The sequence below is a fragment of the Lytechinus variegatus genome, chromosome 16 (assembly GCF_018143015.1).
Source record: "Lytechinus variegatus isolate NC3 chromosome 16, Lvar_3.0, whole genome shotgun sequence".
Lineage (NCBI taxonomy): Eukaryota > Metazoa > Echinodermata > Echinoidea > Temnopleuroida > Toxopneustidae > Lytechinus > Lytechinus variegatus.
The window spans coordinates 4,542,187-4,598,303 of NC_054755.1; the positions used below are offsets into that span (position 1 = coordinate 4,542,187).

General features: G+C 36.1%; 2 protein-coding genes, 1 long non-coding RNA gene and 1 other non-coding gene across 5 annotated transcripts; 2 read left to right on the forward strand and 2 right to left on the reverse strand.

The window, feature by feature from the left end:
- Nucleotides 1–2,667: 2,667 nt before the first annotated feature.
- LOC121430143 lies at nt 2,668–5,893 on the reverse strand. The gene is made up of 3 exons (XR_005972003.1): nt 5,773–5,893; nt 4,825–4,949; nt 2,668–3,952 (listed from the first exon to the last, which is right to left on the reverse strand). It is a non-coding gene; the product is annotated as an uncharacterized LOC121430143 (long non-coding RNA).
- Nucleotides 5,894–8,536: 2,643 nt separating this feature from the next.
- On the forward strand, nt 8,537–13,199 carry LOC121429696 (putative lipoyltransferase 2, mitochondrial). The gene is made up of 4 exons (XM_041626860.1): nt 8,537–8,660; nt 10,048–10,254; nt 11,292–11,573; nt 12,061–13,199. Exons 2-4 carry the CDS (start codon nt 10,071–10,073, stop codon nt 12,306–12,308), a joined length of 714 nt encoding a protein of 237 aa, XP_041482794.1. The 5' UTR covers nt 8,537–8,660; nt 10,048–10,070; the 3' UTR covers nt 12,309–13,199.
- A 2,860-nt stretch (nt 13,200–16,059) lies between these two features.
- Nucleotides 16,060–16,221, reverse strand: LOC121430417. Its single transcript, XR_005972031.1, has one exon. It is a non-coding gene; the product is annotated as a U1 spliceosomal RNA (small nuclear RNA).
- Nucleotides 16,222–18,268: 2,047 nt separating this feature from the next.
- Nucleotides 18,269–43,243, forward strand: LOC121429728 (sodium/hydrogen exchanger 9-like). 2 transcript variants are annotated; one of them, XM_041626924.1, is made up of 15 exons: nt 18,269–18,643; nt 20,467–20,693; nt 24,788–24,865; nt 25,735–25,811; nt 32,631–32,731; nt 33,629–33,734; nt 34,504–34,630; nt 35,165–35,270; nt 35,613–35,701; nt 36,598–36,711; nt 37,812–37,923; nt 38,713–38,918; nt 41,360–41,457; nt 42,419–42,512; nt 42,971–43,243. In XM_041626924.1, the coding sequence occupies exons 1-15, from the start codon at nt 18,355–18,357 to the stop codon at nt 43,196–43,198; spliced, it is 2,052 nt and encodes a 683-aa protein (XP_041482858.1). In that variant the 5' UTR covers nt 18,269–18,354; the 3' UTR covers nt 43,199–43,243. The 2 variants fall into 2 exon arrangements, with proteins under 2 accessions (XP_041482858.1, XP_041482859.1); XM_041626925.1 differs by having other exon boundaries at nt 18,270–18,643; nt 41,378–41,457.
- The last annotated feature ends 12,874 nt before the right edge of the window (nt 43,244–56,117 follow it).

Below are 56,117 nucleotides of genomic sequence, written 5' to 3' on the forward strand. Positions count from 1 at the left end.
ATTAACATTTGATGTAGAATAAGGTTATATTATAAAACAACTGTGCACAACCTGGTCAGTATTTAAATTAGGGAAACAATGTCAGACAGGCACGAATTCAATGAGAAATATTACATCTGAATCTAAATTATTCCAGTGCTGTATAATACATCTGAAGCTGTGGAATTGGCATTGTGGCAAACCAACTGTGATTCAATGAAGAGCTTCTTTATGATAAAATCCAAAACTTGAAATATTCTGTACTTATGCTCAGTACAATGCAAGAAATAGTGAGTGTATGACATCATCGACTCTTATTTAAATATTACATAGGCTTTGCATACCTGTATGAAAATTTAAGTGAAAATAAGAGAAACTTTTTTTAATGTCATAATTTCCAATTTAAAATCCTATTTACATCTATGAATAATGAAAGTTTAGCATTCTGCTTGTTTGATGTTTCTCTATTCATTCAAATCAACTTATTGCTGGGTTTACTTGATGTAAGAAGAGTGTAAATACAAATGTGAAAGTGTATTTTTTTGCACAATCCCATTCATGGCAATTCAGTAACACCACCCTTGTATGAGCTGATCAACAAATCAATATGGTGATGTACTAATAATATCAACATAGGGGAGACTGGGGTTAGTTGGAACACGGGGTAAGTTGAACATTGTAATTTTCTGTAAAGCCTATTAAATAAATTTTTGCAATGCCTCAATTTATGGCTATTAATAATACAAAGTGTTGAATTATTGTAATAAATTGAGGGCAGTATTGCATAAATTCATTTTACAGGCGTTTCAACTTACCCCAGTCTCCCCTACATGTAACTAAGCATTTAAATGCAACTAAAGATTTTTAATAAGAAATTGTGATCTGTCATTCTTGATGAATTATTGCCAAAACTACATTACAATGTTTCTCTTATTTTACTTATTTCATTAAAACTAAATACTGTTTTGAAAAAAAAAAAATACTTTAAGTCTGCATCACACCAAAAATACACTGGAAAAAGTGGAAATACTAATTACTTTGCATAATGTACTTCAAAATCTAAAAGTTTATTTGTATTACAGGTATTTACAAAAACATTTGTCAATAAGTCTCCTCAGTGAGTGAAGAAAAGACTGAGATAAGTCACTTAAGTAATAACAATATACAGGAAATAAACCAGAATTAAATATAAATTTAAAAATTGCTAACATGGTAAATTCACAATTATACATGATCATAGCATGCAACTAATATAATAATATATTTTGACTGGATTAAAATCTAAATAATAAAGCAATTCATTTGTGTGGGTTCGGGAATGAAAGAGAGAATACCAGGGGTGCATTTCACAAAGCAATTAGTCATGGTTTTCACTGATATCTGTTATGAGATCTTTGAAATCCATTGGATCACAGCAAATTTGTTAGTGAAAAGATGCTCCCTTAAAGACTCCCAAGGAACAAGCATTTTGCTATACATTCACTAGTATTACAAAACAAGTTGGAAAGTAAGAATAATATTGTTAACTGTATAATATCGCTTCTGCTTTAAATGTGTCCATAGACTAGGCTTACCTAAGACAGTGCCTATTTGATTTTCACTAACAGCAAAGCAACTTGTATGAATTTTGTACGCAATATTGAAACATACTCTGGAATAAGAAGGATCTCAAACTAGCAAGTTGTCACCTTTTGTATTCATTTTCTACAGTGTTTGAATATCGAAATATTCCACAATCAAAAAGATCTTTTAAAGTCAGTCAACATGGGATTAAAACCAGAAAATAAAAAGCGTCCACCAGTGGTGGACTAATAGTGAAAGAAGATTTTTTAAAAACAAACTAACAAGTGTAACACAACTACAGTCTAAAACCTATATAATAAAACGAAATATAAGTTTAAAAGAAAAAGATGTATCAATAGTAATGAATTATCAGAACACATATGTGAACATATGTGAAGTTACAATTTTGCATTCACAAGAAACAATACATGCCCAGTGGAATGTATTTAACGTTTGGCAAAACATTAATTACGTCCAATATTATTGCACATGAAAAAATCGCATACATTCGCAATTCTGAAGCTTCGTTATTCCGAAGGTTCGGTTAATCCGAAGGTTTGTATTTCCGAAGGTTCGTAATTCCGAAGGTTCGTTAATCGGAAAACGAAATAAGGTTCGTAATTCCGAAAGTTTGTTAGTCCAAAAACGAAATGAGGTTCGTAATTCCGAAGGTTCGTTAATCCGAAAACGAAATGAGGTTCGTAATTCCGAAGGTTCGTTAGTCCGAAAACGAAATGATTCACAAACCTTATTTTGTTTTTGGACTAAGGAACCTTCGGAACAACGAACCTTATTTCGTTTTCGGATTAACAAACCTTCAGAACAACGAACCTTATTTTGTTTTCGGATTAATGAACCTTCGGAACATCAAACCTTATTTCGTTTTCGGATTATCGAACCTTCGGAATAATGCCACAAATGTTCGGATTAACGAACCCTTTTACGTTTTCGGATTAACGAACATCGAGGTACAGGCAATTTACGTGTTTCGGAATTACGAACCTTCCGAATTACGAAGTGTAACAAAAAAAATGATATAAAATCCTTCTCTTGGAATCCTACATTGTTGAAGATAAAGTTATGGAAATTGTGGGGGAGACTGAAATATTCATTATGGGCTTTCAAATTCCTTTTATAGTTTGGTAGAATATAATACAAAATCAGGATTATGCTTAAAATTTCATTACATTAAAATATAGTACAGAGCAGTTATAACTGTCTAAACAAATGCTTGGGTGTAGTCTAACACATGCTTTTCTGTGTGCAGTGAATGTGACCTTTGAAATGATTCAGGCAATTGATACCATCTTTAAAGTAAAAAAAAAAGTTTACAAGTAAATAAGTAATGGCAGTGTCCTGAGCCATATCGAATGCTTTCAGTTTTCAAATGAAATGTACGTGTAACACTTCATATTATAAACATAAAATAATAGATCAATAAACTGACTCTAAAGTTCCAAACGAAAATGAATTAAAACCCCCCAAATAAGGAATAACATGTTGGATATTTTTGACAAATGAAATGTACAACTCTCAAACTATTGATACAAAATATAAACTAAATCAATCTAGAGTCCATTGAAAGTTGATGGTAACAAATGAAAAACAACAACAAAAAAGAGTAACACCCGAAAAATGAGTTTCAACTGCCAACCATCAATGTGACTTTCCTTATGATATAAGATAAACATAAAATGATAAGCTTGATGTGATCAATGTACAATCATAAATTTTATCCAATATATCATATATTCATTTCAGGTATTCACAACATTGACTTTTTAGGGCATACATAGGGCATAGGCTACATATTCACATAATGCAGTAATATATTGGAATACATGTAATTCACTTTTGGCAGGATTTGACAAAGTAAAAAAAGGCTTTTTAAGAAAGTGAATTTTGGATTCTTTGTCTCAATTTATTAGAAATTCATAATGAAAGTTGGCTATCAATTTGGCGGCACAGGAAGGGTAGGGACTGGGCACAACTCCTCCATTTCTCCAATGCAGAAAATGAAGCAAGATATCCTTTATCTGTTAAGTTTTGAGAATGATTTGATATTCATACTGAAAAATATCGCAAGTAATCTTGGTCGCCAAGTAGTACCCCATAGAAGTAACATAGAAGCAAAGTTTTCTTATCTTTCAAAGATGGAAATTTCTCTTTAATACCTGTAAAATGTATCAATAAGAACTCTCAAAGATCGACAGCAATCTTGGGCCTTGATTTGTAGTACACATAGAAGATAATTGCACAGGCAATGAGAGCGAAGGTAGGAAGCACAACATACAATATATTTCTCTTATTGTCCATGTTCTCTTGTTTTCTCACCCTTTTCTCCTTCCTCGTTTCTTTCTTCACTTTGCCCTTTAGTTGCCTCATGATGGTTATCCAAAATTATTTCCCCCTGTAAGAAGAGGAATTAAGAAGTAAATGAAACCACAGTTAATGTCGGGTAAATTGCCACTTGGTCAACTACTTTGTCTAATCCAGAAACTGATCCACAGTGTGCTGCACTCAACCCAGGTGAGGTAAATGGGTACAGGTAGGAAGTAATTCCATGAAAAGCTGTGTGCGCTATGAACGCCTAGCTTAGCCGGGTAATATAGGAGCGCCTTGAGCACCTAACAAGGTGGATATGTGCGCAATATAAATACCCTATATTATTATTATTTGTCTACTGCCCATATGGTCTCTCAGATGGTCTAATCCAGTTCTGTCTACCAGAAAAATGTCTGCAAGAAAATATTCAATTGCAAATTTCAGATGCAAATTTACAAGTGATGCATGTAGCTCAATTTTTAACTACAGCAAATAGATTTATATTTGTTATGCAAGAAACAGACCATCAATAAATTGCAAATGTGTAATCAAGTGAATACTCATTCAGAATTATATTTGACAATTGTATCATTTTCACTGCTCTCTATCTCTCTCCTTTGCATTCAAACAAACATGGGTACATGTACAGTATGTATAGGTGTGAAATCTTCAGATTTATTTTGTTCAATTCAGCTAGAGGGGAGGCTATTCATTGATGTTGTTGTTTAAGTTAACAGAGTTCATTAAAAAAATAATATTTATGCTTTTTCCTTTCAACAACCAGTCAGCCTATCCCAAAACAACACAAAAACTTCTTTCTCTTTACAAAATAAATGAAAATGACATATAAAAACAGTTTTGCTTGAAAAAAGTTAATAAAAATTTGGATGAATCATATTATCTTAACTAAGTTGCTTTTAGAAACTGAGTAAAACTAAACATTTAATAAAATCTTACCTGGGATAGAAGTTGTACAAAAGAGTTTCTAGGCGGTTGTGTCGATGGGCAATTATTGGACTACTCTTGCGATCCAATCTCCTCCCCTCACTTTACAGACAAGAGCTTTAAAGTTAACTGAAGGTCTATAAAGAATGAAATATAATTGGAAGATAGGGGAATTGATTGTTTCTGGACACTTGCAGGTTAAGTCCAACAAAAGTCCATTTGAATAAATAGAGAAAATTTCAGCAAAGTCAAAATTTAAAAAAGAAATGCCTGCACCTGCTGGGTTCTATATTTTTTTTTAATTCTCATGTTGAAAAAAAAAGTGGGTGATAAGTCAAGAGCAGATGATGATGACATGGCATGCACTCGCTAACAAAGATTACTTCTTTTGTATTTATATGAATTAATTAACCTTAGACTTTGCATTAAATTTTCAATGTTAGCTTACTTAACCTTACAAACTTGTGACCTAACATCATATCTAACACAGTTACTTCTTAGATCTAAACATACTACATTAATCCTAAAATTCAACAGGCTTAGTAAAAATATATTTTCAGTTGATCAGTTCACGTTGTTGCAAATTTATCTGATATTTTCGAACAATTTTAAATAATAAAAACTGACAATGAAATCTAATAAACACAAGACCTCATTCTCTATTGCGGCTAAATCTAAAATTAAAGTCAAATTGTGCCTCAGGGGTCTGTATAGTATGCCTCATCTCATCATCGATCCTCTGCATACACCGATATGCGATACGTATACATGTACGGTTGCACACCAGCACCTGCTTAGTCGCCCCAGCCCGACCGACACGGGCCGAATGAGCATCAAGTTCCGTTCGGTACCTTCCTTCCGTAGACCAGTATAATTAATGATGGAATCAAAACATACATATTGACATTCACTCGTAGATAAATCAGCAAGAGACTGTAAATAATTGCATTTATTACTTACCTTTTGTTGAAATAATCGAAGTAAGTATTTTGGAAGATAATAAATTGCCTAGCAAGCGGATAAGACACGTCTTAATCTGTGCTTGCAGTTATCGTATTTCTTTTTATCGTAGGAGCTCTTATAGCGGAGTCCATCGGTGACCCCTTTTGAGAGGGATAATCAAAATTTCAAATGTAAATATGCCGTTTTTACCCAGGTGTGCCCCTTTTTTAAGTGAGGACCTTTTATGTGCTTTTCAATTTTTCTGTGGACGAAATGACCTTCAATTTTAGGTTAAAACCTTTTTTTTTGCTTGCTGTCAAATTTTCGTCCCCAATTACTCATCCTTTGCATGATTTACAAAACATGAATAGATTCTCAGTATAGGTCTAATTCTCGAAATTATTTTGATATTACATAAAGTGCTTAGAATTTCCATTCTTTAGGTAAAAATTTCAGTTCGCGCTTCACATATTTTTAAATAATTATGTAACGTCTTCATAACTGCATGCAGTCTTAAAAAACTACCTTTTCCTTAAGTTCATTTCTGCTTGCGCTTCGCGTTCGTAGTATTTTTTTTAGTTGCATACACATTTTTTTTCAGGATAACAAACATTGCCCATGCAGAATGTTTAAATTATAGGGGGGAAAATACATAAGATTTCCAAAAAGAAATTAGCTCGCGCTTTGCGCTCGCATTATATAAATAAGGATTGTGATATATTATTATGTTGATTTCTAATAATAAAGCTGGGAAGTGACTATTGGACAACCCCTTCAAATAAACCAAAAATCATTATCGAGTGGACGATCGGGGAAATATGGCTGAAAATATTCCGGGGCTATTGGCAAAGGCTGGATCCACCCCTGCCTCAAGAGAAGTTATTATTTAAACATTTAGAATAAAATTTACCAAGCTTCTGAAAATTAATCAAAAGCTATTCTTATAACAAAATATGAAGCTATTGAATTTCAAAATTTATCAATATTTTGTGCAAACATATTCACATAGCCTAAGTATGAAGTAGGTGGGCGGATGTCACGTCCCAATATTCCTTCTTCTTTGAAATCATAATTATTTCATATTTTAACAAATATGTTAAAGGTAACAATAATAGCATTGATCATACTTACCCAATAAATCAAACAATAATTTTTCCAGATCGTGAAAAACAAAGGGACAAAATTTGAATGGATATAAGTTACAAAAGAATAAATGGGGATATATGATACCATCAACTTGCTCAATATACATCTTCATAACTTTGTTATTTCTTCGAGGTAACTTTATTTTTTTGTGTGTGACTGTGAACATGTACTATACTACCATCTTTCAGTCAAAGGTCTATATCGTGATTTTTTTTCGATGGCAATATTGTAATGAATTTGTAGAAATGAATTACAATTAATATCAATAAGCGAGCGAGCAACTTTTCAAAGACAGAATGATGACCAAATCGGCTTTTAAGGGGTGTGTTACATTGTAATTATTGGAGAAATGCAGCGAATGAGCGAAGTGAGCGAGCCTTACATTCAATTGTTCAAAATGATGTGCATATATTATACAGAGGATGATCAATAGATCAAACTGTGAAGAAAAGAAAAGGGAAATAAAGAGCAATTTTGCTCAATGAAAACTCATTTACACTCACTGCATGGTTATAAAGGTGGGATAGGAGTAAAAATAGGATCGGGATTACTGTTAGCTTCGTTGAGATTAGATCACAGGCCACAACATAAACTTCCAAAAACGTGAAAATAGCACAGGGATGTAAATAAAAAGGAAAATATTGCAGAAAGGAAATATTTTGAATAATAGATGTTTGCAGATGATGCAATCATGCATCATTCATTCAAGTATTTGAACAAAATTTATAATGGAAATATTAACTGTTAGATTGTTATATAGAGTTGATGTGATTTGAATTAAGTCTCCTATAAACGGATGAAATTGTAAAGTGTGTGGTCTTATATTGCTGTATAATGACATTGATTTGGTCAATTTCAACTAGTCGTACACTAATTAACCTATATCCTTCTTTTTTGTACGAATTATCTCCCGCTTCCACAAAGATGCTAGTTCATGACCCCCTCCAACATTCACGCCAGTGTATTCAAAAGACGTTTTGTTTGGTTTATGTGATCAAAGTTATTTATCTAAACATCATTGGTATATACAATTCATAAATGGGCGTGTTATAATACTCTGATGCAGGCGATATACCATTTGCAAAGGCTGCGTAAGACTATAGTGTCACAGAAAAGGATACACTCATAATATGCCTATTAATTAGCAGTAGGTCAAAAATTCATCATCCCGTCGAAAGCCTTGGTCCTCGACCAAGCCATTTTTAGAATGCACTGAAAATTAGGCTAATTCAATCATTCAACAACCTTTATAATGATTTCATACGACTAAAGGCAAATTTCATTTTGTGTGAGTGTGTGTGTGGGGGGGCGGGGGGCGGGGATACCGCATCCCCGCATCCCGGGTACCGCATACTGTATACACCGTATTTCCAGTGCATAATTATACCGGTATTCAACTCGATGAAACTATATAATAACGTTTAATAAGCTTGTAAATTTAGAGGAAATCTAATTATTTGATTTTTTCAGATATTCGAATCAAGATTAGATTGCCTTTTCCATGTTCATAACCCATAAAGTCGAATATTTTTTTTATTTTTTTTTTGTAAGTGAATATAATATATCCAGGGTGGATATTGCGTCATTTTCACGTCGTTTTGGGGTTATTCTTTTCTTTTTAATTTTGCCTCTTCGTTTGTTACACTACACAACTGGATTTTGCATTTGTCTGCAACTTGAATCATTTCCACACCGAAAAGGCATAATTAATTACTCGTTCTGTATCTGAAAAGGTGGTCCTCTCCGGATATTAAAGACATGTAAGTCTTAGTATTATGGAACCCGATTTTATAATTTAAATGACATCAGTTATGCTTAAATTAAAAACACAATTTTGCTAGACTCGACTTTTGTGTATGCAGTCCCACGCGTAGTCTTCTGTGTAGTTTGACTTTGTAGTTTGACTGACAAGTGTTTATTTTTGTAGGATGCAAACAAATGTGTGCCTATCAATGCAACGATACACTCTAGGCCTATGATGATTTCATATGATTAAAAAAAGTGATTAAATTTGAAGATTGTTGCGTGTACTATTGTACAGCTGGCAGCTGTCTGTAAATTAGAGGACTTTTTAAAACATTTTAAAAAATTTCTCGTACACAGACGGGGCCTGCGATCGTGTAATCCAGGAAGCTCCGTCCTGCTTCGCGGGCTGGAGCTTCCTGGGTTAGCGATCGTGCAGCCGCCATTAGGGGGTTAACAATGCAAAATCCCATGGCAGGGCTCATCAATTTTCATCTTTTTTTCATGCAATTGAATTACAAATATTTAAAAAGAACTTGACCAAAATAAAGATGATTATTCCATTTTGGCCTGAAATGCATGCACCAAAACAGAAAAAAAAGGAAGAAAAAAAACAGTCACTTCGGCTGTTGCACAACTCCCACTTCCCTGGTTCATTTAAACCAGGGAAAACATAAACATATGGCCATTGAGTGCCTGTACAGATCGAGTTAGAACTTCGGTCTCTGTAATTGGTGAGTGGAGCCAAAGGAGTTCAGCGGAACAACCAATATAACATAGACCAAAGCTTTTGGTCTAGCTGCGTATAGGCCTATTTGCTAACAAATATTATAGTCTACAATTGTAAATCATCATTTTTTACTTTCATAATCATGATTTTGAGGTGTTATTAAGACAGTGAAGGGTTACAATGCCCCACTTTTTATTTACTTGATTACCATGTATAATCACATAAAAACATAACTGAAATTAATGTGGAAGAAAATTACAAAGAAATGTATGTATGGATGGATTTATATTATGCATTTTAAATTACATAACATATGGGACAGCTGCTGGTATATGACGTCACAAATCAAAAAAATAAATTCTAATAACTTTCTTAATCTTTCCTGGCTTTCCTTCAAACCTCCGATATATATTTTTTCTGCTATTTTTACAGTAAACTTTTCGTCAGGGTGAACTTCCCCTTTAAGCACTCGTACTGACCATTAGAATGGTGCAAGATTATTTATGTGCATCAATCAGCATCACATTCATGGGTGGACAGCACCGTACTTCTTATTGTCATTTATTTGTTTAGACATCATTGCTTCAAGCCTCAAATGCCCCTTTAATGATGTGTTCAGATTAGGACCTTCACATTTCGCTTCCCTATATGTCTTTGTCTTTCTTCTCCTGCAGAATTACTTTCTTGACTGCATGTGATGGCTGGTAAGAGACTGGTATCCATACTCAACTTGGGTCACATACAATACAGAAGGGCTTGGGAGCTCCAGCAAAGATTGGTTAGATGGCAGCTTGACCTACTGAAGACTGGTGGAAATGAAGCTCACAAAGAAACTCAAGATTTGCTTCTTCTTTGTACACATAGCCCTGTCTATACAATAGGTAAATGGAGTGCATCTTTATTCATTAAAATTCACATTTATTCAACACTCCTCATAAAAACACATTACAAAATTTATGAGTATTACATAAGGTGAGATAAATATAAGAATTATAATCTATATTGACAAAAAAAGGTATAAACAAAATGAGAGCATAAGGGGTGAGCAGAAAGGAGGAGATTCCTTTTATTATCGCTACCCCAACAAAATCATAAAATTACAAGTTATAGACAAACCTAAAAACAAAGAGAATAGTATAGATAAGACAATATATAAATTATAAACATAACACCTAGATCATTACAATTTTAAATTAATGTTGCTGTTCAGGAGGAAATATTGTATTTGCATTCAAAAACTTAAAAGAGATTTGCTTGCCTTAAACATCTAGATGTTTTAGCCCATGTACAGTAGTCCATGTACAGGCATACAGTGTATGCCAACATATGTATGGCAAGTTGTTGTATCATTCAATCCCATTACTTGACATCAAGAGACTCAATTCTTTATCAAGAATTGATTTCTTGATTAAAAAAAAAATATGATTCCTGATTGATATCGAGAATTCAACTGTTGATCAAGAAATAAGTTTGAATTATAAAACAACATTTGCAGAGATTTGCTTCTTACAGTAGCAATGTAGGTAGGGAAGTATAAAGATTAAAATGTTCATGCCTTTGGAAAAGAAGGAGAATGAAATTAAAGACGAAGTTCACCCTGACCAAAAGTTAATTGTAAAAATAGCAGAAAAATAATCAAATGTATTGGTGAAGGTTTGAGGGAAATCTAACAAAGATTTTAATTTTTTTTTTTTAATTTGTCAGGGTGAACTTCCCTTTTAATATAATTTTGCATGATATACTTTCTAATGGTACTGACACTGAATCAACTGCGTCATCAGCATGTTACAGACATTTTGGTTCTCTTGAATCAGCCAAGAGCAAATATGGCCTAGAAATCTAGAAATGGTTGTTGATATTAAGTTTTATAAAATAAGGCCCTGGTCACACTTGATCAATTCATTCTGATTTCATGCAGGTATTAGAACCAAAGGCTACACGTCCGCAGACGAGCAGAGGCTCAAAGGTCTTGGTGCTGACTTCTTCCGAACCGAGAGGGGAGGACTGATCACATTCCACGGTCCTGGCCAACTTGTAGCTTATCCCATCCTGGACCTGACCCACTACCAGAAGAGTGTCCGATGGTATGTCAAGCAGCTCGAAGACACGGTCATAAAGACCTGTGGAAGGTTTGGTGTCATTGGAAAGTGTTCCCCTAACACTGGAGTATGGGTTGGTGATAGCAAGATTGCTGCCATAGGTAGGTATGATTCTAGCAGGTGCCTAAAGGGTGCATTGTATCACATGAAATTCATCCAAAGCTTCTCCCAGTTTTAATGAAGGACGATGGTTGGATGTGTCCATTTGAATTACTGGGTTGCGAATATTAGTCCGAAGTCTGTTGATTTTACTGAAAAAGGGGTTGGGAGTTGAGTTGCTATCTGGTGCACTCAATGCACCACTTTTGGCAAATGGTGGGGGGTTGGATGAATGGTTGTGGTTATATAATGTACCCTTGCAGCAGATGCCCATTACTAAGTCAGTCTTATTCTTTATGTCCATTGATCCATTTATCTCTTCTCATCAAATGCACATTCATTAATCACTTTTCCATTGATAATTTTTTTTCTTTTTCCCAGGTTTCTGTTTCTGTAAAAAAGGTTTAAAGAAATTACTTTTATTTGTGTAGTACTATGTTGAAAGAGGAATATTGTAATATTAGTGATATTTACCCCTCACTACTTCAGGTATTCACTGTACACGGTACATCACAAGCCATGGCCTTGCCCTGAACTGCAACACTGACCTACGATGGTTTGACCACATAGTGCCTTGTGGGATCGAAGGTAAAGGGGTCACTTCCTTGAGTAATGAGGTCAGACACAGAACTATAACAGTTGAAGATGCAGTAGAACCCTTCTTAGAGTCCTTTAGTGAACAGTTCGATTGTCGGCTCATCGACGGTGACAGGGGATTGCATAAAATGCTGGAGTGATATCAAGCCAAAGCCTTTGAGGTCACATATGATGCAGAGAAGCTGTTAACCCCTTGACGACTGCAACCAGATAGTCCCTGTACAAAGCCAATAGAAATTAAAAGATTCAGTATTCAACAGGTTTATTGATGTTCAAGTACATGGAGTAATATAAAGAATTTGGCGTCAGCGGTTTTAACTGTTAAGAGCCTTCTAGTGAAGAGTTAGTGTCGGATTGATGGTGATGGGGAATTGCATAAAATGCTGGAGTGATATCGACCCAAGGTCTATGAGGACACATGATGCAGAGAAGCCATTCATTTAGTGCTGTAGCAACTGACAGCAAACATGTGACTTGACTGCACTCTTGTTATTGGCTTCGTCCTTGAAATATTGTGTAATGTGGAGTGAAGCAACATGCCCAAAACTTGACTAACACTTCCTGACATATCAACTATTCATGAAAACGACATTGATATTCCTCAAATAATCTCCTTTTTTTGCCAGGATAGTGCTCTGGCTGTGTGTGCTTACGCATGGTCACTTTCTAGCATTGTTCACTTTACTGACTGTGTAAGCTGTAAACATAAAACATTCTTTTATGACATACATGTATGTTAACTAGTCCACTAGAGCAATTAAACAGTGTTGCCAGTGTTTAGTTCAGACTCATCATCTTTAGTGTACCAGATAGATGCTATACCAAGTGTAATCTTGCAATTAGTTACAGAAGTTTGAACATGTTATCATGATCTCTCAGCTGAACTATGGCTGTGGCAATCAGGTACAATCTTAAGTAAAAGACCTTGGTACCTTGACTTAATTTTTCTTCAGTTCCAAACCTGGAGCGTTGTGGCCCAGTGGATTAGTCTCCGGACTTTGAACCAGAGGGTCGTGGGTTCGAATCCCAGCCATGGCGTAATTTCCTTCGGCAAGAAATTTATCCACATTGTATTGCACTGGACCCAGGTGAGGTGAATGGGTACCCGGTAGGAAGAAATTCCTCGAGTGCTCGAGCGCCTGATCAAGGTAGCCGTGCTAAATTCGGGGTAATAATAATTGCAGGGCCCGCTGGGAGAACAGTTTTCAGAACTGAAGTGGCTATCCTGGGTAAATATGCAGTTATTATTATTACAATTGTCACGTATATCCTGATTAAGAGTATTTATCTGCTAATGATGTTGAGGATCATGGTGGTTGTTTGAGGGAGCTCTTCCAGACTTTTGTGCAATATGACGAATACTAATATTTTAAGTATACATGTACTTTTATTTAAAGTGCCTTATAAAAGAATGTTGTGAACACAAAGGGACAAAAGTACATATTTCTATGTACTTCTTCTTTTTATGGAGCAATCTTTTTATTAAAAAGATTATTTGTACTTTTTTATATGCAAATTAATTATGTATAACCTGTTGTACCCTGTGAAATTTCCAGTATATATTTCTATTGGTGTACAAGTAGATTAGTATATTGTAACTGGCTGTGCTTAGTGGCTCAGTTGTTGAACTTGAGTTCCTGTCTCATGAATTTGATGTTGTGGATTTGGGTGATTTGAGTAATACCAAAGACTTTAAAAATAGGACTTTCTTGTCAGGCGCTCTATGTAGAATGGAGAAGGGTAAGGAAACCTTTTTTAAAACAAAAGTTGCGACCTTGGGTAATAAGTAGAGCTGTTTTTATTGATTGTTATTATAATTATCGCATTTGCAATAGTAATGAAAACAGTAATGATAATATAATAATAAATATTATTGATACTTTTTTTCATTATTATTGTTGTGATATGAAATTCTGAATTGTCGGTATATTCTAATGTAATTGGATTGCTAGTATTATCATCAAAACAAAAAATGTACAAGTTGTTTTCTTCAAATGCCATGGCATTACGTGAATCTCCTGTTTGATTCTCGACCGCACTTCGGACTGCAAACTGCGGTCCTATACCCCATTTTTCATTTGAAAAATCTCAACATTTCCAACCCCGATAAACCCATCTTGGCCAGGTAATCCCCTTGTCTCAATTTCACCACCACGGGCCAGTAAACGAGCGTTGAGTCAAGGACGAAATGATAAACAACAGCTGCGCTATTACGTAAGACTTGTCTGCCTGTAGAAGAAAGAAAGAAAGAAAGGAAGGAAGGAAGAAAGAGAGAGAGAAAGAAAGAAAGAAAAGAAGAAAAAAGTTTCTATCAACGCGTGTATACATGGAACTCCATGCACTCACCAGAACTACACACATTGCAATCCATCGTGTGTGGCCCCCTGCTGTAACCGTTGATGCTGGGGTGTGTTATCTTCGGACCGAGGTCAAGAAATGGGTGTTTCTATACTTAAATTTCATGCTTGAGGGCAATAGGGTTTGTAGTACTTGGAGAAGAGAATTGATGATAAGGGAAACTGGGGTATACTGCTCTTCAAAGCAAGATTTTCGTCATGGTTTATTCATATATTTTGCATTTCATGATTTTCTCCTCACAAAGAAAGTTGCTTCTGCCCTTTAGATTAAAATATTAAAATCCTTTTTTTTAATAGTCATCAATGATAATACTAGAAATGACAATCGATCCTGATTAAATACAATTAGAAAATTTTGTATAGGAGATGATTATGAATGTGCTTGCCTCTCGATTTGTTATACTGATGTAGATAAATACACTATTTTTACATTATTATGGCACCTAATTTATTGTGAACTTCTTTTCACAATTACAGAAATTTGTGTTGTATTTTTTTTCTGTTGTTGTCATTATACTCTCAACATTGGTCAGTATTATAGACATGGGCTGTTTATATGAAAAATAACGAAGAGAATGATTTTAAAAGAAAATTAGAAGCTGTAAGTAATCATTGTTCCATGTTCAGATGGAGATGTGGGAGTCAGGTGATGACTGGTTAAAAAGATTAGATATATCAATAAAGATGGTGGTGGAGGCAATGGTGGTGATGATGATGACAGTGGTGGTGGTGATGATGATTATTGTGATGATGATGGTTATTGTGATAATGATGATGATTATGATGATAATGAAGACACTGGTGATGGTTGTGGACATGGTGATGATTATTAAGATTATGATCATTATGATGGTTAGGAGATAATTAAGATAATGATGTAGTGATGATTGTTATTGTGATGGCAATGATTAGGCCTATATTATGGTGGTAATTATATTTATGATGATATGTTGATGGTGGTAATAGTTGATAATGTGAATAGGTGATAATGGTGGTGATGTTGATTATAGTGATGATGATTTATGATGGTGATTGTGATGGTGGTGGTGCATGGTGATGTTGGTGGGGGAAGTAGTGTGATAAGGATGTTTATGATGATTGATGACTCGCTGTTCAATAAATTATATCCCAATAAAAGAATATAAAGCAAACAAATCTGAAAATGATCATAATCAACAACTATATGAACTTTTTTTCCTGCTTTATGCAAATAATATATTCTACCATGCATTCGATTTCCCTTGAATTGTATTGTTTTAAATTTAAAAAATTCCACATTTTGTAATATCATTTTTTCATGGCTTATCAGCAGTAGCGAGATTCACTAAATGGCGTCTAAAAAACACGTTTTTTTTTCGAATTGTGTCCTCAATTGAATTCACATCACATTCTATCCCAGAGACGATCATTTATAACAGCGCGAGCGCCTAGGATTGGGGGCTCACTGATAATCCGCCACGCCACAAGCACGTCCGAATTCAACGATGCCACACAAGAAACACATTTCTCCCTTCTTTCTTTTCATATTTAAATGTAGGAGATAGCGCGAACGCAGATCTCCGCTACCATAAATTATACGCCCGAGTTCCCCACGTTTGGGGGAATCGCAAGGTTCAGCAAGCCGGAGTGCAATGGCAAGCCTCGCCCTGGGGGTGCATCCTTCTTGATCAATGCGACCCCTGCGCCAGGTAAGTATGCTTGAGTAGGAGTTCACGCATTATATATAAATTACATACGAGCATTGTGGTAACAGTTAGTAAAATACCAAAGTTATCATAAGAAATCCACCTTTAATTTTATAGTTATAAATTTAAAGCTCAAGTATGGTTCAAAACGCCATTTAAATACAATGGTGTATCTACTGAATACTGTTTCATGCATTTTTCTAAAGATTAAATCATAAAAATAAGCACTTTAATTGCGAAAGCATCGTACGAAATACCAAGTTTGCATACCGAAACCTCCTCATGAATATTTAACAGAACGTCATCACTCGCACATGCGCAATGCGTACAAAGAATTTAATGGTGCTCGTAAATCAAAAATATGAAAGGAAATATTTTTGTACTTTTATGTGTATGGAGAGTTTCAAGATTCAATATTCTATTATATTGGTCAATGTACGCATGCAAAGCAATTTTGTTTCCAATAAGTATACACAAAGATGAAGTACAATATATCATAACAATATTGAAAACTTTATATAAACAAACAAAATGAATTATTAACTTTCTGCAATTACTTTAATACCCCTAAAAATTCATATTGCATGTGGATAATGATAAAAGGTCTGTATGTGTTGGTAAATATTTCTTTTACTAATACTCTGCATATATAGGCATACTTTTTACCCTTTATCAAATTATCATCATTTGTAATTTATTATTATTATTTGTATGCTCCTTGAAACCATAATAGACAAATGGACACTATATAGGCCCCTCCGGATAAGCACCTTCTAAGATAGAAAAAAAGTTGTTATCGTAGTTTTAAGGCATATTAGGCTCCCTTGGGCTCTCGATCCTTTAATTGCACATGCACGCACATGTGAAGGTTTTATTTCCAAAAAAGGGGTAAGGTCCACTTTTTATATTACTAAAGAATGTAAACATAAACAAATTAAAAACTTTTTTTTGGCATGGCCGGAGTTACCCGTCGCCGCCGGGTGTCGGTTCCAACATAACGGGAAAGTGGAAGCACCGTAAGCAAGTTCGGCTAGCCGAAAGCAATAGTGCCTTCGTATAAGTGCATAACCCATTGCTTGTCTTCAGAAAGCAATTGCTATACGGGTTGCTATTATATCTCGCGGTTTGAACAATAGCGACGTCATCAAGCTGCATGCCAGTGCATGCATAGAACAAAGGGTGGATTCCAACCGCAGATCGAGGTGTTGGGAGATGTGACATTGCAAAATACCGTTACATGATCGCGGTCATCTTCCTGTGGTGTCTTATATTCCATTAATGTGTTTCTAATAAATTCATACTGTTTGCATTCGGTTTACACCGGAAGAAAACATGTTCATGTACGTAGGCTACATACGGCTGTAGGCGCCTACATCACCCAGTGGGGTTCATAAACATAAAACGCGAACCGCTGAGGCTGCATGATCAAGCAAGGAGCTTGAAAAAAAAACCTTGCTAAATTCAATTGCATAAGAAAAGATGCGTACGCGCGATTAAGCAATAGCAATTTCTTGAGCTTAATTGAAGCATTTGCTCGCTCAGTTTTATGCATACGAAATCATGCAAAAGCAATTAAAATTAATTGCTAGTTTTTATGCATCTGACCCAATTATATCCTATAGGCTACCCATGCAATATGTGAAAATGTAGGAGAAAATCGAAGAAGTATGTTACATGCACATGCTGACTGATTGTTCGTGAGCTGATTGATTAATCAAAAAAAAAATCTTATCAATAGTCTAACTCTAATAGAGGAGTCATGCACTGATCTTCCAAATTATGTAGCCACAATTATATGTGTAACCACATTTGTACAACTGCAAGATATTATATGGGGTCATGTAACTTTTTACTCTAAATGATGATACGCATAGAGTCCTAGTTCGTCCCTTCATTTGGTTTCAAATATACATGTATCTGTTTTGCTTCTTTGACAGAACCCCTCCCCCGGCCCCTCCCCCGGCCCCTCCCCCACCCCCACCAAATCTAATCTTTAATTTACAGAAAAAATAAATTTTAGAAGAAACTGCGCGGCACCGTGTACCGTTATGTTTGTAATCGATTATGAAAATACCGGAAGTAAACAAGTCATTTTCGCGAAGGTGGCACCTCCTCCCCCTTTTGCCTTGGCTCGCGGGGAAAACATGGCCACTTTCAATTTCATCCGGGGTCGGTGCTTTCGATGGATTCTAACAACCTGGAACATCTTGTTGTGGGTGGATCATGGAAGATCGCAGACAACAACGGTTAGTCCCAGTTGCGAGGTTGATCCTGGAGAAGTTGCGGAGCAGGTTGTGGAGAAACAGCATCGGCAGGACTCGTTGAATTTGTTGTTGTTTTTGATCTTGTTAGTGATAACCATTCTCACAACATGGCTATTCAAGCATCACAGGTTCAGGTTTATGCACGAGACGGGGTTAGCGATGATCTACGGTGAGTCGATGGGAGTGGGTCGGGCGGGGGGGGGGGGGGGTGGAGGAGCCTGGGGGCGGGAATTGGAGCTGAAATTGTAGAAAAACGTATTAAAAAAGGCCAATTGTGGAGTCAAATAAGAAATTAAATCTTGATGATTTTAATAGGAAGGCATGGAAGGGGAAGGCAGAGAAGCTAGTAGTACGTAGTAGTAGTAGAAGTAAAGTTTGATGAAAATTTAGTCTTGATGACTTGAGGACTCCATGGCATGATGATATACATCTTCATCATGGAGTCTTGAACCCTTCTTCTGTGTTGAATTCCTCCGTTCACCGGAGAACTGCAGGCCCCTTAAGTTTAGTTGCAGTACAGCATGGTAAAATAACTAGCTATTAGTCACTGTTTGCAGCAGCTTGATCAACAAGGCGCCGGTCATGTAAAGAGACTGACCAAATCAAAGATGGATTTCCTGAGGAAATCCATTGGCCAAATTGTGCTTTCAGGAACCACTCTTTGATTTGTATATGCGCACTTGTGTACAAAGTGAATGAAGGTGGAAATAGGGAACCGTGTGTGTGACTGAAGTGTACGGTGGTTCCCAATATCACGATAATGCCAATCCATCTTGTAATATAAAAATCACATTAATTATTGTGGTGACTGTATTAATCTCTACACATTCCTACGCTTATTAATGTGCAGGAAGGTTTTAAAAAATGGTCAATAAAAATGTAAAAAAATGAAGGTTTCTTATACCAGACCGATTTGTGTAGATCCCTCGATCCAAATGTACACAAAGCAAATACAATAGGGTGTGTGTGTATTTGAGTTTTGTCAGATGTGTATCAATCAGATATGATTATTTATGTCTGGGACCGACCTTTAACGTCACCATCCGAAAGACATGACCAGGGCTCGAACCTTGAATCTCTGCATCAATTTGTAACTTCCCCACAGCTTGGATTACAGGCGCACGCCACAACGCCCAGTTGATACAATAGGCTTGACCCTTGAACCACATGACATACATCCGATTAGCGATGCCGTTATGAAGAACAGTTTATAGATAAAAATTATCATTTCACAAATAATAGAATTTAATACGTGATTATAAATAATAAGTAGTAGGACTTATTCTAACTATTATAATCACAATTAAATTTGATTATTTATAATCACGTCTTGAATAATTGTTTTTGCAATCAGGATGATACATACATGTAGTGCATGAGGGTGATGAGGGAGCCACTATACATGTACTGTGGCATAAAAAATTAAGAGTTTCAAAACCAGACCTATATATGTCTCTAAGAGTGTATGTCAAATATTTGTGGTTGTGACATTTGTTTTCTTTAGGCTTTCACCCGTCTATATCTGGACAATCAATGAAAGATCTCCTCTTTTGTCTTTAGTTTTCTCAAAGTATTGAAGACCATATCATGCAGCTGACTTCGGACTCTGGATTAACTTTTGAAATATAAATCCTGGAAAAAATCCTCTTGGGACCTCTTGACAAGTAGTAATATTCTTTGTGTGATAGTGTGTGCAGTCTTTCAGTAACAGAAGGGAGGCGATTATTATTCTGGAAAAAAATGGGAATACACACTGACATATATATCCTTTTCACACTAGCGGGTCCAAAGTCATTGTCATGTCAAAAGTCAACCTGGTTGACGTTACCCCAGATAAATATGTTCTTGTGATATTGACCTGCCTGGCTTTTAGATATGAAATATTGCCTGAAAAACTTTGGTAAGACGCTGTTATGTCTAGACTCTGGATATCAATCTGGAGAAATAAGAGTGGGTATAGAGTGTAACCTTGTGGATCTTTCTCCTTAACAGGTGTGATAATTGGAGTTATAGTTTACTATGTATCCAAGGGCAATGGAGAGGCATCTATGGTGTACACCCAGAAGGGATCTTGTGGAGAAGTCAACGCCCCCATGGACATGTACTTGCATCTTACGTACGAGGAGTATGGAGCTAACAGAGCCAACGTGACGTTCCTCTATATCAGAGACAGTGTGGTTGGGCAGGTTCAGGCCAGGTCTAGAGATTTTGGTGCAAAGGTGAGTTTTTCCGCATTGAATGGGGGTGGCCATATTCTTCTCACACTCGCATCAGTCATCCTTACCCCTCCCCACTTTACACAAATCTTTGCATTGTCCACCCTCAACCCAATCTTCCTTGCAACTTGATACACTAGAGTTCTGTTTCTCAGCACAATATGTATTTATTCCAACATTTTAAGGGCTAGCCTAAGCCAGTCTTAAATGGAAGACTCTATCTGTTTGTGAAGCTATCAACTTTGCAAAAATTGGGATTGAGAAGTCTTGAAAGGTTTTCTTGAAGTTTGAACAAAGTGGGACCGGATTTCCAGTCATCCTAAATCAATAATCCAAAATTATTCTTGCATCAAATTACTTTGCTCGAGCTAGATAATTGTTTGCATTTATAACATTTTACATGGCCCCTATTGGACGGGCACACTTATGAAATATTGTGCACATGGAATAGAATTTAATGAAATGTAAATATTGCAAAATGCAGGTAGCTTGTCAAATTCTATTCCACATGCATACCTTTACAACTGCTTTGCCCTCCTGCGAGGACTGCTTGTAGTGGACTGCAATAACAGTACTTAATGTACCAGTATTATCTTATCTTTATGTAACACGCGGAAACTGATGCAGAAAGATGACACACGACACCATTCCTTGTGTTTCGGTTCGTTTAATATCGATGAGTCGTTATATACAAAATTCCAAAATTTCCAAGTACAGGAACAAAAGATAAAGAGATAAAAAAAACCTGGCAATCTGGCCTAGAGGACCATATTTCCTCTCGTGATAGCCTCACCCGCTACACGAATGTCATGTCAAATACCTATAATTCTGACCCGAAAATGAAGAAGCCTCTCTGCCTGCCCCATGAATGGGGTGCAGTGCAGGAGTGAATTGGAGTAAAATCCTCTCTCCCTTTTATGCAGTTATCACTCTCCATTCACAGATGCTAAGCCTTGACCATAATGATCTACGTCATACAAGCTCATAGCTCTGGAATGTGGTGTTTTGACCCAAAGACCATTTAGCATCACTCTTACCCAGAAAAGAGTGTGAATCATACTTCTTAAAAAGCATGAAGATTGTTAAACATTTCTACTTTCTACTAATTCCTGTGCACTTCCTGTGAAGGCATCTATTACTTACAAACAAATGATTAAGAGTAATGAAAATATATGAATTTTCAATAAACAGTTCATTTTGACCTGTTACATACTCCCCTACTTAATTGAGTGACGTCCCGGCACTCACTATACCAAAATTATTACAAATTAAAGTCCTACTTTAGATAACACTGCCCGGAGATACTTGTTCCCAGTTACAGAACAAACCAATTTACAATTGATCATGACACTAAATATATAAACCCAATATAATCACCCGATACAGAATATAAAAAATCTCGGCAATAACATGGTATTGGCAAACCCGCACCACTAATATGAACTTCCTGGTCTCGTGACGAGAATAAACACAGAAAACATATCTAGTGCAAAAACTCAACTGTTTCAGTTTTCAAGTACACTCCTTATTATGTAATACTAGTCTCATGTTGAGGTTCCTAGCATTAACATTCCAAGTGCTTCCTAACTGTTCCTAACAGCTCCAGAGTTTATATCAACCAATTGTTTAGTTATCGACATAATCCTTCACAATCCATGTATCTCAACGAATAACAGACCATTATATAATTATAGCCAGTAAATCAATCACTACAATGTCATCCTTAAACCTCCCAAAATATAGGCCTACCTACTTATACTTTAAGCTGATCCAAATTGTTAAAGAATTACAAGACAATAAACAAATAACAACAATTACCAGATGTTCCCCCAAATCTTAGCAATTTCCAATGGAACAATGGTTCACCAATATAACATACTGAAAAATCTCATAACTTTTGACTAATTCTCTCAACTACCAATGCATCCTTTCCGGCCTCGAAAGTTAACAGAAAAACAAAGGTAAAGAGAAAAACCTTACTGCCCCAATAGTCACTCCAGTATTCCTCTAATGCAATCCCGGTCTCAGATTGAGGTTCTCGAAATTAACATTGATACTTTATCCTGACTAAACCTAGCAGTACTCCTAGCCAAATCCCAGTTACAAATCAGAAAGATCAGCATATTACAATATGATAACCATTATAACACACAGACACATAAAGTAAAACACTTTCATCAACACGTGGGTCCCCCTACTTTTTCAAAAGTAGCCCCTAAAACTATCAAATACACATTCTGGATCAAACAATTATCATTAATTCACACCATAACTTAATTAAACCGAATACTAATCAAGACCCAAAACAAAAATTAAAAAGTTAACAAAGTTCAAGTATCAGACAAAGAAACGCCTCAACTATTCATTAGTAAATCATGTTTGCCAAACCCAGAGCTTACTCTGCACATACTGTACTTCCTCCTATCAACATATAAAATACTGGTGTCTCTGGCCTCCTACACCCCAATGTGTGGTTCCCATCCAACCAGCCAAAATTACATAAGAAAGGGGGCATGGACTGTTCCAAAACACAGCATTACCATGACAACACAAAATGAACCTTGAACAGTACTCAGTATTCCCTTGACCAAAGCCATTTGATCTGAAAACTCTTACAGGGTATCTCATAAAATACCTTCCCACTAGTATAAATCCCTATCAAATACATTGTAGCCTCATATTACTTTCAAACAAACTACATTTTGGCTACAACATTCACACTATGCACACACACAAATACATCTTAAAGCTACGTTCATATTTACAAATTTAAGATGTACAACAGACGGATGAGCTCCTCAAATTGTCAGGGTTTGAACATGGTTGTATCCAACGACGAACATCGATCCTGCCGACAACGCCACTTGTAACACGCGGAAACTGATGCAGAAAGATGACACACGACACCATTCCTTGTGTTTCGGTTCGTTTAATTTTGATGAGTCGTTATATACAAAATTCCAAAATTTCCAAGTACAGGAACAAAAGATAAAGAGATAAAAAAAACCTGGCAATCTGGCCTAGAGGACCATATTTCCTCTCGTGATAGCCTCACCCGCTACACGAATGTCATGTCAAATACCTATAATTCTGACCCGAAAATGAAGAAGCCTCTCTGCCTGCCCCATGAATGGGGTGCAGTGCAGGAGTGAATTGGAGTAAAATCCTCTCTCCCTTTTATGCAGTTATCACTCTCCATTCACAGATGCTAAAGGGGGTATCTCACTGGGCTTGAAACTAGTTCGCGACTAGTTCGCGACTACAAATTTTGCTAGTTGCAGAGACGTCTCCGCTACATCTCTGAGACGTCTCATGAAAATTACAGAGTCTCCGAGGAGTCGCAAGAAGATTAAACATGTTTAATATTTTTGGAGACTGTTTCTAGTCTCCGCGACGTCTCCGAGAAGTCTCCATCAGTTGCTGCGACGTCTCGGAGACTAAATGATATCCGCGACTGCTGAGACGTCGCCGCGATGTCTCCGCGATGTCTCCGCGATGTCTCAGAGACGTCTCAGAGACATCGCGAAGACCTGCTGGAGACCAAAAAAAATTATAATACATTGCGGAGACGTCTCCGCGACACTTCTTCACACTGTTTGACCCACTTCAGAAACCACGTGACTGAACGCGTGCTGATATCCCTCCTCCTGCTCCAAGTCAGGTGTATGATATTTCAAACGTTCCATCGAGACGTCTCCTTGGTGAGAGCGCAAGCCATTTTTGCCTCCGAGACGTCTCCGCGACTGCAGCGACTGATAAGTTGGAGACTGTCGCGGTGACGTCTCTGTTGGTGAGATAGGGCCTTAAGCCTTGACCATAATGATCTACGTCATACAAGCTCATAGCTCTGGAATGTGGTGTTTTGACCCAGACCATTTAGCATCACTCTTACCCAGAAAGAGTGTGAATCATACTTCTTAAAAAGCATGAAGATTGTTAAACATTTCTACTTTCTACTAAATTCCTGTGCACTTCCTGTGAAGGCATCTATTACAAACAAATGATTAAGAGTAATGAAAATACATGTATATGAATTTTCAATAAACAGTTCATTTTGACCTGTTACATTTATTATTACTTTTTTTTCTGAATTTCAGCTGCAATTTGATCCAGAGATTTTCTTCAATATCCTTCTGCCACCAATCATATTCTACGCAGGATACAGCTTAAAAAGAGTGAGTTTTTACCTTTTTCTCTCCTTTTCTCTTGCTGTAACAGAATTTTTAATAGTGCCATCTATTTTTTTCTGTGTTCAAATACAAAGAGGAATCCTTGATTAAACATATCGGTATTTGATTTCAATACATATAGGTCCTCTCATTTCCATATTCAAATTACGATATTTTTCTCATTTTAAATCCCGTCTTGATATTTTTTTACAATTATATTTTTTGGAGAGTGAAATGTTGAGGCCGTGAGGGGAAACTGAATTTTTTTCAATTCTTCAATTCAACTGAATAAGAAGGTGACAAAATATCTGAGCCCTGTATCACAAAACTTTTTCAGATTTCATGTGTCTTGATGCATTTTTTGTTGTCGTGGCAATTCAGTATGCTTCCTCTTTGTTGCAAAGGACATTGTGCAAATTGGAAAAATTTGAAAAATTATGACAATGATGGATTTCCATAAAGTGGAGGTTGATTGGATCAATCACGATGAAAATGAAAATCCATAATTTATTGTTCAAAATAGACATGAAATGAAATACTCCGAAAATTTGCTTTGCCTAACTGATCGTGGGCCCGGCAGCCACCGTGCAGCTCCAGATCGACGAGGCTCTGTCCCTTTAATCGTTGAATGCCAAACAGGGTAGCAGCATCTCCAATCTTTTAACGTCTTTTGGTCTGACGCGGCTGGGGTTTGAACCCCCGACCTCTTTGTAAGGCAGCATCCTGATGACTTTAGTGCAAATATGATTAAATTTATACCTCCAATTACTGATAAAAAAATGATTATAACTTCAATATTCTCATTCATGTATTCCCGGGACTAAGTGATTTATTAAGAATTTTTTCTCCTCTCTATCCCCAATCATGATAACCAGAGACATTTCTTTCGGAACCTCGGATCTATCCTCACATTTGCTTTTGCTGGAACAGCCATATCCTTCTTAGTTGTTGGGTAAGTTCCAGTCCAGTGCATCTTTCTATTAAACTTTTGAAATGGTTGCCAAATAAGATTCTAGGAGAAATGGCTTATATTTGTGGATGGCTCAAGGAACCTAACTTTGAGTTGATTGGATCAATCACAATTCAAACTTGTTCATGCTTGGTATTCATGTTTTCCCAATACAAAGGTTTCACGTTTATTTGAATATTGTTAAGGCATTTGGTAGATTTATCTTTCATCCAATGATTTTATTGTTCATTTTTTCCAAAAGTGTATTTAACTAAAATTGGGTTTTAATATGAAATAACATTTGTGAATTATTTCGTACCTGCTGAAATCAATCTTGTCCCAAATTATCTGTGATTATTTTTCTATTATTTGTGTAAAAGTGGTGTCTAATACTGCTTATATTGGATGATATAGTGTTGATTGTTAAAGATGCAAGAGACATTGTTCATTATGATTTTCTTTTAAATGTATACACTTTCCAGTTTACACACAACCTTTTCTTTTTCAATGATGCATGATAGATGTTTGATCAATACATTGCATTGATGGTAAATATGGGATTATGATAAGAATAAGAATTGATAATCTTTATTGTTATTGATAACTTTTATTATCATTGTGGTAATGGTAATATAAGATGATCAATGAGGATTAGATGAAGATGATGATATGCATATTTGTGATGGATAACTTAAGAATATTGATTAGGAATGAAGAAAATATGTGATGGTGGTGAAAATGATAGAAACATTGGGGATGTAAATGACTCTATTGATGATGAAGAAGAACAAACATGTAATGATGATGATGTTTGTGTTTTATTGATTTTAATGAGTGATTGTGGATCGATGATGATGGTGATGACAATAATGATGGAGCCATGATCATGATGATGATTATTATGATGATGATGGTGATGATGGGATGATGACGATTATGATGTTGTTGAGACAGTAATGATGGTGATGGTGGTGATGATGAATATGATGATGATTATGGCGATGATGCTGACAATTATGATGATGATGATGTTGTTGAGACGATAATGATGATGATGGTGATGGTGATGATGATGATGATGGTTACATTGATAAAGATTATGATGATAATTATGATAGTGGTGGTGATCAGGTGATGATATGTTAATAATGGCAATGACAGGGATTAGGAGGACGATGGTGACAATAAAATTTTACAATGGCCTCATGAAGATGACGTCAGTAGTCATCATCGTTCAAGTTGATAATGTGCATCTCTAACAGTGCAACTGAGCTTGAAATGATATTGTTGATGCATGTGAGAAGGCATTAAATGAATTATTTAAACAGTATTGTGCAGTGAACACTCAAGAACATTCACTACTGTTAAACCAATCATGTGTTCCATAATACATGTGTGTGTGTGTGTCAGTGCTACACCCAAAGCACATCCTCGTTGCCTAATGTGCCTATTTCAGCACTGTAAGAAGTTGACAGCCTGTAAAGTAATTACAGTTGCAAGAGTAATGTTCCCACTGATGACATTCCTCTTGTTAGGCCGTGCTGCACCAGCCTGAGTTTGCTCAATCTCGAGATTTTAGCCCGATCACCCCTCTTCTCGATTAATCTTGAGATATTCAAGAAACCCGTCTCCACAAGCGCAAGAAGAGCAATTCATGCTTGAGCGAGGCGTGGATGCAATATGGTGTGATGCCGTGAAAAGATAATCCCTAGTGCGTCTGCACTTGCGAATTAGTGGGATAATTCATAAATAGCATGCTATTTTGCAAATAATACTAACTTGACTTAGTAGTATTATTTTGCCATCTTGAGATTAATTCAGGGAACTATTCCAATCATTGCGTCTTCATTACAAATAATCCTGAGATTGATCACATCGGGATAATTTGCCGGATCAGAAAGAGGGCACTAATGTGAAAACTCAGGCTGGTGCAGACGGCCCTCATCAGTCACATCCGTCTTTTATGGAGGGGTTTTGACCAGAACAGTTGATCAAAACATTCTGACTGTCTAGTATTTTTCTGTTAAATCTTGTATTTCTGCAAAATCAGAATTTGTAATCAAATTTCCTTGGATGTGGATGAATAATAAATTTGCCTTGTTATATGCCAAATAGACCTACATATTCAACCAAGTAAAAAATATGACATACATGTATAGGCCTACCTGTATAGTGCACAATGCATTAGATGTATATATAAAATTCAGCCCCCACCCCAAAAGAAAAAAAAAAGAAAAGAAGCATTTTTTAAAGTACACCTGTATGGTCATGTCTGAGGGCAATGACAATTAAATTGCATTTTGCCATCAATCTTCATTCTGTACGTAGTATCTGGAGAAGGCCTTTTAGTGGAGCATATTTGCTTAATAAAGTGAGGTCCAATAAGAATCCCGTATCACATAATGAGTTGATAGGGTCCTGTGAATTAATGGAAAGTTGATATGTACAGAGAAGGGGAGAATGCATGTTACATGGTCATTGACCGCACATGGCTTAGGATTGATTCTTTTATTACAGCATATATACATGTGTATGGAAAATCAGTATTGTGTGCAAATTTATAATATTAATAATGAATAAATACATATTTGTCAAATAATAATGGACCTGTCTTTTAGTTGGATACAATACCATCTATTTATTGATTTTGATAGGTTGATTGATTGATTGGTTGATTGATTGATTGATTGATTGACTGATTGATTGATGGCAGTGTTAATTGTTGATCAATGTTTAACTTTTTGCTTATTTTGTTGAGAAAGACAGATTTTGAACTCATTTGTTCAAAAATAATAAGCTTAGCTAAATTATGTTCATAAAACAGGAGGCTATAGCATTTAGGCCTACGTATAGTACATACATATTGCTTTTCTTTGATATTTGTGGTATGTGGCATTTTTGTGTGTGTCTGTTTCGTTGAATCTTTGAAGCAATGTGTAGAATACAAAAGTTAAAGGGATGGTCCGGGCTGAAAATATTTATTTCTTGATACATAGAGTAGAATTCACTGAGCAAAATGCCAAAAATTTCATCAAAATCAGAAAACAATTACCCGGTAATAAAGTTATTGAAGTTTATAGTTTAGCAATATTTTGTGAAAACAGTCGTCATGAATATTCATTAGGTAGGCTGATGATGTCACATCTCCACTCTCCGTTTTCTTATGTTATACATAAAATCATAATTTTTTCATTATTTCATACTTGTGTGAATAATATGTCTCCATTATAATGAAATAATTTGCAGCAATTATTATCTAATGCACTAAATCAATTGTCAAACAAATTTTTCTGGTTCTTGGAGGAAAAAAAATTGAATAAATTTCATATAATAAAATACAAAAGAACAAGTGGAGATCTATGTGACATCATCAGCCCACCTAATGAATATTCATGACGACTGTTTCCACAAAATATTGCTATACTTTAAAATTCAATATCTTTGTTATTTGTTATCTGATTTTGATGAAATTTTCGGTATTTTGGTCAGTGAATTCTACTCTATTTATTAAGCTATAAATACTTTCGGCCCGGACCATCCCTTTAATAGATTTTGACATAAAAATTAAGGAAGTAGGTTTAATACTGCTATTACATGTATGAAACATGTTTCAAATTACATGTATATTTGGTAAATTTCACCAAATGATCACCAGGACACACTGTAGACAGAAGATCAGTAACTAGAAAGAATCCTCAAAAAAGTGATAAAATTTACAGTTAACATGTGTCCTTCTCCACACACATGTGCATTTATTTTTTACCAGAAGCGACTGAGGAAAAATGCATAATTTGTGAGTCAGCATCTTGTTTTATTTTCAATTGTACATATTCAGGGAAAATATGGGGGCTGTGGTGATTTACATGTAGCCCCTGAAATGCTACAAATAGCCCTGGAAACTAAAAAAAAAAAAGCCCTGGAAAATCCCATTTCATCACAGCGTATAAGCTTATCCATCATTGCAGATTTAGGCAGTAATTTATGAAAAGTAGCCCCCCCCCTTAAAAAAAAAAGATTTTGCCTGTTAATTTTAACTGATCATCTCGTCAGATTAGAATTTGATAGAATTTGTTACAAAACCATCCCATACTGCAAAATTGTTTTAAAAAAAGAAGCATTTCTATGGAATTATCCTTGACTGTTAATTTCTATTTACCCTGCACCATTTATCAGTATGCTCTAAGCAGCTCTTTACATATATCGTGTGGATATTTTTATTCACATGTTGGGTCCACTTATATCTAGCAGCTACATGTACAAAACTAGTTAATTTTACTCTACTACACTTGATGTACAGTATGGTACATGTTTGTATCCTGTTTTCTTTTAATTATTTTTTTGATGTTTTTAGTTTCTGAAATAATAAATCATGAAACAGCCTGTGAAAAGGCATGATCACATTATGTACATTTTACCATGTAGAGAACGTTATTATTGATGTAAGATTGTACTACTGTACATTGTCACTGTCAGCTAATTAATAGGCAATACATGTAGTTCTTTATAGATAGTAGTGAGAACAACTAGCTATGAATTGAGTCTCTTTTTGTGGTCAAATTGGACCTCCATGTATGCATCCAGATATCCATTAGTCAGTGTACATTGCAAAGGGGCTTCTTCAAATATAGGCATGAGTCATCTCAATTTTTTATTGTGGTCTGAGAGAATGGAAATAAAAGGAATAAGATTCATTTTGGAAAACCCTTATTATTAAGTTTTGGACATGCCTCACAGATATTTCAATTTATTTCTAGTTTGCAATACTGGATGGGATAGAGGAAATATACAAAGAGATTGAGAATTAAGGCCGAGTGCATATGGCCGAGACACAGTTGTTGTTGCATCTGCCTCAGCTTAAAATTGAGTTATAAAACTGGAGCAGAACGTGTTGCAGGTTTTATGAACATGTACGTCTACAGTCTGTAGTTAGATATGATTTCAGGATGACATGCATAGGATTATGAAATAACCTGATATAAAGTGGAAGTATCTACTTCCTCTGTCCCATATTTCATTTTATCCAATTTTAATTTTCTCTCTTGGTTTCCTCTCTCATCTGTTGTAATCAATCCTTTCCTTTCTCATACCACCTCTCTCCTTCATCATCTATTTCTGCTCTATGTACATGTACGATGTAAATTTATATTATTGTGAATATATCACGAATGATTGAATCTCACAGATTCTACTGTTAGTATAATGTATGTGTTTATCTCTGTCCCCCATATCCTTTCCACACTACATGTTCAGATATTTGTAATCAAGGTAGACCAGGGGGGGGGGGGGAGGTGCCCGCCCTATCACCATGTAGTTGTTGAATACATTTACCTACACATCACCACAATTATCTCTTGAAATTATTTCTCTATGTGTATCACCACAATTATTTCTTTAAAATAGTCTTATTTTAACCACTCATTAAAAATATTTCCAACATGTTCTGTTCTGTGTTTAAAACCATCGTAGTGTCGACTTTATACAATTGGTACATGTATCACACAAACATGATCATCAAACATTGACAGAAAGCCACCAATACATTTTTTATCCAAAATGAAATTGTCAGTTTGCCAAAACATACAATACGGCTCAAGACACATGCATGGCTCTACCCGTATATTTGTTTTAATTTTTTTGTGCACTGAATTGAATAAATTTCCATTTCAAGTGCATGATATAGAGTATTTGAAATGATTGCAATAAATCATCTGTGGTGAAGGATGGTGCAGTATACACTAGAGACATAGTTATTATTCATGCATACACTGGCACCTACATTTTGTACAGTAGTATGAACATGAAGTTCAACTGCTTTAGATCTCCATTAGAATTAGTAGTTGGGAAAGGGGGTGTACATGTATTGGAAAATGTCTTTTTTTTATGTCACAAAGGGATACATGTAGTTGGGATACAGATTGGACTGAGGGGGGGGGGGTGGCTCTTTGACAAAATATTCAAAGCCATTTTTTTCTCTGTAAAATGTATTACTGTGTGTGTTTTTCAGTTCAGTTTTCATTGAAATGCATACTATGCATGATAAATTAGTAAATTACATTTCAAAATAAGGAGGTCCCATCACACCAGATGCTTAATGGCATACAGATCATCGGAGGGCGTGCCTAGGGGCCATGCCCCCCTCCCCCAAGTAAAATAAAGAATTCCGGGACCAAGAAAAAGAGGAGAATGATACGTCTTTCTGAATATTCTGTTAAATCTCTCACAAAATTAGATTTTTGCATAAAAAATGTCTAAATTTTCTCTCGCTTGCTTCTCTCACTGGCGCCCTCAAAATTTTTGACTCACTATTCTGCTGGTGGTACATGTATACCATACCTCTCACACTGCATAATAAAGTGGGTTGATAGCGATCGTACATGCTCAGGCTGAATAAACTGCATTATGCAATCAATCTACATGTATATATATACCTAAGAGCATCCGCTTACTTTACATGTATTGATCCAGATCCGCTTTCCGCTATCTCATGTCACTCACACAATTTATTTCCATCTTTTACCTCCTTTCCCTACCTCTGTTTTTATGCCCCTGCAGACGAAGTCCGGAGGGGGCATTAAGCGTTGCCCCTGTCCATCCGTCCGTGCCCCCACTTGGGCTAGTTATGTATTTTATGAGGTCATATCTTGGGGCTCCATTGACCGATTCCCATCAACTTTTGGTTGTGGAAGTATGTCATGCTCAATCAATTATCAAAAATACTAGAATACATAAAAAAATTGATCACGTCATACTTCGGTACTCTATATTCAGTTCTGGACTGTTTATTTCACTTCTCACTCTGTCCTTTTTTCTCTGTTTCTACAGTGGCATCATGTATCTATTTGTAATTGTAGTCATGAAAGAAACAAGAGTTACCGTCCAAGATTGCCTTCTCTTTGGCGCTCTAATCTCCGCAACTGATCCAGGTAAGAAGATAAATAATTTGATTCAAAGAGTAAGGTGGAGTGAGAAATTGACATCATGCTTTTCACGAACCATCCCAAGAGGGTTTGAATTGAAAACAGGGTTGAGATACACGCATTTAAAGTTGATTTGAATTCAAGTAAGTAGAATACATGGTGTACCATATGAAACCACTACAATCCAGTATCTGAGAAATTAAGATGAGACAATTTTCAATTTTGCTACATAAGTAATATTTATGATATCCAGAAACATTTATTTTTATTCCTCTGGGAACACTTGATTAAAATGGTTTTAAAGCATTTAATGATTGATATAATTTGTGATTTTGACAAAATATTTATTTTATCACTTTACAAGACACCATGAATGATAATCATAATCTCAAACCTGGAAATCTAAAGCAAAACATAATTGAAAACCTAATTTTTTGTTAAATAGCCTTTTCCTTCGCACATGGAGCCCCTCATTTATTCACAGTCTTCTGTGAAGTATTCAATTACTTATTTTTTTTGCTGAAATTCATTCTCTCGTTCTATTTTTTGCTAAGCACTTAGAGACATGTTTTGTGATAAGCGCTATACAAATAATGTTAATCATTGTTGTTATTGTTATTGAACAATATGACATTGGATCTGCATCCTTGATTATTCACCTATTTATTTATTTTGTTGCCATGACCACTTCAGATGAAAAATTGCACCAAATATTTTAATGGTAAACTTTGATTCATGTATTTATGCAAATGATTATCTATTATTAGTTGAAAAGAAGTTCTGTAATAATTTGGAATACATGTATAAGCTTATATTCATTTTTCATCTCTCTCTCATAATCCCTGAATATCTATGTGATGATATCATTTTCAACTTTTTCTGTTGATACTTTTATCGTTATAGTGACTGTTCTAGCAGTATTCCATGACCTCCACGTTGATGTGGATATGTATATTCTAGTCTTTGGGGAAAGTGTTCTCAACGATGCTGTGGCTATCGTATTAACAAGGTAAGGTTTGTCACTTTTGCCGCTCTTTACCCGAGTGTAGGAAATGGGAGGTAGAAATTGCTGAATGCTTTATAGGTGTCTGACCATGGTAGTTTAAAAAGCCTAGTCCAAGCACATACTCAATTTTGACTTTTAAACAAATATATGCCATGTCTAGAGTTGAGACTAGATTTGAAATCCTCTGTCTGTTTCAAATAATCAGACTTGTACTGTATTCACAGTGGCCTTAAACACTGCTACAATCACAGGACTGTCCTGGGACTTGTCTCGAACGGTGTTGTCTTTAGTGTGAATGCCCAGACCCTTCAATCTGAAGGCACTCAGCTATAACATCGGGAAAATCCATACTTGATTTGTTTTATACTTTCCTCAGTGGAGTATATAAATTCAAATCATTGTAATAGTACTTCAAAATATCATTACAAAGTGAGCTATATTACTGTTGCAAATTACCATTATTTCGATTGTGGTGCAGGAGCAATTCATGAATCTTTCTCCATTTTATCATACTGAACTCAATATGAAATGTGAAGAGCTTTAAATTGTGTTTGCATAGATTCTAGCATGAAACAGAAACAGTAATATTAAATGTCGTAGTGATATACATTGGCCAAACCAATAAATGCTCTTACCAATGACATACCATTAGAAAGTTTGGGATCTGTTTTGTTAGTATGACAGAAACATAATGACTTTATTTTGAGGGTGGAGAAGGGGGGAGGTCAAAGGTCATGGATGTCAAATATCTTATTCTTCCTCTAATCCACAGGACAGTAGAAGAGTTCTCAGATACGGCTTTCAGCGCAGGCGGTTTCTTCAAATCGCTCGGCCTCTTTGCAGGAATTTTCATGGGTTCGTTTGCCATGGGCGCCGCCATGGGCATCATTACAGCAATTGTATCCTTTTATCATGCAAATGCAAGAATACCTGGCTGCCCGAATAAAGCCCAATTTCTTTTCTCTTGACTAGACACTGATTATGGTGTTTGTATTTGTTTGTTTAGTTATAAGTTTTGAGATTTCGATAACATGATTTTTGTCAGCAGTGATTTATTATCATATTCCCATATGGTTTTGAAAGTTGAAAACAGTTCTTTGCCTTTTGTTCTCCTTTTTATATTTATGTTGAAATGCAGTTTGCAAGAAATAAACTATAATAAAATGATGCAGAGAGAGAGAGGACAAGTTTTTCCAAGCTATTTTTTTTAATGTTTGAAATGAAAAAAAGTTTAAATGAATTTGAAATTTACACAGGCTCTTATACTACCTAAGATAGATGAGGGCCATTAAAAAAGAATGGCAGGAAAATCACTGACTTCGTATCTATTTTCTACGGATTGAATGAATTAAAAAAAAATGATTACCAGTAAACAACTTTGAGATGTGAATATTTGACAGTGATTATAATCCTTAACAAATGCACATTTACAGATTACGAAATTTACTCGTTTGAGAGATCACCCTCTATTAGAAACAGCTATATTCACTCTCATGTCATATAGTTGCTATCTCATGGCTGAAGCTGCACAATTAACAGGTAAATAGTAACAAATATACAATGACCTTACAGGATCTGGTTAAAACCATTCACATTGAAGGAACATCAATGAAGTCAGCAAGGAAAATGAACTTTTTCATGGCCAATGTTTTTCCTAGTAAAACTATTTGTTTTCACCTTGTGTACACATTTAATATAACAAACTTAAGCAAAGGATATAAAAACAAATTGATTGTTTGGAGGGGCATATGAAATTGTTGAAATTTTAAACATTAAGTGCCAAAATGTGAACCGAAATTGTATTATAACTGTAATTCAGTCTTTGTTTACTGTGACTACTCCAGTTCAGCTTAATCATTGAATGTTTCCGTTATTATTCAGGTATTGTTGCTGTTTTGTTCTGTGGAGTGACGCAAGCTCACTATACTTACAATAATTTATCAGAAGAATCAAAGAGAAGAACCAAAGAGGTAATGTATAAAAAGAATAACAATCTTAATCCTTTATTTTACAGATTGCAAATGATTTATTTAAAGGAGAATACAACCCAAATTAGAACTTGTTTTTAGAGGAGAATGAAAAATCAGACAAGTTGATAGGTGAAAGTTTGAACAAAATCGGACAAACGATAAGAAAGTTATGAATTTCTTAAAGTTGTAAAAATGGGTAATCACTATATCAATGGAGACTTCAAATTGGCCCCATGTACTTCCAGTAGGCATTGTTGAACATTTTATAACTGCTGTGTTTGATAACAATTGTGATTAATTCTATCAATCTAAAATGTAGAAAGCCATCAATATTCCCATTCTTCATATTGGAGTACACACTGTCTTTTCGCAAACATGTTGATTGTGCGGACTTTTCAAATTAGTGTATAAGCATACCTATTTAGGCCCAACAACAAAACTGAAAGTAGTCTGGGTATATTATGATATTCATACTGCATTCCTCAAGTATGAATATTGCGCCTGCCCTTGCTGTGAAAATGATAGGACTTATTGTAAGTTTGTTTGAAGTAGAAAATTCAAATAACAAGTCGTCGTTTGGCAAGTGAAAGGGCAATTATGGCTGATATCATTTAAAAAATATTTTCTTAATTTTTTTTTACATTTTCTAATAGAGTATTGAAAGCCTGTTCTGGTGATGTCTTCAAAATTGCAGATATCACCATATTTTTTTGTAGAAATTTGATGATAAAGAAATGACAAATTTGGCTAATGGAAGGTCCATATCAAGTGCACCTTTATTACATTAAAAAATTTACAATATAAGCTTATTTTTTGCCATCATATTTGCCCTTTTACTTGCTGAACAAATAAGGTATGTAGCTACTAATATGTTAGTCTGTCTTTCTCCTTTGCAGACGTTTGAGTTGCTGAATTTCTTAGCAGAAAGTTTCATCTTCTCCTATATGGGACTCTCAGTCTTCAATCATTCTAATAAGCAGTTTAGTGTGGGCTTTATGGGATCAGCATTTGTATCCTTTTCAATAAACATGGGTGTGAGAGTTCATTTTTTTAGCTGATTTCAGCTCAAAAAAAGGCTTATTTTTAGCAGTTTGTACTTGTTCTTAGGAGCTTTTACAATTCCAGCTACTATTATTTGTGTTCATTCACAACCAGCATGTATAAAGTAGATAATCAAGGCTTCATCAACGAATTTGCTTTTCACTTTAAGATGAACTCTTTACAGATTAAATTCAAACTCAGCTCCTTTTGCATATGATGATCTATTACCTGCAAAGTTTTGCAATCATCATAGAACATTCTTGTATGTTTGATTGCATTGACTACAATGTACATTCAATTGTGAAAATCAAATGTACGATTAATCGCTCATGTTTGTGTTACGGACCCCTGATGATCAGACAGGGTGTCAAGGTCAAAGTCAAAGGTCACAAATGTCAATGAAAATTGCTTGTTCATTGATATGATAACATATACATCATTTCACAAAACAAGTGGACATGTTGCTGATTTGCAGTAAGATTAAAGTTCTGAATTCAGCCATTAAGCTTTCAGAATATCACTGATGTTGGTATGTTTGCATTAACATTGATATAGGTTAAGTAAACCCATTTATAAGTTTTTATGAAACAACATGATTAATAGGATTGCCCCTTATTGGTCTCATTTATAAATATCAACCCATTTACAAACATTGGATGTTCTCAAATATGTGTGAAATCCAAGACTTTCTGGTGATAGATCTTTTGGGAAGATTTCACTTCAAGAGATCAGATTGATTACTATGACAGAATGAAATCTGTTGTAATAGCATATTTCCAAACAAGAACTTGTATTAGCCCGACAGAAGATTAAAACAAACCTTCCACAAACATATACATACATGTATGCATCTCCAAGAACTTACTATTATAATTATTATCAATATTATCATTGTTCATTTTGAGGAAATCATTTCAACTACTAATTCATAAATCTGCCATTTTCCCCCTTTCTGGCAATGAATCTCCTGTGTAAATCAGTAAATGTTATGTATAAATAATAATTTTGGACGTCTTGAGAAAATCTCATACCTTGAAGAATTTTTCTTAACCTTGCTTTCTATTGTCAGTTTGGTATTATTATAGGGAGATTACTGAACATTTATCCACTATCATTTCTACTTAATCTTGGAAGGAAAGAGAAGATTCCGTGGAATGTACAACATATGCTATTCTTCTCAGGTACGTATACTCAAAATGGTAGTAATTATAATGTTCTTGTATGGTGCATATTATATTATCATCTTACATCCCTCTGTTTTTCCAATGGTCTTTTTATATTATTACCATAGCTTTTAACAGTCCTTTAACCTTTTACAATGTGCAAGCATTATGAAAAATAAATTACAGAATACAGATACCCTTTTTCCTCACCTGGGTCAAATGTGGTGAATGTAGATGTCTTGCCAAAGGACTGCTGCGGCTTAGATTTGAACCTGGTACCTAGCGCTTCAAAGTCCAGAGGCTTATCCAGTGGACCACAGCATCTTAACCCAGGATTCGCCCAGAGTATTCAGTTCGCACATTACTGCAGCTATTTAAAGACAGCACACATTGTTCTCACCATATGTATTTTAATACTAATAATAATATTCAGCATTTATATAGTGCTTTTATAACACATCGGAATGATGTCTCTAAGCGCTTTACAGATATATTATTTATGTATTATTTGAAAAAATATTTCTGTGATTCTTGTTGTGGGTTGTGAAGTTTACAAGGATTTGAATAAATACTTTCTTCAGTGCGAACTGTGAACAACTGTTAGAAAGTTTTTGAAACCTAGGGCCTTTGATATATGTCGTCAAGACAACAAGAACACACTTGTCAAAATGTAGAGTTTGGGTGGTCCTTTTCAGAACCAACACATGCCCCCCAAAAGAATACATGGTGTACAGTGAAATCACTACACTCATTCTTTCTTCACCATGGAAACCATCAAAAGTTAAACATGGATCTGTTCTGTTCCAGGTCTACGTGGGGCCATTGCTTTTGCATTAGCAATTCGTAACAAGGCAACCTATGGGCAGGAACTAATCCTAACGACCACACTCATCATCGTTCTGGTGACGGTCGTGTTCTGCGGAGGCCTGACCACTCAGATGTTGGCCTGGCTTAAGATTCGCGTCGGGGTCTCGGACGACGATACTAACCAAAATGCTTTCCATGCGGGATCGGTGAGTATTTCAAAGGGCACTTTGATTATTCTGCGATGAATAGAAACTGATTGTATTGGACTTTGATTTTCCAACCATTCTATTTGTAATGGATAAATTGTTGCAATTGTCCTTAAAAATGCTATGATGATCAAAATTTCTCCAAAATGTTTGTGATAATGTGTCTTGTAGGAATTACAGAAATCAAATTACACTTCTAATGCATAGTCCAGATGATTTTCAATCTGAGTATACAGTAATCTAAATTGGGCTATAAAATTTACTTAAATGAATCTTTGATTTGAGTACTTTATGTTGTAAATTTTCATTTTAAAATGTCGAAAAGGGTGCTCGGTTCTTTTCTTAAATGTCTGTTCCAAGTATACTACATGTACTTCTTCATGCAGAAACTATTGAAACAATTTGTTTGACTTTTCATGGTGCTGTGTGTTTAAGTATGATTATTTACTTTCAGAGTGTAAAACCTGGCTATTTTTCACTTGTGTCTGAATTTGTTTGAAAGTGCTGCTGCAATTCTGTGCATTTCAGGCATTTTCTTGTTTTGATGCAAAACTTTTCGCTCAGATATGAAATTCTATGGTTGATTTTAGTATTTTACCATCTATAAATGCACTATGTTTGTTTTGTGGACAAGTGATTATATTACTGAGTATTTAATAATCTTTTTTCTTTTCTTTTCTTGACTCTCCCTATTTGTCCCTTTTTCTCTCTCTCTCTCTTTCAATTATTTTTGGTTTAATTTTCCTCTGTTTTGCTTGATATTGCTTTTCAAACGGTTATTTTCTTTCTTATTTCCTTCTTGCTCGTGAATTGTTATGTTTCTTCCTTTTATTAACATCTTCTTTTGATGTTACCTTTTTGTTTTATTTTATTTTGCATTTTGTGCTTTATTACTTTTGCATTGCCTGCTGTATTGGTATTTTGACAAATGTTTTGCGACTTTTGAAAAATTAAATTTCTATATTTTTTGTGATTTTTGTTTTGCTTTTTTATGTTATGTCTTTTTATGGAATTATATTGTCTTTCTGAATATGTACATGGCTGGTGAAAAATAATAACATAAAACCTGCATTGCATGCTATAATTCTTTTTCCTTTTGCCGATAACTGATTGATTATGCGGATAAATGCCTGAATTCTTGCATGCATCACATAACATCCCATACCATTGACCCTATGTTTATCTTGTTTCTCAACCTTGTTTTACAATCATTCCATTATTTGACCAAAATCTTTGACATTTATTTCATTCCTTTGTATTTAACCATTGTTCGAAATGGCTAAACTTTATGAATATACCTACCAAATACCTATGCCTTAATAACCTAATATTTCTTAATGCTTAAACATAACCACCTTCCTCCTATTTTCCTTCTGTTCTTTCTCTTTGTTTTCTTCTATTCATTCTTTTTTTTGGTCATGTTTTCCATCTTTACTCTCTTCCTCATCTTCCATCTTCCCCTTCTCCCTTCTCTCTTCAATTTTTTCTTCTACATGTTTTTTTCCCCATTTCATCTTCCATCTTGTTCTTCCTCTCATCCCTATTCCCCTCGCCTGTTTCATCAACTCTTCCTTTATATTGTGCTTTGTTTCCTTCCAAATATGTTTTTTTTTCCATTTCCCATTCTCTCTTCACCTCTTTCACATCACTCCCCTCCCACTTTTATTGCTCGTTCACTTTACTAACTCTCACTCCCTTTCTTACCCCTGTCTTATCTCACCCCCTACTCCTGATGATTTACAACACTATTCCCTCACTTCTTCTGCTTCTGCTTGTAACTCTATCCCTCTCATGTTGCTTCTAACAACACAATCCCCATACTCCCCACACCCCCTCCATCATACCATCATCTATGGTACCCCTCCCTAATTGGGATCCCTCAATAAATAAAATTATTTTGTTTTATTTAACCCCATTTTTCACTGTTCTTGTTCCATTTTGACTTTCTCTTTGACTTCATCTCCCCCCCCCTCATACTTTATATCATCCCTTTTACTTCCATTCTCCCTCAATCTTGCGCTATGTTTTCACTCCTATACCTTTAAACTCCTCCCTCTCCACTCCACCCTCTGTGGCCAACCCCCTTTTTCAATTCTTGTCCTCGTCCATATCTATTTTGAATGGCTTATACCCTAAATGAATGTTGCCCCCACTCCATATTAAATAACCACATACCCTAAATTGAAATGCACCGTGGCCATAAAATGACTTTTTCTTTACCCTGAAATGAGTGCCCTTTACCCTAAAATAACTGCCCCTTTCCCACTAACTGCCCTTCTACCCCCAATAACCATCCCTTTACCTCTAAAATGAATGCCCCTAACCGTGAAATGAATGCCTTTTTATCATAAAAATGAATGCCCCTTCGTCCTAAAACGCCCCCATAACCTAACTTGCTGTCCCAATACTGTCCTATGTTGAGTTGGTTTGATATAAATTAGTCCATGGCTTATTCCCAGATTTCAGAGCAGGAGAGTCGACTAAAGAGAAGAAAACAGCAGGCGTGGGTCGTTAGAAAGTGGTACGACTTTGATTATAGGTGAGTTGATAAGATGGATTTGAAAACTCACAGTGCATTTTGAAGCCCTACGCAGTAAAGCTGCATAAATCATGAAATGAAACTGTTGTATTTGAGTCTTTTTGAGAGATTGCATCTTAGGTATGAAGGTTATCACAAGTCCAACTATTTTTGGATCAATCTTTATTTGTTAGGCCTTGAGTGTTCATGGTTATATGCAGCATTACAAAATTGGTCACATTGTATGTTTAATTTCATATTTTATGAGCATTTAACCAAGATTTTGCACAACAGTATTTTAATTTAAAATAAAATGACAGTAACTTTATACAATAAAGTATGCAGAGGTAAAGAAAATATTGTGTTTATTTTGCAAACAAGTAAAATGATTGTAATTATTGTTCTGAATGTATTTTACAAATACAACTTCATCAATTATTTTTTTCTTCTTTGCATTGGTTTGCCATGAAATAACAGATTTTCAGAGCTTTGTTTAATCCTATTCATTTTGTGTGTTTTATTATGATAAAAAACAGTATCACAGTAGTATCTTTAATTGCTTTTAGTGTGCGTGTGTATGTTGGGAGATTTATTTGAACATATTATCTACGCCACTGTATGTATGTGTGTGTATAAATTGCCACTTTCATGTACCAAATGCAAATATAAGCGACAAAAAAAATCCTTCCTACCTACCCACAATTTCATTGGCCCGTTACGCCAAGTCAACAATATTTTGCCTTCTAACGCTCCTATGAGTTCCAGTTCTGGGTCTGGTGGGTTACTGCATAAAATCTTCAGCTGGAATGTAACATGCAAGTGCAAATCGACTGAGCAGATTTATTATTTTGGAAATAATTTTTCCCATAATGAGCTTATATGTAGAAAATTAACTTTGAAAGCTTACCCAAGTTTAATATCGAAGCACAAACTTGATTGCTTGATTGATGTTTTTGTCATTCTCTCATCCTTCAATCATCAGGTATTTAAAACCAATCTTCACAAAGAAGGGCGCTGATCTAAGAGAAAATGTGCCATCATGCTGCTTGCCTCTTGCAGAATGTTTAACAGTACAGGTTAGTACGCTTCATGACCATACAGTGTGTCCCATGAAAAGGAAACTGGGACTCCCAGTCAGTTTTGTTTTTTCAACATTGCCATGCCATTTACAGTCATTTATTAACATACTCTTAAATTCCAGGTGTTCTTCATTTTGATACCAAATGTTTTATGATATTGTTTATATGATTTGATATATGGACCATTCTGTGGGAAGAGCCCCTTGGCAGAATTTTCAAAGAAGTTGATTATTAGGCATTGGCTGGTGCTAAATTTCCTCCTATTTGTTTTTGTGTCAGTGTGATGTTTCTATTGTACTTTGTTATAATTTTGCCTGGATAATTAAGAAAGGTATATAAATAATTGAAAATACCCTGTTTCTCACTTCTCATCAATTATTTATTATGAATGATATTACCCTAAATGATATATTAGAATATCATCTTGTAAAATTCTAAATTCTATTGTTTAACAGGACGATAACCCGAGTGTCAACGACGAAAGCGATGATGATTTCATCCTGGACGATGACGTCAACATCATGCCAGATACCAACGGTGCAAGCAACGGGCCAGCGGACGACCAGGACCCACGGACGCTGGACGATGAGGGGGTGCTGGAGGGGGACCTGGGATTGGGGGATCATCAGCTTAGAACACGGGGGATTATTGGTTCCAACGACCCCGCCCCTACCAGGGTATAACAAGAGTGAATGATGATGTAGAGGTAGAGTTGTTATGTAATACAGTCAAACGTATCGTAAACACTTGTATAGAAGGGCAACCTGTTTATAAAGACCACAAGTATGGTTTCCATTGAATATTTTCCCCATTGAAACATGTATTACAGGAACATGTCAATAAAGACTATGGCCATATTCTCAACAGATGTTTCAGTTGTACCATGTTACAAAATCATTGTTTATGCAGATTTCATGTATTATCGTACTTCAATTAGGCACCCTTTGCAAAAAGTGTGCCTTTATAATCAGACTTTTCTAAGTTTACGCGAAGAAAGAAGCGTATATTGGAGATTTTTACAGTAAACACCATGTACATGTATGTAGTCCTGAAAAGGACTGTTCGTTATTCTTTCCTGATTATATGTTAGCTCTGAAAAGAACTGTTAACGACGTTGCGACCAGCTTGTTCTAGTCATCATCAGGAATGAAGATCCACTTGAAAAACTTGGGTTTATAACCAGGTCGGTTATAATGAAGTAATTAAGAAAGAAGTGTAGTTATGCACAAAAATCTGCATAGTCAATGGTTTTGTATCATGGTACAATTGAAACCTCTTTAGAGAGTACGGGCCAATCTGTCTATAAAGACCACTTTTCTTTGCTTTGCTGGTGGGTGTTTCATAAAGTTGTGCGTAAAGTTACGCACAACTTTACAAACGACTGGAACATGTTCTTAGGTCATTAATCAATTATACAGGGATATCACATAGTACAAGAAAGGATCACAAGTCGTGCGTAAAGTCATTCGTATCTTACGAACATCTTTATGAAACACCCACCTGGATGGTCCTCATATACAGGTTTTACTGTAGAAGACTTAGATTGCTGCAACCCTCGTTGGATTAGTTGTTGGGTTCATTAGCCTGTATTACGAAGTCTGGTTTAATTTAAACTCTGGACTAAAGTTGTTTTAACTATGGATAGCCAATGGTGACACAAAGCTCCAACAGTACAAGTTCAATTTATCATCTCAACATCTGTCACTCAGATCATTCTTAAATGTCTGAGAATGATAACTGAATTAATATCTTTGTCATGATAACATAGTGAAAGAGCAGAATGAACATAAAGGTTAAATGTTACTAAATTTTGACATTTCCGGCTACACAGGTAGACAATGGCCTTATGTAAGCCGGACTTCAGAATGCCTGGTGGGTGTTTCATAAAGCTGTTCATGAATTAAGAGCGACTTAAATGTAATATTACGTGATGTAACAACCCTCATCTTCATCCTCTCCAAATAGGATTTGAATCATTTGTCCGGGGGCAGTTTCATAAAGCTGTTCGTAAGTTCAGAGTGATTTTAAGAACGACTGGTGGACCTTTCTTATGCGCCAATTCAATATAACATTTACCGCAAGGAAGGATCACCAGTCGTTCTTTAATACCTGTTATCAAATCTTATGTGAAAACAAGTGGTCCTGCCCACACCTATAGAATGTTCCATGAAAAAAAAAATAGTGATTACTGCAGACAGATGTTATAAGCTATTAGAAATACTTGCGTCTGATTGGCTGAAAGCTAACTAGATAGTGGAAATCACTGACATTTCACTTCATGAAATACCGCCCTGGTAATGAATGGGAACAGGTGTCCCTATGTTTGCAAAAGACTATATAATGATGTGCCTCAGCACTGGTTGGATTATTACTTTTGCTATGGGGTTAATGACCTCAAACACAAACCCAAGAGTATGACAAATTTGTTACCGGTATTTGTTAAGTCTTGCCTTCTGCATGCCAGTCAGATGGGTTTCACGTGAACCCACTGACTTTTGGTAAGCTGGAATAAACGAGGAAGATATAGAGATGCATAATATAATCAGACTTGATAGTAATACATATACATCTATGTCAGATATCTGTCTGTTACTATGGTAACTGTTGGATGAAACAGTCTTTGTTGACTAACATATCCGACAAGTCCTTTCTTGTAAAGGTCCCCAGAGTCGATGTCACATTTAAAAATCAGAAGTATATATATACGTCAAATCATGCTTTATTAATCAAAGGTAATTGGACAATCTTTAGGCATTCACATTTCTGTCACGCAGTGGTCAGTGTTTTGCAGTGGCATTGTTTGAAATTCTTTTTCATTCATATCACGACTGAATACAGTCTTTTTTCAAAATACCTGTTATCACAGCATTTGATTTATAGGGAATGAAACATTGATGACAAGTTTTATGAAAGAGGGTTCGTGTTCATTTTTGCCATTTTTCCCATGGTGCATCTGTTTTTTGTTTGTTTGGTAAAAAGAGCCTGTTGGTGGTTTATTTTTCCCCACTTGAGTTGTTTTCTATTTTTTTATGTGATGAAATGTTTTTTCTGGCTTTTTTTTTATTCTTCTTATGCAAGTTCCTTATACCACATTTTTTGTTCATATTCCTTACGTTTTAGAGAAGGTGTGTTTATACAATTCATTTTAAATTTGATTTCATTGATTATGTTAGCACAAATTATTTTTAAGTTGATTTTTTTTTCCGTAGTGAAGAGTACATAATTATGAAATTGATTATATTTTGTATTTTTCTTGTACACCTTGTAATGATTCTTTCTTATCAATACTTATGCAACCAAGTACTTGTAAATGGAGAAGTAGTGATGAGTTAATTGTTTGATTTGCATGAACAGAAATTTACTTGAATTATTATCTAGATGTATAGATATGCTATATAGTACATTATATTTATCAGAGCATAGTATTATTATGACAACACGTTCAGAACGGTATAAATACAAAATGAATACAAATACATTAGACATTTTCTAAATGTATGACAACAAAAACAACCGCTCATACTTTCCCATGTTAAGACTCCTATCATTTGATTTGTGTATTCTTTGTGGGAATACATTATGCAATATGGTACCAGGTATCAGAGATGCCAAGTTCAAAAAAATGTTATGCGTGAGATTTTCATGACTCGATGTCTCTGTGCGCGCATGGCCAGTACTTACACTCGTACGTTGCGAAAAGGCGCGTGCGCATTGCGTGAGATATGGGCTTCAAAACCACTGTCAGTGTTCAAAACCATGCGATGCACGCAAGTGATTCATCGTATCACTAGCTGTGCGCTGACTGCACTCTCAATTCGTCTCGCGTGCCGGGCTAGACGCGAAGGCGGTCGGCCAGTCGTATAATCTGGCGAATAATGCTACTTTTTCTATTTTTTTTCTGTCGGGTCCCGATGCGTGAGAAAAATGGGTGCCATGCGTGAGATCGTGAGACGGACCCTGAATGCGTGAGTCTCACGCACAATGCGTGAGACTTGGTAGCTCTGAAGTATATCAAGAGATGCAGCTGTGATGCCTTCTCTGTATGTGACCATGCATATACATGTTCAGTGAAACGTTAATTTTATATGGGCATATCTTCCTGTGCAATATATCGGGCATATTTTGAGAAATCATGCTAGAGCATAAAACGAGAACTGATGGCTTGTTTTTACAAGTCATAGAATGACAATGACAGTATCTCTACAGATAAAGTTTAAAAGCAAGTTCAAATCAAAGGGCCCTTTTCATAAAACTTGATATAATAACAAATTTGCAATAACAGTTTTAAGCTACTGAAATCATTCAATTTGATTGGCTGATAGTATTACTGATCATAGAAATTGTGTTTTCGTATTAGAAAAAGTCTGTATGAAGGAGGATCCAGATTAAACAAGATTTTTTTTTCCATAATGGTACAGTTACAATAACAATAAGCCTTTCTAATAACAATGATATGTCCATTTATACAGTGCGTCCCACAAAAAACGAAACCGAGATTTAGCGATGATTTATCATAACTTAATCATAAATACAATAGACAAATGACCTACCATTGTAAAGCTTAGAATCTCCTCTTTCGTCTGATATTACTAAGATTATTCCTCATTCACGCATGAGTGAGCAAAAACAATTCGAAGAAAGGATGACAAAAACTCATTTGGCGGGGGTATCTGAATTTCAAAAAGAAAGTCACATGACTAAAAAGTTCAATATCTGCTCTTTTATCTGATGCCTAAATCACAGAAAATGGTCAAGAAGTAAAAAAGTTATGATCCTCGAAACAATGCTTGTATTTCCATAATTTCAATCATACCCCTTTCATAAACCCAATTATGCGGCTAATAGCAGCATAATTTGGTCGTAAAATCGGAGAAGGACCAGAGTTATCCGCATTATTTTGATGCTGCTATTATCCGCATAATAGCAGCAGCGGGACCAGATTTTGACTTTATGAACGCATTTCCAAATAATGCGGATAATTGTCATGGTGCGGTCACAAGGTCACCCTTTTCCAACACCACCGCATCGGAGGGGGCGTGTCCAGTTGTCATGACGATTATCCGCCTTTTTCAGGACGGGCGCTCGTAAAAATAGTGCGGATTATTTTCGGAGTTTGTGAACGCAATTTTTATTGAATTATCCGCATTACTCTTAGGCGGCTAATTGGAGGATGGGTTTATGAAAAGGGTATCAATAAACATGTTTTCTCAGGTTTCCCACAGAAGCTCTCGCACAGTAACAAAAGACTTGATGCATGGCTGGTCGTCAACAAAACTGAGTGTCGAGTGAGTTTGAACGCTAGCCTGTAAAACCTCTTCATTTTATGAAATTATTGAAAATCAAGCTTTGTTTCAAATAACCAGAACTTTCTTATTTCTGGACCATTTTCTGTAATTGAGGTATCAAATTAAAGAGCAGATATTGAACTTTTTGAAAATGTGGTTTTCCTTTTGAAACCCAGATACAGCCCGCCAAGTGACTTTTTGGTATCCCCTTTTCAAATTGTTTTTGCTCACTCATGCGTGAATGAGAAATAATCTAAGTAATTTCAGATGAAAGAGGAGATTCTAAACTTTACAATGGTAGGTAATTTGTCTATTTTATTTGTGATTAAGTTATGATAAATCTCGGTTTCGTTTTCTGTGGGATGCACTGTATAAATAAATTAAATAGACATATCATTGTTATTATAAAGGCTTATTGTTATTGTAACTGTACCATTATGGAAATTATAAAGATGTTGATTTTTGTTATTTACTGCTGAGCCCTGTTACCATGATTACTTAGAACCCCTCAGAAGATCAGCTACGTTGGCTGAAAAGAGCCCAACCAGGAGAGAAAATAAAACAAATAAGTTAAGGCAAAGGTACCATAATCGAAAGCTTTTAAATAAACTGGCCTTTGAACAGAATTTTGTGGTTCCTCAAATATATCAGTCAAGAACTTGAAGAAACAGTCTTATATTTTTGTTGCCCACTTTCTTCAGAATATGGCATTGATTTAAAACAAAAAGAGTGCTTATATTGAGATCTCTAACATGGACCTGTACCTGTGCTGTTAATTATAGTCAGCTGAAGAGTTGTGAATTTTATTAGAGGAGCTTTAGCTTTGCCAGTAGAGTGCCAATTATGTGTATGAGAATATGTAATGAAATTCAGTGTAGCGTACTAATATTTGCTTTTGTTAGTGTAGAAGCACTATAGATGTAGCATCCTGTAGCTTAGCATGTAGAAATCAGTACGGTGTTTGTGTTAAAGTGATCAGCTCAACACCAACAACTCTAAATGCCAGACTATTGACACTGTGTATAGTTCTTCTTCAAGATGTAGTGTTGGGTGTCAAATTTATCTAGTTCTAAATTGGAATATAGTTCTGGGTTTCAAATTAATCCATTTATTAATGAAAAATGTAGTATTAGGTGTCAAATAAGTCCAGTGCTAAATCAAAATGTAGTGTTGGATGTCAAATCACTCTAACACCAGCAATTTTGATTGCAAGCGTGCATAAAACCTGTCATATCAGGCTAAAAATCAGCACCAACACCTTACACCAATTTAAGGATGTGGAAGTGTCCTATCATGCATTGTTATTTTAGGTGCTACAGTGTATTTGGTAAATGTGTATAGACCATCCAATGGGGCTTAGCTTAGTGCCAGGGCTCAGTGTTATTGGTGTTGAGCTTCACAAGGCTTGAGCACTTCACTCATTAGCACCACGTAGTGTATATGGCAGTGTAATATATGTAACCATAAATAGCTTTCCTATATATGTACATATTTTTTAAAGGAAATATGATCATGTCAAAGTGCTTTAACCTTATGCTGTCCAAACAGATAACCCCTATTTTGTTATATTTGTTATATTTGTTGTGATAATTCTCAAAAAGAAGAAAAAAAAGAAGACTATCAAAAGTTAAAATTGTTTGCAAGTTATATGAAATATATGTGTAGTATGATAGAATTTTTTTGAAAGTGAAATTTCTGGATGTGTCATATTAATGATTGATGTCTATTCAAATTGTTAAATTATTTGTGTTTGATAATAAACAGTGAAACGTTTGACTATGGGATACTTAAAAAAAAAAATTTGCTCTGTGAAATTTTGGTAACTTGATATGCCAGAGAAACTGCTGCTTTTTGCCAATTTTGTTCAAGATTGAAGTGGATAATTTCTCACAACAATTTTCATATGAATTGAATTTGACAATAGTACGGGGGGGGGGGGTTGGGGGCCACTTCCATTGACGGGTGGATAACAGGGGCAACCATGGGATTTTGAAAAGCACCCTTAAGTATTTTCCATATTCTAAAAATGCACCCCTTAAAAAGTATTGGCATGTGAAAGCCTACCCTTAAACGAGTATTTGATACAAAATGGTACCCTGGCTTGACAAATATTCCCTGAATTGACCCCCGAAACAAGTACAGCGATATTTTAATTGTTATGACACTGACATTATCATATATGTCAGCTTTACCTTTACTTACATTGGGTTTAGTACTGCCCCACCTCCAAAACCTCACTCAAATCGGACTGTAAACATGTAGTGTTCAGGCAAAAAGTACATCCTTTATAAAGCACAAGTCTTTTTTATACCCTTGCAAATTTGGCCGTTAACATGTAGCTTTCCTTGCGAAATATATTCCCCTTTTTCAGTATTCTAGTGTTTTTAACACTAGATTATGTTACATACGTAACATGCCCAATCTGGAAAAAGAGATCCTTTTTTCGTGTTAATTTGGTTGCGCCTGGTATCCACTCGTCAATGGAAGTGCCCCCCCCCCCCCCCCCGGTAATAGTAGTACCCTTTGCCCATTTTAGGTCAGTAAAATATAATTCTGGAGGCTCTTTATCAGCATTTGTCATGTGACATGTTGTTTGGTCACTTTCCTTCTTTTTACTTAGCCAATGAGAAAACATCTAGGTGTCTGACTGTATAATTGTCAGATAATGACAACTGGAAAATTTCCCAATCACATAAAGATAGTTCCCTCCACAAGTTACTCTCTTAGCCAGAATTATTTTTTTTGTTCTGTAAGGCATACAGTCTCAATAGAAATTTTAATCTATGCGAATGTTATTGTACATCTTCATCAGTGATGTCTGTGAGAAAAGTAACTCTTTAAAAAAAATCAATGTATGATGATGATGCACAGCATTTGTATAGCGCCATATATCTGTCAAAGACATTCAAAGGTGCATTGGAGGAGCCAGCCAATCTGGGTCGCCTACAAGGGCGCGCACACACAGAACTGACCCGCAGGTCTCTCCTCAGTCATTTTTTTTATAGGTTAAATTTCATACATTTTGAATTGTATATTCCTCGAGTGCTACTTTTGTCAAAACATTTGCACAAAAGCAAGACTTTTTCTCAGTTAAGACAGCCTTACTAAAAAAAACTCAGTGTTCACCAGGGGCGGATCCAGGATAATCCAATAGGGGGGCAAATTTTTCGGAGGAAAATTTTGACAAGCCCCTCCCCCCAAAAAAAAGGTTTTCAACTACAAATTAGGGGTATTTTGTACCCGAAAAAAATTGACAAGCAAAAAAAAAAAGAAAACGGTTTTGAACCACAAAGGATATTTCGTACCCAAAAAATTTTGACAAGCAAAAAAAGGTCTTCAATTTCTCAAGAGGGGGAACACCTCTGTTTTAATGGCTTTTTTACATTACAAATTTTAATTTTGCTTCTCAAGGGGGGGTGCCCCCCTGGATCTGCGCCTGATCACTTATTTAAATCTGGGTGGGGGATGCTTTTTCACAAATTCACAAAGGTCTGACTAAAAGCACACTTGCTAGTGGGTTCCTAACGCGTCACGCTCGTTGGACATGCGTTGCAATATACACGTACATTTACATCAAGCGTTTTACACGTACATGTTAAATGTTTTGTATTTAGTCAGACTTTACCTGTTTTGAATTACCCCAAAACTTTAGGAGATATCATTTGTTTACAGTAATATTTGTACATCTTCAATAAAGATTTATTTTTCTTTTTGAAGTTCAGCAAATTTGTGGTTGTTGAATGTAACAGTTATCATTTTCAAAAAGATGCAGCAATACTTTAATGTGTCAAGTGGAATATGGAGTTTCATTTGCAAGCCAAGTATAAATGTACCCCATATCCAATTTCAATTGAAGCAATGTATGCTCTAATAAACAAGTGAATTTGTTATGCAAAAGAAAATGGTTTCTCAGTGTCTTTGTATTTATAATAACAATAATAATCATTTTATATACCGCAAATTGCCTCTAATTTGTTAAGAGAAAGGAAATAAAGAAAAATCAATAGAAATACTTTGAATAGAAGTATTTCTATTTTAAGCAATAGAAATGAACTACAAAGTGTATCAAAAACTAAAATGTTACACATTACAACTAGTCCTCACCAGATCATAAGGAATACCAATAAAATTGGCCAAGATATGACATGATCAATTTAAGATGTAAAAAGATGAGTTTTAAGCATAACTTTAAACTTTGTATTAACACAGTTAGCATTGCGAATCTGTAGGGGGAGATTGTTCCAAAGAAGTGAAGCTGCATATAAAGAGAGAGTGTCGACCTTGTTTGTAAGAAGTACAAAATCAAGAAAGGAGATATTGAGAAGCAGAACGTAGAACTCGAAAAGGCTGACATTGAGGAAGGAGTTTTGGGCCCTGTTGCATAAAACTTACCACTTTGCCATCCAATGATAACTTGTATGGAATCTTTAGGAAATTGGGTTCTGATTTCCTAATATTTATATAAAAGTTAGGTCCTACCTTAAATTCTTGCTCGCCAGAGGATCCAGCCGCTCAGGTAAATTTCACAAATCCAGTGACAAGAAATATATACACTTCACAATTTCAAATAGATTAGAAAAAAGGGACAGACGTCACGAAATGTCTCGCGAAGTAATGAGCTCATTAAGTATGCAGAGAATATAAACTTCGAAGGAGTGGAGGTGACGGTATGAAGTAAGAATTGAAAAAGATAGAGAAATGAGTATAAAATGATCCTCCACAAGATTTGGTTCGATCCTCACTAGCAGCTGGATGAGATGGTCAGCATGAGTGGTTAGGACGAAGGCAGAGAGTAGAGTGATGATGTGGTAGAGAAAACAAGTTGTTTTTACCAACATCAGAAAAGGTGAAACAAAGAAATAAGCGCCAAAAAGGGGGGCAAAACACAGTTGAGAAGAACAAAGAAGAGAGAAGCAGACTGTGAGAAAAGTAAACATGCAAGCATCTCTGTAGTGATGAAGTATACCTGCAAGTTCATTGCAATAAACAAGGAACAATGAAAGGATGTTTGCTCCAAGTCTAGGACAAAAGAAAGGTTGTTTCTTAATATAAGAATGTGTTTGCCAAGTAGATTTGGGCAGGAAATGAGGTGCCTTGTTCTGTGCAAGTAAAGTATAGTACATTGCACATGGCAGAACCAAGTTAGAATATAGATATGAAATTGGAAATAAAAGAAAGAATTTATATACATGCACAGAATATTGAAAATATAAATGAAAATATATACAAGAAAAGAATATATAGATATATAAAAAGATATAGTCAAGTCACTACAGTAGCTCCCCCCTAGATTTGTACCGAATAGAAATGTAGTAACAAATCGACAAGGGAAAGTAAAAGGGAACTTGGCTATATAAAACAAGAAAATAAAAGGACTGGAAACATTAGTGAATTTTGAGACATGTTTCAACCGTCTCCGAAAAATTGAACGTACTTGGCAGGAAACCTGACATGGCGACCAGAACGGGTCTTACGAATTTCGGGAGGCATATGCTTGTCATCAGAATCCCCTGCCAAGTCCGTGGAGTTGGATTGTTGATGAACTTGGTCAGGTGGATTTTGATGAGAAGATGAAGGAGTGATAGCATCCTGCTCGATGAAAGCCGGTTTCAGTCTGTCGACACTGACATTTTCATGTTTACCATTATAATCAATGGTGAAAAACTTGTCAGTACGACGGATGACTCGGAAGGGTCCTCTGTAAGGAGGCTGCAATGGCTTTGTAACAGCATCATCTCGTAGAAAGATGTGAGATGAAGAATGGAGTTCAGGATGTACCTGTGTGCGAGTGTGCTGTTTTCGAGTAGGAGTGGGATGTAATTCTCGCATCATTCTCTTTAGTCTGTGGGCATAGTTAGATGGATCATCAGCAGCGTCAATTTGTGAAGGAGCTACTAATTGTGCAGGTAGAGTGACTGTAGTCCCAAACACAAGCTCTGCTGCAGAGCATCCAATGTCTGCCTTGATTGCGGTGCGTATACCCAGTAAGACTAAAGGGAGTGACTCGGTCCAACGGACCTTGTTATGAGCTTTGAGAGAGGCTTTAAGTTGGCGGTGAAAACGCTCCACTAAACCATTTGCGGCAGGATGGTATGCTGTTGTGCGGATGCGTTTAGTGCCAAGGAGGTTGGTGAGTGCGAGAAAAAGTGCTGACTCAAATTGCCTACCTCTGTCTGTTGTGATGGTAGTAGGTGCGCCAAACACTGCTACCCACCTGGCCACAAATGCACGTGCTACCGTCTCCGCAGTGATGTCTGGGATAGGGATAGCTTCTGGCCATCTAGTGTAGCGATCAACACATGTAAGGAGGTAATTGTTGCCCTCTGATGAAGGAAGCGGGCCAACGAGGTCAATGTGCACATGAGAGAAGCGTGCATCAGGTGAAGTGAAAGTACCAAGTGGTGCTTTGGTGTGTCGATGTACTTTACACTTTTGACACTCGAGACATGATTTGGCCCATTTCCTGACATCAGCGTTGATGCTAGGCCAAACAAAGCGCTCTGTAATGAGCTTTTGAGTAGCTCTGATTCCTGGATGAGAAAGTCCATGGAGGGAATCAAAGATAGCTCTTCTGTGTTTGACTGGAACTAGAGGCCTGGCAGTACCAGTTGATATATCGCACAGAACAGTAGTGGTAGAACCTGGGAGAGCAATTGACTTGAGTTGAAGTGAGGAGTCTTTCACCTCAGTTTCATCTTCCTGATCTCTTGCGATGGCCGCAAAGTCTATTATGGAGGACGAATCAACTCTGTCAATATACAGACGAGAGAGGGCGTCTGCTGCTGTGTTCGCCTTGCCTGATATGTGCTGAATATCAGAGGTAAACTGCGAAATGAAATCAAGTTGTCGGATTTCTCGTGGCGAATGCCTATCCGGTTTCGACTTGAGTGCATGGGTAAGAGGTTTGTGGTCAGTGTAGATAGTAAATGACCTACCTTCAAGGAGATGACGGAAGTGCTTGATACCAAGATATGCTGCAAGCAACTCCCTACCAAAAGTGCTGTATTTGGTCTCAGCTGGTTGTAACCTCTTAGAGAAGAAAGCCAGAGGTTGCCAAACTCCATCCACTTGTTGTTGGATGGCTCCCCCAACTCCTACGTCAGATGCGTCGACTAGTAGGCATAAGGGAACATCAGTGCGAGGGTGCACAAGAACAGTAGAATTAGCCAACTGATCTTTAGCATGATTGAAAGCAAGAAGCTCTTTCTCTCCCAGATCAATTGGCATGTTCTTTTTTGTTCTGTTTTTCAACAGATCAGTCAGAGGTTGCAGCACTTCTGCACAATGAGGAATGAATCGCCTGTAGAAGTTGACCAATCCCAGGAATTCTCGCAGTTTGGTAAGTGAAGTAGGGGCGGGAAAATCACGGATAATTTTCACTTTGTCGCTAAGAGGTCGGATTCCGGTGTTGTCCACCATATGTCCGAGGAAAGATAGTGATGAAGCACCAAACTGACATTTTGAGGGATTGACAATGATGCCATACTCCTGCAGGCGATCGAATAGCAGACGGAGATGTGTCTCATGTTCATCCTTAGAGGAACTGGCTACCAGTATATCATCAAGATAAACATAGACAAATGGGAGGCCGCGAATGACGGTGTCCATCAATCGCTGGAATGTTTGGGCTGCATTCCGAAGGCCGAATGGCATTCGAACGAATTCGAATAAGCCGAATGGAGTGGTCACGGCAGTCTTGTGAATGTCGCTAGGCTCGACTGGGATCTGATGATATGCCCTAACGAGATCAATTTTCGAAAAAATTGTCTTGCCTGCAAGAGTTGAAGAGAAATCTTGTAAGTGTGGGATAGGGTATCGATCCGGGACCGTGCGAGCGTTGAGCAAGCGATAATCACCACAAGGCCGCCAGTCCCCTGGCGTTTTCTTGGGAACCATGTGCAATGGACTTGACCAGTTACTCTCAGATTGTCGGATAATGCCAAGTTCAAGCATGTGCTCGAACTCTGCCTGGGCAATTCTCTGACGACCCAGGACCAAAATCCAATTGAAACCAGTTGGAGTTCCAACTGGTTTCAATTGGTTTCAATTGGTTTCAACTGGTTTCAATTGGTTTTAACTGGAATTTAACAATTTCCAGTTGAAACCAGTTGGGCAACTGGAAATCCTTACTGGAACCAGTTGGGTAACTGGAAATCCTAACTGGAATCAGTTGGGCAACTGGAAATCCTAACTGGAACCAGTTGGGCAACTGGAAATCCTAACTGGAACCAGTTGGGTAACTGGAAATCCTAACTGGAACCAGTTGGGCAACTGGAAATCCTAACTGGAACCAGTTGGGCAACTGGAAATCCTAACT

Excerpts from the sequence above, each read along its gene's own strand:
- LOC121429728 (XM_041626924.1), top strand. The coding sequence starts at position 18,355 with ATGGCCACTTTCAATTTCATCCGGGGTCGGTGCTTTCGATGGATTCTA. Across the intron at positions 35,702-36,597 it reads CAAAGAGAAGAACCAAAGAG|ACGTTTGAGTTGCTGAATTT; the intron begins GTAATGTATAAA and ends TCTCCTTTGCAG. Across the intron at positions 38,919-41,359 it reads ATGCTTTCCATGCGGGATCG|TCCATGGCTTATTCCCAGAT; the intron begins GTGAGTATTTCA and ends GATATAAATTAG.
- LOC121429696 (XM_041626860.1), top strand. The coding sequence starts at position 10,071 with ATGGCTGGTAAGAGACTGGTATCCATACTCAACTTGGGTCACATACAA. Across the intron at positions 10,255-11,291 it reads TAGCCCTGTCTATACAATAG|GTATTAGAACCAAAGGCTAC; the intron begins GTAAATGGAGTG and ends GATTTCATGCAG. Across the intron at positions 11,574-12,060 it reads TAGCAAGATTGCTGCCATAG|GTATTCACTGTACACGGTAC; the intron begins GTAGGTATGATT and ends TCACTACTTCAG.